Source organism: Nansenia antarctica (genome assembly GCF_963989245.1).
Source record: "Nansenia antarctica genome assembly, chromosome: 20".
Classification (NCBI taxonomy): Eukaryota; Metazoa; Chordata; class Actinopteri; order Argentiniformes; family Microstomatidae; genus Nansenia; species Nansenia antarctica.
Window position 1 is genome coordinate 19,744,295 of NC_137693.1, and position 63,669 is coordinate 19,807,963.

General features: G+C 44.5%; 2 protein-coding genes across 2 annotated transcripts in view; both read left to right on the forward strand.

Annotated features, from left to right (window-relative positions):
* Positions 1-32,236: 32,236 nt before the first annotated feature.
* LOC308174429 (carboxypeptidase D-like) lies at positions 32,237-59,857 on the forward strand (the record flags this gene model as incomplete). Its single annotated transcript, XM_080549508.1, has 24 exons — positions 32,237-32,251; positions 34,599-34,655; positions 35,182-35,364; positions 45,796-45,836; positions 46,477-47,013; positions 47,823-48,073; positions 48,532-48,674; positions 48,919-49,088; positions 49,581-50,053; positions 50,205-50,396; positions 50,958-51,122; positions 51,255-51,358; positions 51,842-52,084; positions 52,161-52,327; positions 52,664-52,936; positions 53,099-53,294; positions 53,415-53,553; positions 54,119-54,265; positions 57,831-57,926; positions 58,052-58,098; positions 58,369-58,500; positions 58,816-59,001; positions 59,102-59,207; positions 59,667-59,857. The coding sequence occupies 24 exons, from the start codon at positions 32,237-32,239 to the stop codon at positions 59,855-59,857; spliced, it is 4,254 nt and encodes a 1,417-aa protein (XP_080405634.1).
* Positions 59,858-62,491: 2,634 nt separating this feature from the next.
* The window catches only part of LOC308174306 (Golgi SNAP receptor complex member 1-like), an 8,635-nt gene continuing 7,457 nt past the window's right edge, over positions 62,492-63,669 (forward strand). Inside the window, exon 1 of the mRNA XM_080549385.1 lies at positions 62,492-62,520. Within this exon, the coding sequence (XP_080405511.1) occupies positions 62,493-62,520 (28 nt within the window). The 5' untranslated portion in view covers position 62,492. The remainder of the gene's footprint in view (positions 62,521-63,669) is intronic.

Genomic DNA, 63,669 nt, shown 5'->3' on the forward strand with positions numbered 1-63,669 from the left:
TTTCTGACTTTTATTCTGAAACTTTTTTTTCTGACTTTTATTCTGAAATCTTTTTACCAGTACGGTACGGTTCGGTACGGCACGCATTTGTATCCTACCCGTACCATATTTTCAGAAACGCTTCTCCATTATACACAGTGGAGCCCCTAGACTTTTGGGGGCCCTAAGCAAACAACATTATGGTGGCCCCTGGTAAGGGTCTTAGGCGGGTGACGATGTGGACATTTTTAAATGTATTTATTATATACACTAAAATATAATACGGTTTTACGAAGTTCGCGCATATGCGCGCGCTCGTGTGTGTGTACACAGAGTCAGCTCTGACTGTCAGCATCACTTAGGATGCCTAACGTGACTTCCACTCCTTGTCTCCTTTCCTCCATGTGATCCACAGATATGGAAAAAACTCGAAAGGTCTAAGCAGATTTCCAGGATGCTTCCACCACACTTTGCTTTCACCAGTCCTGTGTTTTCAGATCAGTTAAGCTGTAGAGGAGGCAGTTCTAGGGGGCTGCAGTGTCTGCTGGATATTTATCTTCCTTGGGTCATCTAATATATATATATATTAGTTTAATTAATAACATTGGACATGGAAAGAGTCGTAGCCTTTGTGTCCCAGGTTTGAGCCAGCTTCTGATTGAAAGGTATAGGGTTCAAATCCAGCAGACACTGCCACACCATCAGACAAGTGTAGCATGAGAGGCTGTGGTGGACCCCACCATGACCTGACTCAGTCCAACAATGTTGAAATTGATGAACTTGAATGATGATGTTAGTCGAACATGTATAACAGATTTATTTATGATTGTGATTCATTCATGTCAAAATGATTTTTTAAATAAACTGATGAATATGTACATTTTTGACAGTTCAAATGCAAAGTCTGGGCGAACAAAAAGAAATAAAGGTTTATGTGATTTTTTTAAATAACGATCCAATTTGTCTTTATTCTCACATTGAAGGGTGTGTGAGTGGCACTTACAGGATCTTGAAGTTGGCTGCGATAGTGAGTGTGATCAGTTTTCACCGATTACTTTTTGCTCAACAGGGTCACGTTCTGTAGCTTATGTATGATAGTTCAGCTAGAAACATACAATATCAAGTAGACTAGAATAGGCTTATTATTCTTATGTGCTTTATACAACACATTTCTATCTGTACAATGAGTTCCTCTTGAACGTGACCCAGCTGCCTTGAGGACTGGAATTGAGCACCACAGCCTGTGGTCTCTGGACAGTGTTGCCAGATGGGATTGTTTTCCAGCCTAACCACAGTCTAAAAACCGCCCATTCTGATCATAAGTAGCCCAATTGGGTGGGAATACACCCAATCTGGCAACATTATCTCTGGACTATTCTGAGTTCTGTTCTGTCTAAAGAAAAAAGAGGATAATAATAATAATAATAATAATAATAATAATAATGATAATAATGAAAGAGTATATATGTAGGATGTGGAGATTAGGCCTTTGTATAAGACTAGGGTTAGAGATAGATCTATCTCTTTACTGGGTTCCTAAATGGGAGAAAATAGAAGAGACAAAAATGACCAGTTAGAAACTCATTACTCATTAAGAAGGTATTTATTTTACAAACACAAATGCAAATAGTTATATACAAATACATTTTAAGCTCCAGAAAACATGATAGTGAACAGAGTTGACAGATATCCTCTACTTGGACCTGATCACATTCTACCAGTAGTCTTATTATTCAGAAGAGGAACTTCTGTGATCTTATGGTTGTAGAATGTAGAAACAACCAAACCATGCGACAAAACAAACAACAAAAACCTTTACACTATATCCATGAGATATCATGTGATACACAATAACAGAGGCTGTGCGACATACAGTATTCTCTGATCCCACAAGAGGACCACAATAATAAATAAATAAATCACAGATGTGCATTACGAACATACATTTATGGATGTCACAGAACTTCAGCTCAAGATAAGACAAAGGTTCTAGTCATCGGAGCAAAAGCTAAAAGAGAAAAACTGTCTGCATACTAAAAGACACCAAACCCCAGGTTTGACTCCCATCTTCATTTTGAAACCCATATCGAGATTGTGACTAAAACATAAGGAACATTGATTAGGTGCAACCTTTTCTTTCTCACTGAAAGAAACCCTGACATGCTGAGAGATGCATGCTTTTATTACCAGCAGGCTTAATACTTGTATGGCTCTCGTGTCTGGTCTACCAAAGAAAGCTATTGGTCAACTGCAAACCCATACTGAACTCTGCAGTCCTGACCAATACCAGACGAAGAGTTACACCAGTTTTACAGTCTCTGCATTGGTTTCCAAAAATGTCCACAGCAGTGGTGGACTCAGGATGTTTGAAGGGCAGGGGCGAAAAGAAAAAAAGTGCACCTACTGCACAACATGGGATCAGTGCACATGGTCAAGTTTAGACCATTGGAAGGGCAGCCAATCTAATCTAACACATCCTCTAATTTTGCCACTCAAAAGGGCACTTTAGTGCAACGTTCTTCAACCGTGGGGGCACATGGTCTAATTTAGACCATTGGAGGGGCACCAATAGGGCACATCCTCTCATTTTCGCCACTCAAAAGGGCATTTTTGCCACTCAAAAGGGCACTTAAAGACCTCTTGGGTTGCTTTCGCAGTATGTTTTGGGTCATTGTCTATCTGTACTGTGAAGCGCCATCCAGTCAATTTAGCTGAATTTGGCTGAATCTGAGCAGACAGAATATCCCCAAACACTTAAGAATTCACCTGGCTGCTTCTGTCTTCTTTTACATCATCAATAAAAACTAATGACCCAGTGCCATTTGAAGCCATGCATGCCCATGCTATCACACTGCCTCCACTATGTTTTACAGATGATGTGGTATGCTTCGGATCATGAGCCATTCCAAGCCTTCTCCATACATTTTTGGTACAGGTTGATCTTAGTTTCATCTGTCCAAAGGATGCTGTTCCAGAACTGGGATGGCTTTTTTAGATGTTTTTTGTCTAATCTATCTTCTCTTTACGTTAGACTTAGATATATGCCTTCCTCCCAGAGACTGTTCTTCATTTGGCTGGATGTGAAGGGGTTTTTCTTTACCATGTAAAGGATCCTGCGTTCATTCACCACTGTTGTCTCCCGTGGACGTCCCAGCCTTTTTGTGGTGCATTGCTCACCATTTCATTCATTTCATTTTTGGCATTTAGCAGACGCCTTATTCCAAAGCGACTTACAATCAATACATTTGAATACTAAGCATGTGAATCAGCAGTCCACTATTCGTTGCAGGAAGAGTACTCTAGCTCGGGCCCGGGGCCACTGATAGAAGGAAAAACCTTCTCCCTATTATCGCCTTCTACTAAAACGTTTTTTTTTTATTTTATTTTTTTTATATTACTGGAGAAACTGAGAAACAGTACAAGGGGGTCAATAGAAGTTCTTAGGGACACAGTAGAGGGGAAAGCGGGTGTCTTTAGGAGACGTAGTGGTGAGGGTCAGAAGATGTCTCAGGAGGAGCAGTTAAGATGTAACCTGAAGAGATGGGTCTTCAGTCTACGACGGAAGATGGGTAGTGACTCTGCCGTTCTGACAGCCGTGGGGAGCTCATTCCACCAGCGGGGAGCCAGTGTTGTGAAGAGACGTGATCGGGCAGCCCGACTGCTGTGTAGAGGAGGTGGGGCCAGTCGGCCAGCCGAGGTGGAGGAGCGGAGTGAGCGGGCAGGGGTTTGGGGGGTTACCATTTCCTTCAGGTAGGCAGGGGCTGCCCCTTTAGCTGCCTGGTATGCAAGCACCAGGGTCTTGAATCTGATGCGAGCTGCTATCGGGAGCCAGTGCAGGGTGCGAAGGAGAGGGGTGACATGCGAGTATTTGGGGAGGTTGAATACCAGCCGGGCAGCAGCATTCTGGATGAGCTGCAGAGGTCTAATGGCTGAAGCGGGGAGCCCAGCCAGGAGTACATTGCAGTAATCCAGGCGGGAGATGACCAGTGCCTGGATCAAGAGTTGCGCTGCCTCTCTGGTAAGGAATGGTCGTATCCTTCTGATGTTGTAGAGGACGAATCTGCAGGAGCGAGCCGTTGCTGCAATGTTCTCCGCACAGGATAGTCGGTTATCCAGGATCACTCCAAGGTTCTTGGCTGTCAGGGAGGGGGTTACAGTAGAGTTCTCCACTGTGATGGAGAAATCTTGGAGAGGGCAGGCTTTCCCGGGGATGAAGAGGAGCTCGGTCTTATTAAGATTGAGCTTGAGATGGTGGTCGGCCATCCAAGTTGAAATGTCAGCGAGACATGCTGAGATACGGGTTGCCACGTGTACATCAGACGGGGGGAAGGACAGGAAGAGTTGAGTGTCGTCTGCATAGCTGTGGTAGGAGAGCCCATGTGAAGAGATTACCGAGCCAAGAGACTTGGTGTAGAGGGAGAAGAGTAGGGGCCCTAGGACGGAACCCTGGGGAACTCCAGTGGAGAGGGTTCGTGGAGAAGATAGCGATTCTCTCCAGGTCACCTGGTAGGAGCGGCCCGCCAGGTAGGAAGAAAACCAGGAGTGTGCGGTGCCAGAGATGCCCAGGTCTGAGAGGATGGAAAGAAGGATCTGGTGATTGACTGTGTCGAAGGCAGCAGACAGGTCAAGGAGAATGAGAACAGAGGAGAGGGAGGAAGCTTGGGCAGAGTGGAGGGCTTCTGTGACAGCAAGGAGCGCAGTCTCAGTGGAATGCCCAGCCTTGAAGCCGGATTGGTGGGGGTCTAAGTGATCCATCTTCCGGAGATAGTCAGTCAGTTGTTTAGATGCCGCACGTTCAAGGGTTTTGGAAGGGAAGGAGAGAAGGGATACCGGTCTGTAATTGTGGACAGATGATGGGTCAAGGGTAGGTTTCTTGAGGAGAGGCTTGACTCTGGCTATTTTGAAGGCCGCTGGGACAGATCCAGTGGATAGGGAGGAGTTGATTAGGGAGGTAAGGTAAGGAAGGATGTCGGCGGAAATGGATTGGAGAAGAGGGGAGGGGATGGGGTCAAGAGGGCATGTGGTTGCCCGCTTTGATGTGATAAGTGTGAGAATCTCATCGGGGGAGAGGGGGGAAAAAGATGACAATCCAGAGATCGAGTGTCGAGGGGAGAGTTTGGAAGGGGTGTTAGCATTGTTAGTGGGAACAGTGTTAGCATTGTTAGTGGGAGGAGGGAGCGGTGGGGGGAGAAAGGTGCTGCTGATGTCGTCCACCTTTTTTTCAAAGTAGGTGACAAAGTCATCGGCGGACAGGGAGGAAGGAGGAGGGGGAGGAGGTGGATTAAGGAGTGAAGAGAAAGTGGAGAACAGTTTTCTAGGATTAGAGTCAGAAGAATGCATTTTTGAATGATAGTAGGATGTTTTAGCAGCTGATGCCGAGGAGGCGTAGTTGGCAAGGAGAGAGTGATAGAGGTTAAGGTCATCAGAAAGGCCAGTTTTTCTCCATTTCCTCTCAGCTGCTCTGAGCTCTAGTCTACAAGCATGTAGCGTTTCAGAGAGCCAGGGAGCTCGAGGAGAGGATCGAGCTGGCTTCAAGGTTAGTGGACAGAGGGTGTCGAAGGATGAGGTGAGAGCGGACAGGAGGGTTGAGGATGCCGCATCAGTGGATAGAAGGGAGAAGGATTCGACAGAGGGTAGGGAGGATAGGACAGAAGAAGAGAGGGCGCTGGGGGACAGGGTACGTAGGTTACGACGAGAGGGTCTTAAGTGGTTAGAGGCTGAGAGGGAAGAGGAAGTTTTGAGGGGAAGGGAGAAGGATATAAAGTGGTGATCAGAAACTGGAAGAGGGGTAACGGTAAGGTTGGAAGTGTGGGAAGATCTGGTGAAGACAAGGTCGAGCTGATTGCCTGCCTTATGAGTCGGAGGAGAGGGGGACAGGGTAAGGCCGAAGGAGAGGAGAAGGTCAAGTACTCCAGATGAGAGAAGCTTCTCAGATTGGAAATTGAAGTCACCTAGTAGTACGAGCGGAGTGCCATCATCAGGGAAAGAGCTGAGAAGGCCATCCATCTCGCCTAGGAAGTCACCGAGTTGGCCTGGGGGGCGATAGATGACAACAATGTGGAGTTTGACCGGGGAAGAGACAAAAGCAGCATGAAATTCAAAGGAGGATGTAGACAAGTGTGCCAGGGGAAGGACAGTGTGTGACCACTTGGGCGAGATGAGGAGTCCTGTGCCTCCCCCTCGGCCAGAGGGTCTAGGGGAATGAGAAAAGGAGTAGGCGGCAGAGAGGGCTGCCGGTGTAGCTGTGTTTTCTGGTGTGATCCAGGTTTCAGTGAGAGCAAGGAAATTGAGGGCCATAAGAGATGCATAAGCTGAGATAGCGTCAGCTTTCCGGACCGCCGACTGGCAATTCCAGAGACCGCCTGCGGCGATAAAGTCATGGTCAGTAGAAAGAGGTGGGTAGATGAGATTGGAAGGTTTGCGAGGGGGGATGTAGCATCTAGGTGTCCTCCTGAGTGTCAGAAGAACAGGGATAGGGAGAAAGCACATTGTGGCAAAAGTATGTAGAGGGGAAGAGGGCTAAGGAACCAACAGAACTAGGACTAGCTAAGCGCACTCAGTAGATCGGAGTGACTTGAGAAGACAGAAGCAACACTACAAACAACTGGAAGAGAAGGTACTTAGTATCCTGGCTTCCGGCTTCCTCTCAGGCCTTCCTCGATGGACTCCCACAGATAGACTCCCTTGTCTTGTTGTCAAGAGTCTTAGTGTCAGGAGGCTGTCGCTCTCAGACAGGCCAGATATTATGGAGACTCAGTAATTGCTAACAACTAGCAGGCTTGTAGCCCCTCCCACTAACGACCACTAATGCGAACGACTGACAGGTGTTCTCCCTAGTCGCATGTATGAGCCAATGTCCCCTGGTCTCTTCCAGATATACAGGACAGAGACTCCTCCTACTTGCAGATTAGCACCTACTTGGCTCAGGGGGGCTACTGGGGCTACTGGTTTCACTAGAGTGCCAGGCTTTGTCTTTTAAAATAGACAGTTACAACACTATCACTTACTAAACAACTTACAACGTTAAACTATTAAACTTCATAAACAACACAGGTATCCACTATAAGTAGTCCAGGTTAAGTAGAAGTAGTCTTACTTACTCAGAATTCAAAAAGATGAGTCCACTAGTGTGTCACCAGTGTGCTCTTTTCTTCTCCGAATGTACCAAACTGATTTGGCCACTCCTAATGTTCCTGCTATCTCTGATCGATTTCCTTTTTTTTGCAGCCTAGCATGGCCTGTTTCACTTGCATTGTGAGCTCCTTTGACCTCATGTTGTGCAGAATAGCAACAGCTTCCAAATGCAAATGCCACACTTAGAATCAACTCAGTCCTTTTACCTGCTTAACCGATAAAGAAATAAACAAGGAATAGCCCGCCATACCTGTCCATGAAACAGCTTTTGGTCCCTTGAAAAAGAGGGGGCTACATATTAAGGAGCTGTAATTCCTAAGTAAACAGCTAAAATAAATAAAATTCTGTCAGTGTCGAAATATATATGGACCTAACTGTGTGTGTATGTGTGTGTATATAGTATATAGACAGGGGTGCACATAACTGGTGCGCCAGTGCGCATGCGTCGCCAAAATGCATGCTGCGCGGAAGATCAGCGGCATGAACGCGCTCTTGCGCACCAACAGCTGCAAGCGCTGGGAGAGGAATTTACTTCCTCAAAATCCACCTGCTGACTGCTGACTGCTGACTGCTGCATCACTGCAAGCCCCGTAACGCCATCACAACGACCACGGCGACTCCCCTCACGAAAACATTCGGAAAGTATCGTAACTTGTACTTTCATTCCGCGTATCGCGTATCGCACGGTTATCACGCCGACACGTGAAAATTCAGTCCCGAACGACTCGTCGCTAAAAGGAAAAACAACACCAAGGGACTTCACGTTTCTTTTCTCTGAAGCTTTCAAACGTTCAGACGTTTGTTTTACAGCTTCATTATCGCACCTAGACCCCTGACCCAGGGAATATGGTTGGGAATTCTATTAGGAAAAAAAAAAAGACTTTGTTGCACAATCAAAATAATGAGCTATTTAAAGTGATAGCCTACAACATCCTCTACCATGGTTGAAATGGAGGACAGTGATAACTTACAGCAGTCAAGAGAGCAGTGATGATTATGATTAAGCTTGTAGCATAAATAAATGCTTAGGCTGTAACTTTTTGTTGAAAAGTTGATTTCAGTGTTTACAGAACAGACATTCAGTTAGTGCTTAAAGAGATGTCAGTTGATTTCATTGTGTTTAAAGGAGTCTGACAGACTTTCATGCTTAAAGAGCAGTCATTTGATTTTGCATTTGTTTCTTTTGTTTTGCACACAATCATTTGTTCGTTCATCTTTATTTATGAATAAATGTCGTTTTGCTAATATAAGTTATCCATGATTCCCTTTTTTATCCATCCTGTGGGACGGGTCGTGACTCGCGAGCTCGGGGAGCACCAAGCAGCATCCCTAGGTGCTCCTCTGAGCACTGGCCCCAAAAAGTTATGTGCACCCCTGAATATAGATGTATATATATATATATATTTATTTATTCTACTTTATCTTTCTAAATAAAATACATTTTATAAAGTTTTAGAAAACATTGGCAAAGATGACTTCCAGACACAGGTTTCAACATTTTATTTACCTTGAAATAATAAGTTCCTCATCCGAGAACACAATATTATCATAGCAGGCCTACTAAAGAATCAGTTTAAAAAGACCAAAGGACAAAATACTGCATAACAATACACACTTTTAAAGTGCATATTATTTGGTCGACATGGAAAATATGATTGAGAATTTGAAAATATTAGTTAGTTTGGTTGGTTGGATGGATGGATAGAATGTTAAATGTCCTCTCCTGATATCTAACCATTGGATTATTTTCTAGCCTTCAATCGTGCTATGATAGTTTGCTATCTTTAACTGATTTTAACTGATTTTGACCCACAAAAACTTGAATATTTCATAAACCATTCACAAAAACCTTCCACAAAGCAATAGCAACAAAATATGCAAACAAAACCAAAACTAAACCGGTCACATGTCGAAGTGTCATACAACAGGGGCAATTCAAAGTGCTTTACATACATTATTTAAAATTACAGCAAGAGGAGCATAAGAAAATAAAAATTACAATGAATAAAAGCAAATATAAGAATTAAATAGATAAAACATTTAAAAAGACAATAGTTAATGGAAAAAATACATTGATAGAAGTGTTTGTGTTTAATCATAACTGGTGCAAAACCTGAAGGTTTTTAGCTTAGATTTAAATATTTTAAGGGTTTGGGCCTGTTTGATTTCTTCAGGGAGTTTGTTCCAGGAGCATGCAGCAGCATGACTGAAAGCTGCTGCACCGTGTTTTGTTTTTACTCTTGGAATTATTAGCTGATTTGTCTCAGCTGACCTTAGGGACCTTGCGGGAATATAGGGTGGGAGGAGATCTGATATGTATTTTGGTCCAAGACCATTTTGTGATTTGTATGTAATTACGGTAGGAGGATTTTGAATTCAATTCTCAGAGAGACTGGTAGCCAGTGCAGGGATCTCAGGATTGGTGTAATGTGTTCAAATTTCTTTGTTTTTGTTAGGACCCTAGCAGCGGCGTTTTGGATGAGCTGCCATTTACGAACAGCTCCTTTAGATAGGCCTGTTAGTAGACCATTACAATAATCAAGTCTACTCGAAACAAATGCATGGATGAGTTTTTCAAGGTCTTGCTTGGACATGAAACCTCTCATTCTTGTTATGTTTTTCAGGTGATAGTAGGCTGATTTAGTTATAGAGTTTATGTGGCTGTTGAAGTTTAGATCGGAGTCTAGAATTACACCAAGATTTCTGACCTGTTTTTTAGTGTGAAGAGAGAGAGAATCAAGTTTTGCACTGACTTTAGATCTTTTGTCAGGTGCACCGAATACAATTATCTCTGTTTTGTCCTTGTTTAGTTGGAGGAAGTTTTGTGTCATCCAGGCGTTTATTTGCTCAATGCAATTACAGAGATTGTCAATGGGACTATAGTCGTTCGGTGAGAGGGCTATGTAGATTTGAGTGTCATCCGCATAGTTGTGGTAGGCAATTTTGTTCTTTTTTATGATGTGTCCCAATGGAAGCATGTAGAGATTGAATAGAAGGATTGACCCTTGGGGAACCCCACATGTCATTTTAATTTGGTCAGATACAAAGTTGCCAATGGAGACATAGTAGCTTCTGTCCTGTAGGTAGGATCTAAACCAGTTTAGGGCAGTGCCCGAAAGTCCTACCCAGGTTTTTAGTCTATCTATTAGAATGTCATGGTCTACTACAGTGTCAACGGCAGCACTAAGATCTAGTAGTACCAAAACTGAGATTTTTCCGGAGTCTGTGTTTACGCAAATGTCATTAAGGACCTTAATAAGGGCCGTTTCAGTGCTATGTAGGGGGCGAAAGCCTTATTGAAAGTCATCAAAGAGATCATTTAGGGTCAAATAATTGCTAAGTTGTTCGTGGGCAACCATTTCAATAATTCTTCCTGTACAGGGAAGGTTTGATATGGGTCTGTAGTTGTTTAGTACAAATGGGTACAAATGGGTCTAGGCCAGGGGCGGCGCTAGGGGGTGGCTACTGGGGCTCAAGCCCCGGATGTTTTCTGAAAAGCCCCGAATGTTTTACTTTACTTGACTTGCAAAATTGTAAGGATGGATATCCCAAAGTTGTTTTCAACAAAACAAGCGCCAAGAACTGTTGCAGCAGCAGTATCAGCAGCAAGAATGACATCACCAGCAGTGATGACATAGATGATGTTTCAGGTTTGTGAATCTTATTAGAAAGGTGACTGACTCACTGACACTACTTTTCCGGTTTGCTAATGCTAGCTGGCTATCATAACATAACGTTATGTTATAATGAAAATGAAACATAGCAAGGTACTGTTACGGTACATGGTAAGAAATCAAACAAAGGATAATACTTATACAAATAAAGTGAATAACAGGCTGATAGTCTTTGATATCTGCACTCTGGTTGACTGAGTAACAAGTGAAAAAGAATGATGTAACGTTAATGTTACAGCTAGTAAACATGGAGTAACCACATTAAGTATGCCCTTATGGTAGTATGTATGTATACAGAACATGACTCAAATCTATCCTAAGATGTAACGCTAACTAACTAAGTTTGTTTAATGTCCCAGGGGGGATTTGATTTCACAGTACTATACACAGGCCAACAATACATGTAATATATCGTCATATAACACAGGACAAGACTCTAAATACAATATAAGTGGTGAGCACAGAGTCTGCCCTGATATACATACTGTAACATAACTAGCCTCAGCCCATCAATTATGTAATTCTATACAAATATAAATGATGGTGACTGACTGACAGGGGGAGCTACGTGTGCTGACCTCCCTCTGTGCCCAGAACCACCACAATTAGTTTGCTTCATTAAAGGGTGTGAATGTATATGTGTTCTCCAGTGCCTTTTGTCCGCTTTAAGGTGGTGGTAAGTTGAAGGTTGAAGGCAACATTTTCCAGCGCGCTCCGCGCGCACATTACATTCTCCCTCTGGGCTAAGCCCCGGATCTCCTACGATCCTAAATCCGCCCCTGGTCTAGGCCGTTCTTTACAGCAAGCAATAGACATGTTTTTTTAAAGATGACAAGAATATTTAGTCTACAAGCTTTTCACCATAGATATTAGCGAGTTGTTTGTCTGAGTTTTCTGCCTGTAGTGACTTGCTGTGATATGATAGGACAATTTCTATTTTGGGGCGTGGCTTAGCAATAGGTCCATTGAGAACATACTCAATATTATTATTATTATTATTATTATATTACATATTTGTAAAATGTTGTACCATCAGCTGTTGCAATGAAAATTGTACCATCAGCTGTTGCAATGAAAATTGTACCATCAGCTGTTGCAGTAAAAATTGTACCATCAGCTTTCCTTTTTTTTTATGCCGAGCCATCCCACACCTGCACCAACTGCCGCTCCAGCCCCGGTTACAGCCGCTGTCATTAGAGAGAGCCCTCCTAGAGACCACACACATCTGTCATTAGAGAGAGCCCTCCTAGAGACCACACACATCTGTCATTAGAGAGAGCCCTCCTAGAGGGAGACCACACACATCTGTCACTGTCCCACATACGAGATACAAACACCCTTACATTACTAAATCATCAATGATTAATTTGTTTCTCTGCTCAGCTGCCACTTACACACCTCCCGTACCTGTAGCCACTGTAGCCGTTGTAGCCGCTGTAGCCGCTGCAGCTCCTGAAAGCCCTGCGGCCAAACTTGCCACCCCTCCACCAACCGCCGCTCCAATACCTCCCACTGCTGCTGTAGCTGCTCCTGAAAGCCCTACAGCACCTGGGTTGACCACACACATATGTTACTGTCCCACATACAAGATATGAACACCCTCACATAACCAGATCCTTCCGTTGAAAAAGAAACAACAGCAAAACCAAACATCAATGGTATTAAGAAATAGGATCTAGTAAGATATAACATCACAAACATCACATTGTCTTTGTTTTATCATGAGATTGTAGCTTTCTTCGTATTTACCTGCTGACTGTAGAAGGGCGACAGCACCTCCCGTCGCTACCCCACCTCCGCTAGCCACGGCCGCCGCAGAGTCTGTGTTTACGCGAATGTCATTAAGGACCTTAATAAGGGCCGTTTCAGTGCTATGTAGGGGGCGAAAGCCTGATTGAAAGTCATCAAAGAGATCATTTAGGGTCAAATAATTGCTAAGTTGTTCGTGGGCAACCATTTCAATAATTTTTCCTGTACAGGGAAGGTTTGATATGGGTCTGTAGTTGTTTAGTACAAATGGGTACAAATAGCCCCGCGGTGGCGCAGCGGTCTAAGCATTAGCCTCTAGTGCAAGCTGCCCACCGGGGACTGGGATCGAATCCCGGTCTCGCCAGATCCGGATATGGCCGGGGCTCACAGGGAGCGGCATATTGAGCGGCCGCTCCCAAGGGGGGTATAGGACTATTTCCGGACAAGGATCCGTCGCGCAACACCGCCCCCGTCTGGTGCTGGAATAACGGTGTCGGGCTCGAGAAGCCAGACAGCTAGTCTGCCTGGCTATCTCCTCTGGGGCTGCCGGCCACGGGGTCGTGCGGCGGATCCTACGCAATAGGCAGGGGATAATTTGATAATAGGTTGGGTTCAATTGGATACCAAATTGGGTGAAAAAGGGATAAAATCAGATTTATTTATTTTTTTTAAATAAATAAATGGGTACAAATGGGTCTAGGCCGTTCTTTACAGCAAGTAATAGACATGTTTTTTTAAAGATGACAAGAATATTTAGTCTACAAGCTTTTCACCATAGATATTAGCGAGTTGTTTGTCTGAGTTTTCTGCCTGTAGTGACTTTCTGTGATATGATAGGACAATTTCTATTTTGGGGCGTGGCTTAGCAATAGGTCCATTGAGAACATACTCAATATTATTATTATTATTATTATATTACATATTTGTAAAATGTTGTACCATCAGCTGTTGCAATGAAAATTGTACCATCAGCTGTTGCAATGAAAATTGTACCATTAGCTGTTGCAGTAAAAATTGTACCATCAGCTTTCCTGTTCCTTGTGCCGAGCAATCCCACACCTGCACCAACTGCCGCTCTAGCCCCGGTTACAGCCGCTGTCATTAGAGAGAGCCCTCCTAGAGACCACACACATCTGTCATTAGAGAGAGCCCTCCTAGAGGGAGACCACACACATCTGTCACTGTCCCACATACGAGATACAAACACCCTTACATTACTAAATCATCAATGATTCATTTGTCTCTCTGCTCAGCTGCCACTTACACACCTCCCGTACCTGTAGCCACTTACACACCTCCCGTACCTGTAGCCACTTACACACCTCCCGTACCTGTAGCCACTTACACACCTCCCGTACCTGTAGCCACTTACACACCTCCCGTACCTGTAGCCACTGTAGCCGTTGTAGCCGCTGTAGCAGCTGCAGCTCCTGAAAGCCCTGCGGCCAAACTTGCCACCCCTCCACCAACCGCCGCTCCAATACCTCCCACTGCTGCTGTAGCTGCTCCTGAAAGCCCTACAGCACCTGGGTTGACCACACACATATGTTACTGTCCCACATACAAGATATGAACACCCTCACATAACCAGATCCTTCCGTTGAAAAAGAAACAACAGCAAAACCAAACATCAATGGTATTAAGAAATAGGATCTAGTAAGATATAACATCACAAACATCACATTGTCTTTGTTTTATCATGAGATTGTAGCTTTCTTCGTATTTACCTGCTGACTGTAGAAGGGCGACAGCACCTCCCGTCGCTACCCCACCTCCGCTAGCCACGGCCGCCGCAGAGTCTGTGTTTACGCGAATGTCATTAAGGACCTTAATAAGGGCCGTTTCAGTGCTATGTAGGGGGCGAAAGCCTGATTGAAAGTCATCAAAGAGATCATTTAGGGTCAAATAATTGCTAAGTTGTTCGTGGGCAACCATTTCAATAATTTTTCCTGTACAGGGAAGGTTTGATATGGGTCTGTAGTTGTTTAGTACAAATGGGTACAAATAGCCCCGCGGTGGCGCAGCGGTCTAAGCATTAGCCTCTAGTGCAAGCTGCCCACCGGGGACTGGGATCGAATCCCGGTCTCGCCAGATCCGGATATGGCCGGGGCTCACAGGGAGCGGCATATTGAGCGGCCGCTCCCAAGGGGGGTATAGGACTATTTCCGGACAAGGATCCGTCGCGCAACACCGCCCCCGTCTGGTGCTGGAATAACGGTGTCGGGCTCGAGAAGCCAGACAGCTAGTCTGCCTGGCTATCTCCTCTGGGGCTGCCGGCCACGGGGTCGTGCGGCGGATCCTACGCAATAGGCAGGGGATAATTTGATAATAGGTTGGGTTCAATTGGATACCAAATTGGGTGAAAAAGGGATAAAATCAGATTTATTTATTTTTTAAAAATAAATAAATGGGTACAAATGGGTCTAGGCCGTTCTTTACAGCAAGTAATAGACATGTTTTTTTAAAGATGACAAGAATATTTAGTCTACAAGCTTTTCACCATAGATATTAGCGAGTTGTTTGTCTGAGTTTTCTGCCTGTAGTGACTTTCTGTGATATGATAGGACAATTTCTATTTTGGGGCGTGGCTTAGCAATAGGTCCATTGAGAACATACTCAATATTATTATTATTATTATTATTATTATTATTATATTACATATTTGTAAAATGTTGTACCATCAGCTGTTGCAATGAAAATTGTACCATCAGCTGTTGCAATGAAAATTGTACCATCAGCTGTTGCAGTAAAAATTGTACCATCAGCTTTCCTTTTTTTTTATGCCGAGCAATCCCACACCTGCACCAACTGCCGCTCCAGCCCCGGTTACAGCCGCTGTCATTAGAGAGAGCCCTCCTAGAGACCACACACATCTGTCATTAGAGAGAGCCCTCCTAGAGGGAGACCACACACATCTGTCACTGTCCCACATACGAGATACAAACACCCTTACATTACTAAATCATCAATGATTAATTTGTTTCTCTGCTCAGCTGCCACTTACACACCTCCCGTACCTGTAGCCACTGTAGCCGTTGTAGCCGCTGTAGCCGCTGCAGCTCCTGAAAGCCCTGCGGCCAAACTTGCCACCCCTCCACCAACCGCCGCTCCAATACCTCCCACTGCTGCTGTAGCTGCTCCTGAAAGCCCTACAGCACCTGGGTTGACCACACACATATGTTACTGTCCCACATACAAGATATGAACACCCTCACATAACCAGATCCTTCCGTTGAAAAAGAAACAACAGCAAAACCAAACATCAATGGTATTAAGAAATAGGATCTAGTAAGATATAACATCACAAACATCACATTGTCTTTGTTTTATCATGAGATTGTAGCTTTCTTCGTATTTACCTGCTGACTGTAGAAGGGCGACAGCACCTCCCGTCGCTACCCCACCTCCGCTAGCCACGGCCGCCGCAGAGTCTGTGTTTACGCGAATGTCATTAAGGACCTTAATAAGGGCCGTTTCAGTGCTATGTAGGGGGCGAAAGCCTGATTGAAAGTCATCAAAGAGATCATTTAGGGTCAAATAATTGCTAAGTTGTTCGTGGGCAACCATTTCAATAATTTTTCCTGTACAGGGAAGGTTTGATATGGGTCTGTAGTTGTTTAGTACAAATGGGTACAAATAGCCCCGCGGTGGCGCAGCGGTCTAAGCATTAGCCTCTAGTGCAAGCTGCCCACCGGGGACTGGGATCGAATCCCGGTCTCGCCAGATCCGGATATGGCCGGGGCTCACAGGGAGCGGCATATTGAGCGGCCGCTCCCAAGGGGGGTATAGGACTATTTCCGGACAAGGATCCGTCGCGCAACACCGCCCCCGTCTGGTGCTGGAATAACGGTGTCGGGCTCGAGAAGCCAGACAGCTAGTCTGCCTGGCTATCTCCTCTGGGGCTGCCGGCCACGGGGTCGTGCGGCGGATCCTACGCAATAGGCAGGGGATAATTTGATAATAGGTTGGGTTCAATTGGATACCAAATTGGGTGAAAAAGGGATAAAATCAGATTTATTTATTTTTTTAAAATAAATAAATGGGTACAAATGGGTCTAGGCCGTTCTTTACAGCAAGTAATAGACATGTTTTTTTAAAGATGACAAGAATATTTAGTCTACAAGCTTTTCACCATAGATATTAGCGAGTTGTTTGTCTGAGTTTTCTGCCTGTAGTGACTTTCTGTGATATGATAGGACAATTTCTATTTTGGGGCGTGGCTTAGCAATAGGTCCATTGAGAACATACTCAATATTATTATTATTATTATTATATTACATATTTGTAAAATGTTGTACCATCAGCTGTTGCAATGAAAATTGTACCATCAGCTGTTGCAATGAAAATTGTACCATTAGCTGTTGCAGTAAAAATTGTACCATCAGCTTTCCTGTTCCTTGTGCCGAGCAATCCCACACCTGCACCAACTGCCGCTCTAGCCCCGGTTACAGCCGCTGTCATTAGAGAGAGCCCTCCTAGAGACCACACACATCTGTCATTAGAGAGAGCCCTCCTAGAGGGAGACCACACACATCTGTCACTGTCCCACATACGAGATACAAACACCCTTACATTACTAAATCATCAATGATTCATTTGTCTCTCTGCTCAGCTGCCACTTACACACCTCCCGTACCTGTAGCCACTTACACACCTCCCGTACCTGTAGCCACTTACACACCTCCCGTACCTGTAGCCACTTACACACCTCCCGTACCTGTAGCCACTGTAGCCGTTGTAGCCGCTGTAGCAGCTGCAGCTCCTGAAAGCCCTGCGGCCAAACTTGCCACCCCTCCACCAACCGCCGCTCCAATACCTCCCACTGCTGCTGTAGCTGCTCCTGAAAGCCCTACAGCACCTGGGTTGACCACACACATATGTTACTGTCCCACATACAAGATATGAACACCCTCACATAACCAGATCCTTCCGTTGAAAAAGAAACAACAGCAAAACCAAACATCAATGGTATTAAGAAATAGGATCTAGTAAGATATAACATCACAAACATCACATTGTCTTTGTTTTATCATGAGATTGTAGCTTTCTTCGTATTTACCTGCTGACTGTAGAAGGGCGACAGCACCTCCCGTCGCTACCCCACCTCCGCTAGCCACGGCCGCCGCAGAGTCTGTGTTTACGCGAATGTCATTAAGGACCTTAATAAGGGCCGTTTCAGTGCTATGTAGGGGGCGAAAGCCTGATTGAAAGTCATCAAAGAGATCATTTAGGGTCAAATAATTGCTAAGTTGTTCGTGGGCAACCATTTCAATAATTTTTCCTGTACAGGGAAGGTTTGATATGGGTCTGTAGTTGTTTAGTACAAATGGGTACAAATAGCCCCGCGGTGGCGCAGCGGTCTAAGCATTAGCCTCTAGTGCAAGCTGCCCACCGGGGACTGGGATCGAATCCCGGTCTCGCCAGATCCGGATATGGCCGGGGCTCACAGGGAGCGGCATATTGAGCGGCCGCTCCCAAGGGGGGTATAGGACTATTTCCGGACAAGGATCCGTCGCGCAACACCGCCCCCGTCTGGTGCTGGAATAACGGTGTCGGGCTCGAGAAGCCAGACAGCTAGTCTGCCTGGCTATCTCCTCTGGGGCTGCCGGCCACGGGGTCGTGCGGCGGATCCTACGCAATAGGCAGGGGATAATTTGATAATAGGTTGGGTTCAATTGGATACCAAATTGGGTGAAAAAGGGATAAAATCAGATTTACTTATTTTTTAAAAATAAATAAATGGGTACAAATGGGTCTAGGCCGTTCTTTACAGCAAGTAATAGACATGTTTTTTTAAAGATGACAAGAATATTTAGTCTACAAGCTTTTCACCATAGATATTAGCGAGTTGTTTGTCTGAGTTTTCTGCCTGTAGTGACTTTCTGTGATATGATAGGACAATTTCTATTTTGGGGCGTGGCTTAGCAATAGGTCCATTGAGAACATACTCAATATTATTATTATTATTATTATTATTATTATTATTATATTACATATTTGTAAAATGTTGTACCATCAGCTGTTGCAATGAAAATTGTACCATCAGCTGTTGCAATGAAAATTGTACCATTAGCTGTTGCAGTAAAAATTGTACCATCAGTTTTCCTGTTCCTTGTGCCGAGCAATCCCACACCTGCACCAACTGCCGCTCTAGCCCCGGTTACAGCCGCTGTCATTAGAGAGAGCCCTCCTAGAGACCACACACATCTGTCATTAGAGAGAGCCCTCCTAGAGGGAGACCACACACATCTGTCACTGTCCCACATACGAGATACAAACACCCTTACATTACTAAATCATCAATGATTCATTTGTCTCTCTGCTCAGCTGCCACTTACACACCTCCCGTACCTGTAGCCACTTACACACCTCCCGTACCTGTAGCCACTTACACACCTCCCGTACCTGTAGCCACTTACACACCTCCCGTACCTGTAGCCACTGTAGCCGTTGTAGCCGCTGTAGCAGCTGCAGCTCCTGAAAGCCCTGCGGCCAAACTTGCCACCCCTCCACCAACCGCCGCTCCAATACCTCCCACTGCTGCTGTAGCTGCTCCTGAAAGCCCTACAGCACCTGGGTTGACCACACACATATGTTACTGTCCCACATACAAGATATGAACACCCTCACATAACCAGATCCTTCCGTTGAAAAAGAAACAACAGCAAAACCAAACATCAATGGTATTAAGAAATAGGATCTAGTAAGATATAACATCACAAACATCACATTGTCTTTGTTTTATCATGAGATTGTAGCTTTCTTCGTATTTACCTGCTGACTGTAGAAGGGCGACAGCACCTCCCGTCGCTACCCCACCTCCGCTAGCCACGGCCGCCGCAGAGTCTGTGTTTACGCGAATGTCATTAAGGACCTTAATAAGGGCCGTTTCAGTGCTATGTAGGGGGCGAAAGCCTGATTGAAAGTCATCAAAGAGATCATTTAGGGTCAAATAATTGCTAAGTTGTTCGTGGGCAACCATTTCAATAATTTTTCCTGTACAGGGAAGGTTTGATATGGGTCTGTAGTTGTTTAGTACAAATGGGTACAAATAGCCCCGCGGTGGCGCAGCGGTCTAAGCATTAGCCTCTAGTGCAAGCTGCCCACCGGGGACTGGGATCGAATCCCGGTCTCGCCAGATCCGGATATGGCCGGGGCTCACAGGGAGCGGCATATTGAGCGGCCGCTCCCAAGGGGGGTATAGGACTATTTCCGGACAAGGATCCGTCGCGCAACACCGCCCCCGTCTGGTGCTGGAATAACGGTGTCGGGCTCGAGAAGCCAGACAGCTAGTCTGCCTGGCTATCTCCTCTGGGGCTGCCGGCCACGGGGTCGTGCGGCGGATCCTACGCAATAGGCAGGGGATAATTTGATAATAGGTTGGGTTCAATTGGATACCAAATTGGGTGAAAAAGGGATAAAATCAGATTTATTTATTTTTTAAAAATAAATAAATGGGTACAAATGGGTCTAGGCCGTTCTTTACAGCAAGTAATAGACATGTTTTTTTAAAGATGACAAGAATATTTAGTCTACAAGCTTTTCACCATAGATATTAGCGAGTTGTTTGTCTGAGTTTTCTGCCTGTAGTGACTTTCTGTGATATGATAGGACAATTTCTATTTTGGGGCGTGGCTTAGCAATAGGTCCATTGAGAACATACTCAATATTATTATTATTATTATTATTATTATTATATTACATATTTGTAAAATGTTGTACCATCAGCTGTTGCAATGAAAATTGTACCATCAGCTGTTGCAATGAAAATTGTACCATTAGCTGTTGCAGTAAAAATTGTACCATCAGCTTTCCTGTTCCTTGTGCCGAGCAATCCCACACCTGCACCAACTGCCGCTCTAGCCCCGGTTACAGCCGCTGTCATTAGAGAGAGCCCTCCTAGAGACCACACACATCTGTCATTAGAGAGAGCCCTCCTAGAGGGAGACCACACACATCTGTCACTGTCCCACATACGAGATACAAACACCCTTACATTACTAAATCATCAATGATTCATTTGTCTCTCTGCTCAGCTGCCACTTACACACCTCCCGTACCTGTAGCCACTTACACACCTCCCGTACCTGTAGCCACTTACACACCTCCCGTACCTGTAGCCACTTACACACCTCCCGTACCTGTAGCCACTGTAGCCGTTGTAGCCGCTGTAGCAGCTGCAGCTCCTGAAAGCCCTGCGGCCAAACTTGCCACCCCTCCACCAACCGCCGCTCCAATACCTCCCACTGCTGCTGTAGCTGCTCCTGAAAGCCCTACAGCACCTGGGTTGACCACACACATATGTTACTGTCCCACATACAAGATATGAACACCCTCACATAACCAGATCCTTCCGTTGAAAAAGAAACAACAGCAAAACCAAACATCAATGGTATTAAGAAATAGGATCTAGTAAGATATAACATCACAAACATCACATTGTCTTTGTTTTATCATGAGATTGTAGCTTTCTTCGTATTTACCTGCTGACTGTAGAAGGGCGACAGCACCTCCCGTCGCTACCCCACCTCCGCTAGCCACGGCCGCCGCAGAGTCTGTGTTTACGCGAATGTCATTAAGGACCTTAATAAGGGCCGTTTCAGTGCTATGTAGGGGGCGAAAGCCTGATTGAAAGTCATCAAAGAGATCATTTAGGGTCAAATAATTGCTAAGTTGTTCGTGGGCAACCATTTCAATAATTTTTCCTGTACAGGGAAGGTTTGATATGGGTCTGTAGTTGTTTAGTACAAATGGGTACAAATAGCCCCGCGGTGGCGCAGCGGTCTAAGCATTAGCCTCTAGTGCAAGCTGCCCACCGGGGACTGGGATCGAATCCCGGTCTCGCCAGATCCGGATATGGCCGGGGCTCACAGGGAGCGGCATATTGAGCGGCCGCTCCCAAGGGGGGTATAGGACTATTTCCGGACAAGGATCCGTCGCGCAACACCGCCCCCGTCTGGTGCTGGAATAACGGTGTCGGGCTCGAGAAGCCAGACAGCTAGTCTGCCTGGCTATCTCCTCTGGGGCTGCCGGCCACGGGGTCGTGCGGCGGATCCTACGCAATAGGCAGGGGATAATTTGATAATAGGTTGGGTTCAATTGGATACCAAATTGGGTGAAAAAGGGATAAAATCAGATTATTATTTTTTTTTAAAATAAATAAATGGGTACAAATGGGTCTAGGCCGTTCTTTACAGCAAGTAATAGACATGTTTTTTTAAAGATGACAAGAATATTTAGTCTACAAGCTTTTCACCATAGATATTAGCGAGTTGTTTGTCTGAGTTTTCTGCCTGTAGTGACTTTCTGTGATATGATAGGACAATTTCTATTTTGGGGCGTGGCTTAGCAATAGGTCCATTGAGAACATACTCAATATTATTATTATTATTATTATTATTATTATATTACATATTTGTAAAATGTTGTACCATCAGCTGTTGCAATGAAAATTGTACCATCAGCTGTTGCAATGAAAATTGTACCATTAGCTGTTGCAGTAAAAATTGTACCATCAGCTTTCCTGTTCCTTGTGCCGAGCAATCCCACACCTGCACCAACTGCCGCTCCAGCCCCGGTTACAGCCGCTGTCATTAGAGAGAGCCCTCCTAGAGACCACACACAACTGTCATTAGAGAGAGCCCTCCTAGAGACCCCACACATCTGTCATTAGAGAGAGCCCTCCTAGAGACCACACACATCTGTCATTAGAGAGAGCCCTCCTAGAGGGAGACCACACACATCTGTCACTGTCCCACATACGAGATACAAACACCCTTACATTACTAAATCATCAATGATTAATTTGTCTCTCTGCTCAGCTGCCACTTACACACCTCCCGTACCTGTAGCCACTGTAGCCGTTGTAGCCGCTGTAGCCGCTGCAGCTCCTGAAAGCCCTGCGGCCAAACTTGCCACCCCTCCACCAACCGCCGCTCCAATACCTCCCACTGCTGCTGTAGCTGCTCCTGAAAGCCCTACAGCACCTGGGTTGACCACACACATATGTTACTGTCCCACATACAAGATATGAACACCCTCACATAACCAGATCCTTCCGTTGAAAAAGAAACAACAGCAAAACCAAACATCAATGGTATTAAGAAATAGGATCTAGTAAGATATAACATCACAAACATCACATTGTCTTTGTTTTATCATGAGATTGTAGCTTTCTTCGTATTTACCTGCTGACTGTAGAAGGGCGACAGCACCTCCCGTCGCTACCCCACCTCCGCTAGCCACGGCCGCCGCAGAGTCTGTGTTTACGCGAATGTCATTAAGGACCTTAATAAGGGCCGTTTCAGTGCTATGTAGGGGGCGAAAGCCTGATTGAAAGTCATCAAAGAGATCATTTAGGGTCAAATAATTGCTAAGTTGTTCGTGGGCAACCATTTCAATAATTTTTCCTGTACAGGGAAGGTTTGATATGGGTCTGTAGTTGTTTAGTACAAATGGGTACAAATAGCCCCGCGGTGGCGCAGCGGTCTAAGCATTAGCCTCTAGTGCAAGCTGCCCACCGGGGACTGGGATCGAATCCCGGTCTCGCCAGATCCGGATATGGCCGGGGCTCACAGGGAGCGGCATATTGAGCGGCCGCTCCCAAGGGGGGTATAGGACTATTTCCGGACAAGGATCCGTCGCGCAACACCGCCCCCGTCTGGTGCTGGAATAACGGTGTCGGGCTCGAGAAGCCAGACAGCTAGTCTGCCTGGCTATCTCCTCTGGGGCTGCCGGCCACGGGGTCGTGCGGCGGATCCTACGCAATAGGCAGGGGATAATTTGATAATAGGTTGGGTTCAATTGGATACCAAATTGGGTGAAAAAGGGATAAAATCAGATTTATTTATTTTTTTAAAATAAATAAATGGGTACAAATGGGTCTAGGCCGTTCTTTACAGCAAGTAATAGACATGTTTTTTTTAAAGATGACAAGAATATTTAGTCTACAAGCTTTTCACCATAGATATTAGCGAGTTGTTTGTCTGAGTTTTCTGCCTGTAGTGACTTTCTGTGATATGATAGGACAATTTCTATTTTGGGGCGTGGCTTAGCAATAGGTCCATTGAGAACATACTCAATATTATTATTATTATTATTATTATTATTATATTACATATTTGTAAAATGTTGTACCATCAGCTGTTGCAATGAAAATTGTACCATCAGCTGTTGCAATGAAAATTGTACCATTAGCTGTTGCAGTAAAAATTGTACCATCAGCTTTCCTGTTCCTTGTGCCGAGCAATCCCACACCTGCACCAACTGCCGCTCTAGCCCCGGTTACAGCCGCTGTCATTAGAGAGAGCCCTCCTAGAGACCACACACATCTGTCATTAGAGAGAGCCCTCCTAGAGGGAGACCACACACATCTGTCACTGTCCCACATACGAGATACAAACACCCTTACATTACTAAATCATCAATGATTCATTTGTCTCTCTGCTCAGCTGCCACTTACACACCTCCCGTACAGGTAGCCACTTACACACCTCCCGTACCTGTAGCCACTTACACACCTCCCGTACCTGTAGCCACTGTAGCCGTTGTAGCCGCTGTAGCAGCTGCAGCTCCTGAAAGCCCTGCGGCCAAACTTGCCACCCCTCCACCAACCGCCGCTCCAATACCTCCCACTGCTGCTGTAGCTGCTCCTGAAAGCCCTACAGCACCTGGGTTGACCACACACATATGTTACTGTCCCACATACAAGATATGAACACCCTCACATAACCAGATCCTTCCGTTGAAAAAGAAACAACAGCAAAACCAAACATCAATGGTATTAAGAAATAGGATCTAGTAAGATATAACATCACAAACATCACATTGTCTTTGTTTTATCATGAGATTGTAGCTTTCTTCGTATTTACCTGCTGACTGTAGAAGGGCGACAGCACCTCCCGTCGCTACCCCACCTCCGCTAGCCACGGCCGCCGCAGAGTCTGTGTTTACGCGAATGTCATTAAGGACCTTAATAAGGGCCGTTTCAGTGCTATGTAGGGGGCGAAAGCCTGATTGAAAGTCATCAAAGAGATCATTTAGGGTCAAATAATTGCTAAGTTGTTCGTGGGCAACCATTTCAATAATTTTTCCTGTACAGGGAAGGTTTGATATGGGTCTGTAGTTGTTTAGTACAAATGGGTACAAATAGCCCCGCGGTGGCGCAGCGGTCTAAGCATTAGCCTCTAGTGCAAGCTGCCCACCGGGGACTGGGATCGAATCCCGGTCTCGCCAGATCCGGATATGGCCGGGGCTCACAGGGAGCGGCATATTGAGCGGCCGCTCCCAAGGGGGGTATAGGACTATTTCCGGACAAGGATCCGTCGCGCAACACCGCCCCCGTCTGGTGCTGGAATAACGGTGTCGGGCTCGAGAAGCCAGACAGCTAGTCTGCCTGGCTATCTCCTCTGGGGCTGCCGGCCACAGGGTCGTGCGGCGGATCCTACGCAATAGGCAGGGGATAATTTGATAATAGGTTGGGTTCAATTGGATACCAAATTGGGTGAAAAAGGGATAAAATCAGATTATTATTATTTTTTTAAATAAATAAATGGGTACAAATGGGTCTAGGCCGTTCTTTACAGCAAGTAATAGACATGTTTTTTTAAAGATGACAAGAATATTTAGTCTACAAGCTTTTCACCATAGATATTAGCGAGTTGTTTGTCTGAGATTTCTGCCTGTAGTGACTTGCTGTGATATGATAGGACAATTTCTATTTTGGGGCGTGGCTTAACAATAGGTCCATTGAGAACATACTCAATATTATTATTATTATTATTATTATTATATTACATATTTGTAAAATGTTGTACCATCAGCTGTTGCAATGAAAATGGTACCATCAGCTGTTGCAATGAAAATTGTACCATTAGCTGTTGCAGTAAAAATTGTACCATCAGCTTTCCTGTTCCTTGTGCCGAGCAATCCCACACCTGCACCAACTGCCGCTCCAGCCCCGGTTACAGCCGCTGTCATTAGAGAGAGCCCTCCTAGAGACCACACACATCTGTCATTAGAGAGAGCCCTCCTAGAGGGAGACCACACACATCTGTCACTGTACCACATACGAGATACAAACACCCTTACATTACTAAATCATCAATGATTCATTTGTCTCTCTGCTCAGCTGCCACTTACACACATCCCGTACCTGTAGCCACTTACACACCTCCCGTACCTGTAGCCACTTACACACCTCCCGTACCTGTAGCCACTGTAGCCGTTGTAGCCGCTGTAGCCGCTGCAGCTCCTGAAAGCCCTGCGGCTGCGGCCAAACTTGCCACCCCTGCACCAACCGCCGCTCCAATACCTCCCACTGCTGCTGTAGCTGCTCCTGAAAGCCCTACAGCACCTGGGTTGACCACACACATTATGTTACTGTCCCACATACAAGACATGAACACCCTCACATAACCAGATCCTTCCGTTGAAAAAACAACAACAGCAAAACCAAACATCAATGGTATTAAGAAATAGGATCTAGTAAGATATAACATCACAAACATCACATTGTCTTTGTTTTATCATAAGATTGTAGCTTTATTCGTATTTACCTGCTGACTGTAGAAGGGCGACAGCACCTCCCGTCACTACCCCACCTCCGCTAGCCACGGCCGCCGCAGACATCATGCTTGCTGCGTATGATCCAGCAGTAATCCCAACAGCAGTGAACCCTGCCGCTCCCAAGGCAACGGGTGCCAACGCCACTGCCGCCACTGTGAAGGCCCAGACAAACAGGCAAGCAACCACAAACACCCCTGTTATAGCAGGTTGACTATCCGGTGAATGAGTAATGCCTGAACAACCAAACAAAGTATTAATACTGCACCTCTGTAAAACAGTTTGAAGCTGGTAATTTATCATTTGAATTCATGCTGACTAAATCAATTATCTTACCGGCTCCTCCCACTGTTGCTGCTACTGCTGCAATAGCACCACTACCTAAATAGTAAAGAAAATATAGCTTTTATGATAACATACAGAATAGATAGAATAGAATAGACTTTATTGTCCTTGTACAGTTGCCTATACAATGAAATTGTAGTGGTTCTTCTGAAGGTGCAAAAAAAGAAAAACGACAAATATTACACACTAGACAAATTAAAAAGCGAAAATGCTATAAAACAAGCTAAGAGACAATGAAGTCTGTGGTGTCATAAGTGCAAATAAAAACAACAATCTTAAGAAAATAAAAACAACTATAAAAGCAAGCTAAAAGACATTCATTCATTCATTCATGAGGTCAGTGGCGTTATAATACTGTAATAATACTGTAAAATATATAAATGTATAAATAGAATTATTGCAGAATGATTGCACATTTCTATTGCACTTTTTACACCTGAAGATGAACATTTATGTCTATGTCTTATGTCTTATGTCTATTGTTCAGTGTTCTGATGGCCCATGGATAGAAACTGTTGGACAGCCTGTTTGTTCTAGCCTTTATGCTCCTGTACCTCACTCCAGAGCGCAACAGGCTGAACAGGTGGTGACCAGGGTGGAGGTGGAGACCAGGATATCGTGACATTAGAATTATAAGGTTCTATCTAAATTTTTGTCAAAAATTTTGTTTTTTACATAATCTGATCCATTAGGTGTTTATTAATGCCTGTGTGGTGTTATTTTTTATTTTATTGAAATTTTTGAGTTAGTAATTCATAAAATACAAAGGTTCCATCTCACAAAACATAATGGAATGTAAAAACTTTGACGCTCAATATCTCGGAACTACCCTAAACAGAGATAGAACCTTATAATTCTAAGCTCACGATATGGCAAGGTGGCGACCAGGATATGGCAAGGTGGAGACCAGGATATGGCAAGATACGAGTTGTCAAGCAACTCAATTTGTTATTCACCCAGTCCATCAGAGAAACCTAGCTCGTTCATTTCTAACTAGCTACTCACCATTTTAGATTCAAAAGGTTAAAAGGACGTACAAAAAGAATGTCTAGCCTGTAAGTCCTTCCTTCATACAGTATACGGTAGTCCTACAATACAGTATCATTACATTGCACACAAAAGCCTCATAACTGCCTTTATAGATAATGCTTTTACTTCCTGGAAAAGATGATTATGCATTTTGACACAAAACCCTTCCTTGTGGATATTTCCTTGTCATGCTGAATACCACCTGACCACATGAAACCTATGATTGTCATGAAGTTTGAATGTCATTGTAGTATATTTTACTTGAACACACACACATACATGAATTGTATAGTATGGGCAGGGCATGTATTATTTGCGTTTTGACTTGCATAAGTTCTGTAAGATTCTCCTGGCTGTGGGGGTTTTACGAACCTTTGTTCTTAAAACCCATATGGTCATTTACAAAATGGAGGGCCAAAGTGACTGTACCTTAAGATGGCCTCCTGACCTCTGCCTCTTTTTCACACCTCAAACATCTACTGTAAACTTGATTGGGCCATTGTTGTAGTTATATTTGCATACGAAAGGACATAAAGTAGAGAGCACAGGGGCAGCTCTCTCTCTCACTCACCTCAGCTGACCATCAGTCCTCCAGCTACCAGCTATGTATCCTGTATACTTTGTACCTGTGTTTCAATAAATAGTCTTACACTACTCAGAATTATATTCTTCATTTTAGTATCCAACAAGTAGCTTAATAAACAACATCATAAAGCTTATCAAGTTTGGTGGACTTTAGCTTGGTAGTTGCTGTTGATGTTGATGTTGCATTGTGTGCTGATTCTTATCACCATTGGATAACCCATGGCCTTACAATATAACATTACCACAAGTGCCTTTATTCCATCAAGCCTTTAAATTGTTCTTCTTATTTACCTACTGTGACAGCCACCACAGGTGCTGCAGCAACTGTAGCAGTTGTAGTCAATCCAGCTGCTGCCATTGTCCCAACTGTAAAGGCCCAGCAGAAACAATTGAGCAAGCAACCAAAAACATACCCAGCTCTCTGTTACACTAGGGTTGACAATGGCATCACTATCATGTGATTGACTTAGGCCTAAATGAGAGTAGTAATACATCAGCAATACATCTGTGAATAGTGTACATCTGTGAACATAATTTGAAAGGCAAAAGAAAGGGCTTAACCAATAATGCTCAGAGCTCAGAGATTGCATTTCTTCTACTGGCAATTACTGTTGGTTGACATTATGGAAATGATGATGGATAGTTTAAAATAGATTTTGACCACAAAGATAATAGACAAATCAAGTTAATTGGTTGAACATACCTGCTGCCACAGCTCCTCCCACTGTTGCTCCTACCGCTGTAAATAAAGCCCTTCTGCCTAAATACAGAAGAAAATATTGCTCTTTTATGATACACTAGCTTTGTCAAATAGTAGGTTATGTGTTGGCCAGCAAGTCAACTTGTAATTCACCCAATCCATCACGGTAACCTACCGTGGTTTGTTGATTGTATACTAGCTACTCAACATTTTGGATAGGAAAGGTTAATAGGTCATTTTACTGAAAAAACATTCTCTAGCCCGTCAGTCCACCCTTCATATAGTCCCAAAAGTATTGCACCTAAGAGCCTCATTGCTATCCAAATAGAAAGCCTACATTAGCCTACATGATGATGCATTTTGACACGAAAAATGCATCATGGATATTTTCCAAGATTTCTGTCAAGATATGTTGTTGTGACCGAATTCAACACATTATGTTCTGTTATTAAAACTATGTTTATTGATGTATTTCAATTCCAAACGTGTGGACGACTATTTTTCCTAAAAATGTTCAGAAAGGTAATAGTTTCCGAGAAGTTCTGTTTCACTCACTCTTATGTTCCTGGGGCGGGGCTTGAGGGTCCTGATTGACCTGAGGGTCCTGAACCATGTTGAAGTAATCCGTGAGAGCATCAATCAAAGCTGCATATGTTTCAGTCGGTCTCAGGCTATTGCAGATGCGCAGTCCCTCATTGCCAAGGTAAACGCATAACAGTGCTATCTTCTCTTCGTCTGGTATGCTGGTTTGTCGGCCCTGTGTAATGTACAGGTCAAACTGCTCTATCCAGTCCTTCCAAGGCACTTGCGGCTCACCCGGTACCGGCAGAAATTTGGTTGGTTGGGGCAAATGTAATACTGGCGCCATCCTCGTTTGTCAGTCAAACTCTGCAAATCAAGGCACAGGTGCAACTTCAGATGTGACATACAAGGGCAGGTTTTAGCAGATAACAGCAGGGTTTTCAAAACTGCGCTCAACATGCCCAATCATAATATTCTATTGCTACCGCACCTAAACAGTCTCATATATAGGCTACATAATTGTATATGGATACATAATTTGTATGTAATGGTTCGTGACGTTAGAATTATAAGGTTCTATCTCCATTTTTGGGCAAAATTGAGTTTTTTACATAATCTGATCCATTAGGTGTTTATTAATGCCTGTGTGGTGTTATTTTTAAAATGTTGACATTTTTTGGTTAGTAATTCATAAAATACAAAACCATCTCACAAAACATAATGGAATGTAAATACTTTGACGCTCAATATCTCTGAACTGCCCTAAACGGAGATAGAACCTTATCATTCTAAACGGAGATAGAACCTTGTCATTCTAAACGGAGATAGAAACTTATCATTCTAAACGGAGATAGAACCTTATCATTCTAAACGGAGATAGAACCTTATCATTCTAAACTCACGGGTTGTGAAGAAGTACAACTATTTAAATGGTATATAGGCCTAATTATGTAAATTATGTATCCACAGTGACTGAATGTGCTGACCAAGAACAGTGTGTATAACCTAAGAAGCAGCAATACAGTCGCCTACCTTTCAGCGACGATGTTATTGGAAGTAAACAAGCAGAGTACACTTTGACGGTCAGATCACACTTCTCACGCAGGCTTCCGATCCCCAATGGGAATTGGACGAGTTCAAAAGAAGCGCAACTTAAACCAACCAGCGTCACACGCCGTTAGTTTCACTTTCCAGCTTCATGAACGAGATCTCCGCCTATTTCTGGAAGTGATGGGATCGGGTACGTCCCAAAGTGAGTGTCCAGCCAAGACAAGCAAGTTGGTGAATCGTTCTTCACTGATAATGTAATGAACAACATTTCTGAAAGAAAAAAGAAAAGAAAAAAAACATTTCTGAAAGAAAAAATAAAAGAAAAAAAAACATTTCTGAAAGAAAAAATAAAAGAAAAAAACATTTCTGAAAGAAAAAATAAAAGAAAAAATACATTTCTGAAAGAAAAAAGAAAAGAAAAAACTAACGGTTTAGCTAAAGTATATCAGTGAGAGCCACAAACGTGGCACGGAACAAATCATGTGGTGTAGTAAAAAATGTGCTTTTTGTTTCCCTATGTCTGCACTGTCTGTAGCCTACAGGGAATTGCATTCTGGTGGGATATCTCAATGTGTTTTGTATCAAGCTGTGTATAGGGTGGATGGATACGTTTAGACCAGGGGTGGGCAATTAATTTTCACAATGGGCCACATGAGAAACAGGGACTATTGTGCAGGGCTGGAATATTACTTTTATCGCTTTATAAAAAGCAGTAAATGATATGGTTTTGACTAGCTGCTACTGGTAAGAATACATGTTACGATAAGGCTATGAAAATGTGGAGTAGGTCAAATATAGAAGAGCAAGAGGACTCATTTAAACACAGGGAAGTAAATGCAGCTATAGTTTTGACCTTTTGCAACATCAGTTGGTGCCTATTATTTATTAACATTACAGGCTATTTCTACCTTCTGAAATGATGGCTAGGACTGGTGATATCAAGCGAAAGGTTCTTTATATACAAATCTGCTGACATACACTTGTGATCACATTCTTTTTCAATAAAACGAGCTATTAGATATTCACTTTCAATTCAATGTACAATTCACATTTCTCAAAAACAACAAACTGTCAACTTATATGACGTCTTTCTACAAGACATTCTGGAACCTGCAGTTCTTCTTCTTAGCTAATACAACAGAAATGTACTTCTGTCAATCATTCATGTAACATATCAATCTCTTAACTGTGAATCAATCATGTAACATATTAATCAATCTATTTTAACTGTGAATCAATCATGTGACATATTAATCAATCTGTGTCTGGATTTGTTGAACTTCATCACTGAGAATGTTTGTTCACATGTGGAGGTAGATCCAAAGAGAACTAGCATCCTCTGAGCATGCCTCCTCATGTGAGGAAAGTTCTCCTCTTTGAGAGAAGAGTAAAAGTCCAGCAGTGATACTGAATTCCGGACTTTTATTCTGAAACAAGTTTTTTCTGACTTTTATTCTGAAACTTTTTCATTCAGACTTTTATTCAGAAACTATTTTTTCGGACCTTTATTCTGAAACCTTTTTTTCCGACTTTTATTCAGAAACTTTTTTTTCTGACTTTTATTCTGAAATCTTTTTACCAGTACGGTACGGTTCGGTACGGCACGCATTTGTATCCTACCCGTACCATATTTTCAGAAATGCTTCTCCATTATACACAACATACCTGGAGCGACCCGGGACGAGAAGGGTCCAGTTGCAGGCGGAATGTGGGGCCGAAAGGAATGTGGGGCCGAATGGAATGTGAGGACGGAATGGAATGTGCCTGTGTGTTGATTGCTATCTGCACATGCGCTTAGCACGAGCGAGCCTGTGTGTTGATTGCTGTCAGGGAAGTTGTCTTGGTGAACATTTGAAGACATCAGTCAGTTATTATCTACCGAGAGATTCAGATTTAGATTACTGCCATGGCTCACTACAGAGTAAGTAGAAACTAACCCTAACGTGCTACGTATATGTTTAACAGTCGTGTGTTACAGTTTATTACGACAGAAAGCACATACGGAGGTAGCAAGATGGCGTCGCGGGTGCAAACAAAGAAAGATAGAACAGCCTCTGAAAGGTATAAATGACTTTAATATCGTTTATAATGTTCATAATATCGTGTATAAGGTCCATAATATCATGTTTAATGTCCACATTGTCGAGTGTAATGGCTATTCTATCGTGTACAAGGCCATGACTGAGCTAGCGCGGTGCTAACGGAGGTAGCAAGATGGCATCAGACAGACAGACCTGCTAAGTTGTATCATTAGACAGACCTAACTCTACTACTGTATCATTAGACAGACCTAACTCTACTACTGTATCATTAGACAGACCTAACTCTACTATTGTATCATTAGACAGACCTAACTCTGCTACTGTATCATTAGACAGACCTAACTCTGCTACTGTATCATTAGACAGACCTAACTCTGCTACTGTATCATTAGACAGACCTAACTCTGCTACTGTATCATTAGACAGACATACTCTACTACTGTATCATTAGACAGACCTAACTCTACTACTGTATCATTAGACAGACCTAACTCTACTACTGTATCATTAGACAGACCTAACTCTACTACTGTATCATTAGACAGACCTAACTCTACTACTGTATCATTAGACAGACCTAACTCTGCTACTGTATCATTAGACAGACCTAACTTTACTACTGTATCATTAGACAGACCTAACTCTGCTACTGTATCATTAGACAGACCTAACTCTACTACTGTATCATTACGGCCAAGCTCCACCATGGCCATCGAGCGTTGCGTCTAATGTGCGTTGCGTCCGAAATTGGGATCAAATGCATTGTAATCAATGAAAGGTGCTCCACCTGCTGCGTAGCGTTGCGTCAGCGTTGCGTCCGATGGCTGCGTCCAAAGTAGACTTTCAAAAAAGTTTGATTTTTTACGGTGGATGGACGCAGACGTCACAATGAGACGCCCCACGTGGGCGCCTGGGGCGTCAATCACCGCACCTGTTGTGAACTCTTGTTGCAGGAATGGATACTCTATGTATCAGATGAATAAACTTTGGTATGATCATCATCTGACATGTCTGGAGTTTAGAATGATAAGGTTCTATCTCCGTTTAGAATTAGAAGGTTCTATCTCAGTTTAGAATGAGAAGGTTCTATCTCCGTTTGTATGTAACTAGATTTATGGTTAAGGATAGGGTTAGATTTAAGGTTAGGGCAAGGTTTAGGATTAGTGGTTAGTTAGTTGAAATGTTGTTGACAGTTAGTTGAACATCTACTGAACTAGCAACTATCTATTTGGGAATATGTAGATAAAATATTACCCTGATTGGAAAATGTTCTGTATGATGTTGTTATTGTTGTGGACATAATTGCAGTCAAGGGTGAAATTATTCCCGTATACAAAAAATGCCAGTGGAGCTAGAGTAGAACGTTGACGTTGACGCAACGTTGACGCGACGCAGCAGGTGGAGCTTGGACAACGGGAAGTTGACGCAACGTCGATGACGAGTTGACGCGACGCAGCAGGTGGAGCTTGGCCGTTAGACAGACCTAACTCTACTACTGTATCATTAGACAGACCTAACTCTACTACTGTATCATTAGACAGACCTAACTCTACTACTGTATCATTAGACAGACCTAACTCTACTACTGTATCATTAGACAGACCTAACTCTACTACTGTATCATTAGACAGACCTAACTCTACTACTGTATCATTAGACAGACCTAACTCTACTACTGTATCATTAGACAGACCTAACTCTGCTACTGTATCATTAGACATACCTAATGTGCTGGAGGGTAAGACTAGTCTATTGATGTTGCTCGTGGAGATGATGTTTGCACAGTCCTGTATGGCATTTCATATGAACCCTTTCACCTCCTTTTGATTTCTGTTATTTGCATTCTTCTTTTTTACAGATTACATTACTGGAGTTCCCAGAGGAGATAAGGCCCTTGGCTATGTAAGTGTTGTGTATCCAGTACTCACTCACTCACTCACACACACACACACACACACACACACACACACACACACACACACACACACACACACACACACACACACACAGATACTCAGACCTGTGTTTGTATAGTATTTGATTAATTGAAAAATACTTGTGCTTGATTCAGTGTTGCCTGAAACAAGGCAACCAATGGAATAATCCCAAAAGTCCAAACCCCCCCGCCCACCTGGCCAAGCCAATGCTCAAACAAAGCATCGCTTTCAAAGTATTTGTGTAAGCTTGGGCGTAAGGGAACTGAGTGGGATATTTTGTCTTTGACAGGTGAACATTTTCAACGGGAAGAACATGGAGTCCATGTTGAACTTCACAGGAGTGCAGGTAAGCCACGACCCTCTAGGCGTGTCCAATCAGGGACCCTCGTCCACCCAGGCATCAAGGCCATAGCCTTTTGCTATCCAATACTTAAAATTAATTTTGTTGTTTGAAAGGTATGGCCAGATGTTTGCCTTTTGGACCAATGAGGCCAGAGGGTTGCTTAAGGGTAACCATAACCCGGTCTACAGAATCCCAAGCGGGAGGGCCAGCACGACAAAACTTCCAGCCCATGTCCAGGCAGCCATTGACCACTCTGCAGAGGAGAAGAGACTGGTGGACCTCATTGTCCAATCACAGGCGGCTGAACAGCATTTGTTGGTATTTTGCAAAATGTTCATATTTGATCTCAAAGTAAAGCTTCACCTAGGGTCTTTAGGAATAGGATCAACTTACATCATTTAACTATGACTCATTTCTTGTACTGTATCTTTTGAATGAATGTATGAATGTAAGTGACATTTCATGCCTGTTTTGATTCACATAACCACCACACAATGCACTGATCCAATTTCCACAAAATTGTTGTCAGGATGTACTCAATGGGAAGGCGAAGTACTTTCTAAAGAAGTCCCCTAAGGTGCCTGTCTACCTCTGCACCGAGGAACACCAGGAAACCCTCTTCGGCCATCTTGGAGAAATATTACACAGAACACCATGTCTGGTGCAATTCACAGATGAAGTGAAGTTCATCCTGGATGTTCTGTTTCCGGAGGTAGGGATAATCATTGCTGGTCCTGCACTTTCAAAACATATAAAGAGGTTGCCTGCAATAGTGCCATTGTGTATGGACCCATATAATGGCTTTGTGTTTTGTATTGGTAGACTGGATCAGATATAAAAAATCGTAAAAATTAAATTACTTACTTTTTTTTGGTAGGCTATCATTCATGGCCTTGCCCTCCTCAAAAATGTAACATTGCGGCAGGCTGAACAGCTCTTCCTTGATGGTCCATGTTTACATCAGAGGTGAGAGTACTTTTTTTTTTTTTTACAGAATGCCCTGAACTCTTATCGCCCTATTTACTGTAATTAAGAATTATGTATGATTATTGTTATTGATGTACTCTTTATTTTTTATTTTTTACTGTTGACAATGTTTCTGTCAACAAAGTTGTGATTTTTATGTCTACTATTTCAGTGAAAGGGAGGAATTTGACCGGAAGATTGCCAAAGAAATGAAGCAAAAGGGAAGATATTGAAAGGTATCTTCCCTCCTCCCTTGGACATCCCCTTTTGGACTCTCGGACTGTACTGTTGCCAGGCGCACGCACATACTGACAACACCCTGCCCGCCTACGTCACCCCGCACCCACGGTAGACCACACACATAGTCTTGACTACGCATTACACATAGGTATCCACATATCCCATACTCCAAGACTATCAGCACACCACACATTCTCCCACATACCCCCTCCCTAAATCCTGTGAATAAACACGCCCACGGGCTAACGGATTCTCGCTCTGTGCCGCCTCTTTGGTCCCCCCGGGTAGTACCCCATAACACACACATGTTGAGCCATTCCTCCACCTCGTTCTACAGCTGGTAAGACAGAGAGAAACGGTTGGTCCTCACAGTCACATAAACCTGACCCCCTCCAGACTCTTGAGCACAATCTTAATGAACCAGTCCAGGTGCGTTAGGATCCGTTAACATCGGTACAGGCCAGGGTCTTGTCAACTTCTCTCTCTCTGTCTCTCTCTGTCTCTCTCTGTCTCTCTCTCTCTCTCTCTCTCTCTCTCTCTCTCTCTCTCTCTCTCTCTCTCTCTCTCTCTCTCTCTCTCTCTCCTGCAGGGGAAGGAGTCCAGCTGATAATGACAGCAGGCCTGTCAATACCTGAGCACCACGGCCGTCCCCCAGCTGTTCCTCCAGTGCCCTCGTCCGCCCTCCATCCATCCCTCTATCTATTCAACCCTACCTCCTTCCTAGCTGCCACGGATTGTCAATAAAAGAAATAAACAAATAAACCTGTTCCGTCCTCTGACCTTTTAAAAGTAGACAATCTGGTTTAGGCAACTTAGATTACAAGTCCGTTTTGGGAAAAGTAAGTGAACACAGAAGAGCACAGCTTGTGATAACGGCTGCAGTGACTACTTATGAGTTTTATATTGTTAATATATTGTGTGAGCAAAAAGAAAAGAAAAATACATTTTATGAAGTATAGTTAATTTACTCATATACAGTATGTATATCCTCTGGCTTGTTTGTAGAACTGCCCTGTATTGTTGACAAAGCTAAACCCTATTGATATGAAGTCTACTGGGAACACGAGAGGATGCCGTCAGTATTGCATTACTGAGTTAAGATTTGGTACTGAGGAAAGGTCAGCGTTTAGGGGTAACTGGATAGCACTTGGAACACCATCCGTGTTCCATTTCTTGGTTTGACTGTGTGTATATGTTCTGTTTGTAGTTCCTCATAGGTAACAATTGTGTGTTAACACTTTGCCATCTAACCCTAGGTTATGAGGGAATCAAGTACATGTGGTTGGTGTCACAATTATGTATAACTAATACACAATCTATGCTGAGTCTTTCAGGCTTCATGTTGTAAGTATTGCATAAATCACAGATGTAACATTCATAAATGCTAGAGATCATCATTTGACTCACTTCATCAGTCAGTTCTACAAATCGGAATGTTAAACTCAATGGTTCAATGATAAACTCAATAGAATCCAACTGGATTCCCTCTTGTAAACAGTAGGTATTGGCGATTTTTTGGGAGGAGTAAGCATTATGTCACACGTGAAATAGACTTAGCATTTCATGTCTTGGTGGTTTACAAAAACGTTCACTGATTGTGTGTATTGAATGTTCAGCCATGAGAGAGCATCAATCGTTCATGAAGGACATAGTATATAAAGGAGAATGCCAGTTGTTGGGTGTTTTCCGTCTAGGTGTTTCCCACGCATGATTGGCCATGAGGAAATGCATAAGATCTTAGGTGAGTTCCATAAAATGCTCTGGGTTCTTTCGTCTGCTAGGGGTTTACTGTGTAACCACGGGAATGGTCTAACATGTGGCTTGTGTTTCTAGAAAGACTGAAAACTAGATCCTCTTTTAAGAGAGGGTAAAAACTAGACCACTGAAAAGCATCATAATGCTAGTGTTAGGAGTTCCCCTGCCACTTATTTATTTTGTTGTTTCTTAAGTGAGCTGCTGTAACGCATTAATTTCCCTTCAGGGATCCCATTATGTACAGTATTGTACAGTATTTTTCTGCTGAAATCATAACCAAGGTACCATAGAACTCCTAGCATCTGCTATTGTAACCATGTACTTTAGTAACTTTGTCTCAATGATAATATAATAATAATAATAATAATAATAATAAATGGTTAAAGTGTATAGCACACTTTAATAATATAATAATAATAATAGTAATAAATTGTATTTGTATAGCACACTACTGGAAACTGTTCTCCGCTGCAATACTCCAATTTATCACTACTGGAAACTGTTCTCCGCTGCAATACTCAAATTTATCACTGGGTGGCGCTTTCCGTCCTGAAAGGCACATTCCATTCGGCCCCACATTCCTTTCGGCCCTCTGCTGCAAGGACGCAGCTAGATACTACTGCCCGGGACAGTAGGAGGAGTTGAGTGTCATAAGAGCACTTCACTTGGACACTACTTAATTTCCAATCATAGTGGAGGTATGATATATATATAGTGTAGTGCGAGAGACGGGAGTCGTAGGCGGCGTATCAAATGTCAAAGCTAAACGTTTATTGAATGACATGAACGAGTCTCAACCACACACTTCAAGCATGTAACTATATCTAACTAAACAACTTGGGTACCACGCACTTAACTGTCCGTGCGGAACAATACTCCCAACCCATAGTACTGTGGGTGAATTATGTCAACCCACCACAATAGGCTATATATACAGTACAGGTGGAAAGGCTTTTTTTAAAGGCATTTTTAACGAACTCCCAGCAGAGTCAAAACACGAAATTCTGTGATCACTACCTTTTCCAGTTGAACATAAACATAACTATTTAAATGTTGCTATTGTTTGCGAAAGATCCTTCCATCCCACCATTTCTTTTCAGAGGATGCAAAGTTATAATGTAGCGTAGGCTATGGAGATGTTGTAGTTGATCCCAAAGTCTGTTCAAACCCAGGCAGGAGACCAGCAGGAAAACACAACTAGATCTTCTCTAATTCTAACTGGATAGTACTTTGTTTCCAATCATAGTTAGCTAGATACTTACTTAGCTAGTGTAGTATATTTCTGTAGTATGTATGATCTATGTATGAATATGTGGTATGTTTTAGACACACACACATGCCAGGGCATGCAGGGACACAGATGACCAGCAGGGACCTTTGGGGATTGGGCAGGGACACACATGCACGCTGGCCCCTCCCCTCTGGAGGGGAAAGGGGAGAGAGGGACACAGAGAGCCCTCTTCCCACCCTGATGTCCATGGAGAACAGATGTAATGTATAAACCTGCCTGTAACTAATTAAATTATCTTAAACTAACTGTTCTTTGATTCATAATCAATAAGAATACACGACAGTAAATGGCGAGCAAGCGACGGAGATAAATGTAACTTAATTTACAGTATTTTGCGAACTTCAATCTAACAAAGAAGGTAGATTTTCTGCAGAAATCTCTCTCTAGTCGATTGGTGTGTTTAAAATAAACTGTAAATCTCAGATAAGTTATAGTCAAAAGAATCTGTGTAACGGTAATCTTGTTGGAATAGATGCAAACTTTTCATAAATCTTTGATGGGTGGATTGTGAGAGCCGGACTTGGAAGCCCGTTTTTTGTAAAATATAGTGTTTAATGGTAAGGTTTGTTTGTACGGTATTGGAATATCGTGTGTGTTTGTGTAAAATTCGGTGAGGTTGTGTTTATGTGTTGGAGTGTGGGTGGACTCGGTAGTCTATTTTGTATTGTAGCAGAGAGTACGCCATTACTCTTTGTCTGTGTGAGAGGACGCCGTTGTGTGGGCGGCCATTTGCAGTGTGTCAGAGCAGCGGAGTTTAGACGCCATTTTTATGAGGGAAACGTGACGCCATTTGCAGTGTGTCAGAGAGTCTATTCTTAGACGCCATCTTTATGAGGGAAACGTGAACGTAGGATATTTGAATGAGATCTGCCTCTGGCCTTTAGGCTTCGGACACGTAGGGGGATTGCGTGTGATTGTTGCATTACATAGACTATAGAGAAAAGATAGAGATATAGTGAATTGATCTCGGGGTGTTTTAAATAGTTTAGAGTTACGGTTAAAACATTCATAGCCTTGGCTAAGAGTTGGCGCATGCGCAATCGATGCGCGTTAGCCGGAGCACAGCTCCATCTGCTGGTCGAAATACGACAATACATTTTAAAACACTAAATCCTCAGGGAAATGCAGCTGAGGTCGATGAAATAGTCTTTTACAATGATAAATGGATGGTTACTTCAATTAATTTAAGTAATTACAAATTGATTGAATTAATTATTCAGATTATTTCATTTTCAGTTTTTACAAAACTTTGATCAATTGGTTTATAGTGGTCTAGGGATGACGTTTTCTTCCACAGGATTACATCAATGAAGTAAATGACTAAGTCTAGTTAATTGTGCATTCCTTCCGAGTAGCAAGTCGATTTCCTTACAGATTGTAATGAATAATTAATCATTTTATTCCTTCCAAATGACAAGTCGATTTCTTTAAGTGTGTAATTAATAATTAATCATTCATTCTTTTCCAAATAACAAGTCGATTTCTCTACAGGTTATAATTAATATTTGTAATTTACATCTTTTATTTTAGTTAGGTCATTTCCACAGTGTTTGATTAAGGAATAGCAGAATAGTACATATTTGATAGTTGAAGCAGTAAAAGGGTTTTTGTGGATCGGTGAATACTTAGGTGTTGATCAGCCTTTGTGATTTAATAATTGTGTTGACCAGAACTGTAATTAGTATTGAATGAGTAATTAAGTGACACATTCATAAACAATTAGGAAACACATTTAAGTATAAAGTACTTACACAGCTATTAGATTTAAGTTAATACTGCACTGACATACACAAGAGGCAAGTCTGTTATTCTGAAGTTGCAGGGTTTTTGTGGGGATGGTCAATACAGTTATATTGGACTAGCATTTGTTTAGCAAACAAGACAAAATAAGGTGGGTTGTAAGAAGCGTACACCTTATCTAATATAGAATATTGTCAGCATATTGAACAAGTAGAATGGGGTCGAATTCCACGAAGCTGTTAAAAGATATTAGTGAACATCGTGGAATGTTGGCTACGTTATCCCCTATGGCTGTAGTGGAAAAAATGAATCCTCTTGTTAGGGAAATTAGCAAAATGTCTACGAAATGGAATAGCCGTTGGGCATACATTGAACAGCCGTGGCCGAAAGAGGGCAGCATTAATTTACAATTAATTGCAACATTGGAAATACTTATCAATGGGCACAAAGCACATCAAAGAGGAAAGATTAGATCAGAGAAACGCAAGTTAGAGTTAGCTATTTTAGATCTATTTAAGGTAGAGGGACAGAAAATAGCTCAGTGTTCTGCCTCCAGTCCCCCTCCATATGCTAAGGCACTGGAGGATCATTCCCAGAAGAAGAAGAAGGAGTCAAGGGGAAAAGGGGACGACAGGAGTGACGAGGAAGATGACAGCGAAGATGGCAGTGCAGACTCAAGTGATGACGACAATGCAGATGGAGGCTACAACGCGCAGGGCAGGAAGATGATAGCCACAGCCGAAAGGAAAGGTGGGAGAAGACGCCCGGAGAAAGAGGGAGATTGTCACCGAATGTCATCAAATACATTAAAGAACTGTCCAGTGCTGATTCGGGGTAACAAGATGGAATATCATCCGTGGCATCATACAGATTTGTCTGAAGTGATCGAGAAACTCCCAGTTCTTCAAGAGGGAGGACATTCGTGGACGCGACAGGTCGACGTGATACTGATAGGAACGCAGGCCGCGATGGGAGACCTGAAAAGACTCTTAGCTTTTATTGCAGGATTGGATACAATGCAGGAAATATTGATGAAGGCAGGACTTCATAGATATATCAATACATCAGTTTATGATCCAGAGCTCTTCGCAGCAAACAGAGGCAGGCTGTGGAAAGCAATCAGAGAGACCTACCCTACTCACATTCACCCAGACAATATCATTGTGAAGCCACTGGGGGGGGATGAGAATCCTAGGGGTTATGTTGCCCGTATGCACGCTCAATGGAGAAGTGTGACAGGGAAAGACGCTGAAGATAACCCCTTAGAAAAATCCATAATCAGGGAAAAAATACAAGAAGGGCTTCCTACCCCAGTTAAGGATAAGCTAGCAGAAGTGGTGGGGCTACGACACATGAACAAAGCTGTTTATATAGACCACGTAGCTCATCAAGTGGAGTTATATCGAAAGAACATTCAGATACAGAAGGCACGAGACGAAGAATCCCTCAGAATATTGACTCATTTGCAATTGACTGAAAGCGAGAGGAACATAGAGGGAGTGCAGGCTTTAGCCCCACAGCAACAGCCACCTGGAGTGCAGACTGCTACTTACCAGTCCTACTCACAGGGGCCACAAGGGGGGTATCCTGCTACTTACCAGTCCTACCCACAGGGGCCACAAGGGGGGTATCCATACCCACAAGGGCCACCAGGGGTGCAAGCGGTTCCCTACCAGATGTACACACAGCCTGGCCAAGGACCACCACCAGGGGGATGGACAGCAGCAGGGAAGGAGATGCTAGAACCATGCCAATGTGACCAGAATGGACATCTAGCCTGTGCCTGCTGCAACAGGCCCCAGGGGGGCGCAGGGGGGAGCCAAGGAGGAGGATATTGGCCCCCTACTACACCTGCTCCAGGAGTGATGAACCCTTACGGAGGCCCAGCAGCTGGCCTATAGGGGTGCCCGGAAGATCCGAGTGGGAGGTGCCAGCTGGTGGTGACACAGAAGCCTGAAGGCGCCACGCACCTCCCTATGTCTAGAGAATATGTGAAGACAATCGGATTTGAGGGAATTAAACAGCTGATTCCTACAACTGAGCTTGTAGACTTAGAGTACAAGGGACAGAGAGCAACTCTGTCAACACTTGTGTCAGAACACACGCCAACAGGGCTGCTAGGGAGAGATGCTCTATGCCAATTGAACTGTACAGTAAAATGCACACCTGACAGCGGTGCTCAGGTTCCATCGACAGCCAAAGTGATTAAGCATAGAACAGACCTACAAGCTTTGCCTTTAAAGGGAGCTGATATAGAATATTGGGTTGATGGGTCTTGTTACGGGGTAGGAGAAACGTTGTGCGCTGGGTATTCCTTAGTTAAAGCACAGAATTCAAAGTTTATTGTAGAACAGGCTGAGGCAGTTCCTCAGCCTTGCTCGGCTCAGTTGGCTGAGTTGATTGCCCTCACAGAAGCATGCAACTTGGGAACCGGACGGAGAGTGACAGTGTACACCGACTCTGCCTATGCACATAATGTTTGTCATTTTAATGGAGCTGTATGGAGGGGGCGGGGTTTTAAGAGAACTGATGGTACGCCTATACAGCATCACGCACAGATCATGAAGCTGTTACAAGCCATGATGAAGCCAAAGGAATTAGCTATAGTGAAGTGTGCCACACACAGGTCTGACTCATCACATGTCACACAAGGTAACAGGGCTGCAGAGGATGCAGCCAAAGCCATTACAGGAGCAGACAAGGCAGGTAAAGGTCTTCTGGTCACACATGAAAAGCAATTACAGGGCATGGTCACACTTGAGGATTTATTGATGTTACAGAGTAGAGTAACTACGTTAGACAAGAGCGTTTGGCTAGCAAGGGGGGCAAGTCAGGATGACACAGGTCTATGGAGGAATCATGAGGGGTTGGTTGTAGCACCCTCAGATTTATTAGGCATGTTAATACAGGAAGCTCATGGATTAGCACATGTGGCTAGGGGGGAGGTGAGACGCAAGATCACCAAGAAATATGGGTTTTGGAGTCCATATTTGATGGAACAGATTGACCATGCTTTAGGTCAATGTGGGGTCTGTTGGAGAAACAACATCAGAGTGGGTACACCAGTGGTGTCTGGGCATATCCCTACCCCAATAGGGCCACGGGTGGTGGACAGGGGGGTGGATGTACAGAGTAGGCAGGATGTTGTGCCAACAGGTGCCGAGGTCCCCAGAGAACCTGAGAAGGAGGAGCTACGAGGAGATGCTGTGGTGTTGCCAGAGCCAGTGGCAATGCCAGTGTTACAGCCAGTGACATTACCGGCAGTGCCTGAAACCGAGGGGACAGTGGAAAGCTGTCCAGATGCCAATGAACCGGAAACCAACGAAGCAGAGAGTGCTGACAGTCTGGAGGTCCAGCCTGGGAGTGTCCAAAGCCTGGACACCTGTGCTACTGGGGATGCTGGCGAGTGCCTGCACCATGCTTCAGATGATGCTGAGGGCGACTCCCCAGACCTTGATCAGCGTGGGAGGGGACCAGGCGGCTGCCCGAACCTCAATGACACTGACGGATGACGACCAGTTAGGAAAAGATTAAAGACTATGAATAGGGTAGTGAAGCAGCAGATCAAAGGGAACGACGGGAATGGACAGCAGATGATAGCATGGCTGGAAACGGTCTTAGGGGAATGGGAAACTTATTTTGCCAAGATAGGAGCACCTATTATAGCAGACATGATTTTTGACTTTCTTAGGAGGCAGGGCCTCATTGACTGTTTTTGGAAAATCAGTCACTCAGTCCACGTTAATGAACTTTTCAGAAGACTAGTCCTCACCTGAGGTGAAGATCTATGCATTAATGCATTCCCTTTGTCCTATGCTTACTGTTGGAAAATTATGTGTTATGATAACTGAATGTCATTATTTGTGTATTGTTTGTTTATTTCTATATCGTATGTGATTGATGTCAGTTGAGAAGTGATGTAGTGGTTATGCAAAGATAGGAAAGAGGTTCTGTTCCTAGCGCAACGAAAATGGAAGCTGCTGACTATGGAAGTGTTATCAATCTGAGACAGCGGTAAAGGCTGTTCTCCAACTGGGTACAAGTGCTAGTAACCTCTGACCCCGACGCTTCAAGGACAAAGAAAACATCGGTCGTTGGAAGTTGCTGTATTGATTTGTGCATGATGAACTGTGTTTGGTTTAATTGTGATTGTTATTTTCAAAATTCTTTTTATTATTGGTTGTTTTCTATTTTTTGTTTATGATATCTTTGGTTCCTAATACTGGTCCTGGGTTGGTCTGTGTTATTGTGCTTCTTGTGTTGTGTGTTGGTGTAGTTTTTCTGTCTGTTGTTGTTTATTTTTTAATTTTTAATTTTATTTTAAAAAAAAAAAAAAAAAAAAATTTTTTTTTTTTTGGGATGTTTTGTGGGGTTTTGTGTTTTTGTTTTTGTTTTATGGTAGTTTAGTTTCGGAACACCCTCTGGGTGGTCCGAGGGGGGATGTGTAGTATATTTCTGTAGTATGTATGATCTATGTATGAATATGTGGTATGTTTTAGACACACACACATGCCAGGGCATGCAGGGACACAGATGACCAGCAGGGACCTTTGGGGATTGGGCAGGGACACACATGCACGCTGGCCCCTCCCCTCTGGAGGGGAAAGGGGAGAGAGGGACACAGAGAGCCCTCTTCCCACCCTGATGTCCATGGAGAACAGATGTAATGTATAAACCTGCCTGTAACTAATTAAATTATCTTAAACTAACTGTTCTTTGATTCATAATCAATAAGAATACACGACACTAGCTTACCTTTACTTATCAAATGTACACTTTGTGATATAAACGCAGTGCACACACACCGACAATGCATGTCTAGAATAGGCACAGCACATCGCCATAATAGCGATTTTTTTTGTTATGCTTGTTGTAAATAAAAGTTCTATGATGCATTGACATGACATTAAAACGTTTTAGAAAACATTGGCAAAGATGATGAAACAAATGACTTCCAGACACAAGTTTCAACATTTTATTTACCTTGAAATAGTTCCTCATCCAAGAACAATATATGATATATATATATATGTATTTTAAAGCATTAAGTGGTCGCGATGTCTATCAATAGTCTATAATGCGTCCTCTCATTAACAGGTCAAAGCGTAAACGGTATTCAACACATTGCTCTGACCTTCCCTGTGTTTACAGATCAGTGAAAACCTCTATAGACTCTTGAGATTCATCCCATGGTAACTTGGCCATTATATCGTGAGCTTAGAATGAGAAGGTTCTATCTCCGTTTAGAATGATAAGGTTCTATCTCCGTTTAGAATGAGAAGGTTCTATCTCCGTTTAGAATGATAAGGTTATATCTCCGTTTAGAATTATAAGGTTCTATCTCCGTTTAGAATGATAAGGTTCTATCTCCGTTTAGAATGATAAGGTTCTATCTCCGTTTAGGGTAGTTCAGAGATATTGAGCGTCAACGTTTTTACATTCCATTATGTTTTGTGAGATGGAACCTTTGTATTTTATGAATTACTAACTCAAAAAAGTCAACATTTTAAAGATAACACCACACAGGCATTAATAAACACCTAATGGATCAGATTATGTAAAAAACTCAATTTTGACCAAAAATGGAGATAGAACCTTATAATTCTAACGTCACGATATGGCATATCTTTTTCGTGGCAAGCCCTCCCTCTTTAGGGCCCAAGGGAAGTCACAGCATAACAGGTGATCCAGGGGACATTAATTAGTTCAGAAGGTAGGCAATGTGAACATGCCGCCGCTGAAAACCCGAAACGATCTAACGCCCTCAAAAGTTCCTCAACTTTCGAGTCTCCGTTACGCATTTGTTGTACTAATGTTGGTATGTTTTTTTAGTAACCAAGCAAACGAATCCGCAGAACCCGTGGAGACCTATGATCAATATTACAATTACGAGGCTCTCACCCTCATGTTAAGATCACTGGTTTGGCGTCACCCCAGAGTCGCCAGCCTGTCCAGCATCGGGCGCTCGGTGGAAGGCCGGGAGCTCTGGGCGGTGCGCGTCACGACGCACCCCATCACGGAGACCCCCGGGAAGCCCCGGGTCAAGTTCGTGGGGAACGTGCACGGGGACGAGGCGTTGTCCCGACAGATGCTGGTCTACCTGGTGGAGCACCTGCTCACCCGGTACGGAGTGGACCCGCGCGTAACAGATCTGGTGAACCGAACCGACATCTCCATCTTGCCCAGTATGAACCCGGACGGGTTCGAGAGGGCGCAGGAGGGCGAGTGCCAGGGAACGGGCGAGGGTCGGGAGAACGCCAAACACCGAGACCTGGACCGGAGCTTTCCTGACCGGTGGGTCAACACCGATGTCCCCCAGAGCGACGTACCCGAAGTAGTGGCCGTGATGAATTGGATTCGGCAGAAAAAGTAAAGTTGATTGCACAATTATTATTCTCACATGATTTATACAGTTGAAGCGCCTCCCTGTCATGTTCTCCCAGTAATAATAATAATAATAATAATAATAATAATAATAATAATAATAACCTTTTATTTGTGTAGCGCTTTTCCTGCAAACGTTGCAGCTCAAAGTGCTCCAATCATTATATAATCATCATTTAATGATGTAGTCATTTAAAGGCAATATTAAAAAGATGGGTTTTTAGTCTTGACTTGAACATATTTGCTGAGGTTGCATCCCTAATGTAAACTGGCAGGGCATTCCACAATTTGGGTGCATAAAATGAGAATGCAGCCTCACCAAATCTCTTCTTTTGTACATGTGGTACACAGAGAAAACCAGCGTCAGAAGACCTGAGAGCCAATAGCCAATTCAATTTCAGTAGTTCTGTTACCGATTTGTTTGGGGAACAAACCAGAGTTTTATGAGGCACAGGAATTCTCCATATGTTTGACCAGAAGTCAAAGCCTTTGCTGATCTCTATTCTTATGATGGAAGATGATTGAGACGTTAATTTCTGACTTAATTTCCCAAACATATCGATACGTAGCTTTCATTTAGCATTCAATCTGATAGGCTCGGATGAATTTCCCACAGAACTGCCCTGATGCATCTCAATTTTCCAATCCTTTGGACCATAACTTGTCAGTTAGCCACTTGGGGTGGTCAATATTGTGGGCCGGGGCAATGTGCTTCTTAAAGAATCAATCGACCTACAGCGATCAAATAATCAGCAGTGGTATATGATTTACCCTTCCCCCCCCCTACCTCTCAGGTTCATCTTGTCAGGTAACCTGGACGGAGGTTCTGTGGCGGCCAGCTATCCATTTGACAACCCTCCCTCCCACCCCTTGGACGAGGTCTACAACCAGTCAGCAGACGACACCCTCTTCCATTTCCTGGCCTTGTCCTACATGGAACACAACCCTGTGATGATGAACCCAGGGAAACTTCAGTGCCCACAGAACCCAACAGAGGGCTTTAAGGACGGCATCACCAAGGGGGCAGAGTGGTCTGATGTCAAAGGTACAGGGATGAATGGAATCCTGGCAGTTTCTTGTGTGTTGTAATCAAGACCATCCAGGGGAGACTGGTATATAAACTCCTCAAAAGAAGTTTGGAAACTTTATTTCAGTCGATTCTTCCTCCCCTTTAATAATACCAATTGCTATTGTGTTTTATATCGTTGGAAAGCCTGATTAGTCACCTTTACAACGAGGTACATCTTGTAAGGATCATGCATTTATGGAATGAGTAACACAGCTAAACGTGTGGGTAGCGGCCCCAAAAAATGTGCCAAAATCCCCTGCAATATTCTTCTGTTGGTATTCACTCTTGTAAAGGATTTCCAAAGATATAAAATACAATACCAGTTGGTATTATTAAAGGGGAGGAATAATCAACCAAAATAACATTTCCGAACTTTTTTTGAGGAGTTTATTTAGTATACATTTAGGAGATGTGTTTGTGTGTGTGTTGCTCAGGAGGGATGCAGGACTATAACTACCTGCAGGGGGAGTGTATGGAGGTCACCTTGTCGCTGAGTTGCTGTAAGTACCCCCATGCCTCCCAGCTCTCCATAGAATGGGAGAACAACCGAGAGGCCCTGCTATCCTACATGGAGAAGGTGAGGACCCCTCTTTGATTGGTTGATTTGTTGACCTTTGACAAGGGCAATCTGTTGAACATGGAGGTGTCGTCTGTCTATTTTGTTAATGTTATCATAGCTAAATTGTGTGTTTTGTTTCAAACATAGAACTCACATTGACACTTTTGATTTCAAATTATTTCTGGGGGGGGGGGCTCCAGGATTGGCTCATGGAAAAAAACTGATTGTGTCTGGCCCTAACCCTTTAGATAATCTCTTCCAGGTTCATATAGGGGTCAGAGGTTATGTGATGGCTGCCAGGTCGGGGATGGCTCTCCCAGGCGCTAGGATCACCGTGGAAGGGATCCGTCACAACGTGACCACGTGGACGTTTGGGGACTATTATCGTCTCCTGATGCCTGGAAGCTACGTCATCACAGCCAGCTCTCCTGGGTAAATATAATAATAATAATAATAATAATAATAATAATAATAATAATAATAATAATAACTTTATTTGAATAGCGCTTTTCCTGCAAACGTTGCAGCTCAAAAGTGCTTTAATCATTATATAATCTTAATTTAAATATTTTGTAACTTAAATGCAATATTAAAAGGATGGGTTTTTATCATCTTAATTTAATTATTTAGTCATTTAAAGGCAATATTAAATTGTCTAACACCCCAAATTTGGGACATGGGAGAGACCACAGTGGTCAGCGTCTACTAATCAGAATGGTTAAGTTGGATAGTCAGGCTGAAGAAGCCTAGTCGTATTTCCATAAATGTGTTCTGCGAGGTAAACTGAATTAATAGAGGCACGAGGGACGGATGATCATTTACAGTATAATAAGCTTTACTGTCAATGTAGAAATACATGTCTGTACTTTATACTTGCCCCAGTCTTATCTCCAACCCTGTTTCACTTTGTTTTCCGTGCCTCAGGTATGCTCCTCTGACAGTCAGGAGGGTCGAGGTGGCAGAGGGACATGCCACAGAGCTCAACTTCTCCATGGAGCAACTGGGTGAGGAGATTCCCCCTCTACCAACCCCCATCACCACTCTCCTCACACCTAGCCCCAGCCCCACCGCCACTGTCTCCGTTGAAACCACTGTGACACCCGTCGGTGTCACCATAGAAACTATGGCGACCCCTCTCACTCCCACCCCGAATGCTGCTGTTGCCATGTCAACCCTCGCCGAGGCCCGGCCGAGACACGTTCCGATCCAGCCGCGGGAGTTCCGACACCACGGTTACTCTGACATGGAGTTCTTCTTGAGACGCCTCAGCGCCGAATACCCTGCCGTCACACGGCTGTACTCGATAGGCCAGTCAGCTCAGGGGAGGCGGCTCTACGTCATGGAGATCACAGCTGATCCTGGAGTCCACGAGACCAACGCAAAAGAGACAGGTAAACGTACAGTGTATGAGAGGCGTCGGTAAACGCAGGTACACTCGGACCATACGAGTTCATTGTATGCTTCTAGTGCTTATTCTCATCCCTCAGTCTCAACCTTATTACATGATACTCTCTCCCTCTCCTCTTCTCCCTCCTCTCCCCTTCCCAGGTAAACCAGAACTGATGCTGGTTGGTAACGTCCATGGCAATGAGGTAGTGGGCCGGGAGCTTCTCCTGAACCTGCTGGATTACCTGTGCCTTAACTACGGTGACGACCCCGAGGTGACCCGGCTGGTGAACAGAACACGGATCCACATCCTGCCCTCCATGAACCCTGATGGGTATGAGGTGGCACGAGAGGGTAATAATAATAATAATAATAATAATAATAATAACTTTAATTTATATAGCGCCTTTCAAAAACCCAAGAACGCTGTACAAGGGGATGAAACGGACAGACAAAACAGAAAACAAACAAAGCAAAAACTAAAACAATGACTATGGGGCCAAATGCCTTGGAGAACAGATGGGTTTTGAGGGCTAATTTGAAGGAGTCCAGGGTGGGGGCGTTGCGGATCACTGTGGGGAGGGAGTTCCAGTAAGAGAATGACAGTGTGACCTATTAAAGGCTCTGCAAAGCCGACCTTCAATTCCATATCAAATATGTCTGGGTCAACTTTGACTTTCTTTCCTGTAATTGTTTACAATTTAAAATGGTCAAAAAAGAAAGGTTAGGGTTACAAAAACAAAAACTATAGAAACAAAAACTGTTTTTATAGATAGAGATGGAGGAAATGTTATTTCAAGAGGAGAGGACTGTATGACATAACCAGGCTGTGTCAGACTTGATCTTCTGTGTTAAAACGCTGGCACGGGAGGGAGGTTGGTCGCTTTTGATGATTTATCTCATTTCTGTTTCCAGGAGACGCCAGCCGCTCCAAAGGACACAACAACAGCAGGAACGTCGACCTGAACACCGACTTCCCTGACCGCTCCAAACCCGGTCGGACCCTCCAACCTGAGACGGTCGCCATGGTAAACTGGATGAAGTCTCATCCCTTTGTGCTGTCTGTCAGTTTGTATGGAGGTGAGTGGACTGCTCCTGCCATACAACAGAATGTAGAAGACCCCCCCCCTCTAGTCTCAGGTAAGACTAGGCAGGGTGGGAGTGGGACATGGTTACCAGCAACAGTCTATCTCCCCCTCTACTCTCTCTCAGGCTCGTTGAAGATCACCTATCCACACAGTGAAGATCAGAGCGCCTTGGCCTACGCCTCCCCTGATGATGCGGTGTTTAAGATGTTGGGACAGGCCTACTCTAATGTAAGGGTTAGACCACTCTTCTGACTAATACTCTTACATTGTTGCTAAAATCCCCCGATCTTCTCATATCAATACACAGATATACGCCTGCATTGCATTCACACACACACATACACCCCCCCCCCCCCCCCCCCCCCCACCTGACCCTACCCCCCCTACCCTTTTTCTTTGTTTTCAAAATCTTTACTTTTAGTCCGTCATTGACATCTCAATGTTTTTGTTGATCGCTCTTTTTTGCTTTGTGTGTCTTGCTTTGAACCACACTCATGGACCATACGTGTACAGCTAAAAAAATGAAAAAAATAGTAGACAAAACATGACATGATTGTACAAGTTGCTGAAACTGAAGATAAGTAAAAAAATAAAAATAATTTAAAAAGAAATCCCCCGATCTTCATCTCCTCCATAACTCCCTGCATGCCCTCCCCCCTCCTCTAATTCTTTCTTTTCTCTCTCTCTCTCTCTCTCTAACCACTCCTCCAGGTGAGTCTGTTTATGATGCAGGGCCCTGGGTGTGACTACTCAAACCCTATGGCGTTCTCCTATGAGGACACCGGCGTCACGGGCGGGACAGCTCGAGGGGTGTCCATGCAGGACTGGGCGTACCGGCACACTAGTGCCCTACAGATGAGTGTGTATGTGGGGTGTGTGAACTACCCTCCGGCTGAAGGGTTGCACAGCTACTGGAAAGACAACCAGAATGGCCTACTGGGCCTCATCAGAGAGGTAAACACGCACGGAGACACTCTTGGATGCACACACACACACGCACTTCTGAGACATGTTCATTTCTGGTCTGCAGGTCCATGTTGGGGTGAGGGGCAGAGTTATTGACATTCACAGTCTTCCAATCGTCAATGCAAGTGTGAAAGTAGAGGGGGCAGAACACACGGTCCGCACAGACCAGAGGGGAGAGTTCTGGAGACTGCTCACCCCGGGGAGATACCAGATCTCCGCGTCAGCCAACGGGTCTGTGTGTGTGTGGGAATGTGTGGGTGACGCTCACAAGCAGCTGCTTACTGTACACCATTGATTATAGTCATTTGTTAGGCTACTTATTCTCTCTCATTTAAGCAGATTTCTGTATATACTGCTCTCTTTCTCACCCCCCCCTACCCCCTCTATCACTCTGTATGTGTGTGTGTGTGTGTGTGTGTCTGTCTGTCTGTCTTTGTCTGTGTCTGTGTGTGTGTGTGTGTGTGTGTGTGTGTGTCTCTGTCTGTCTCTCTCTCTCTCTCTCCCTCTCTCTCTCTCTCTCTCTCTCTCTCTCTCTGTCTCTCTCACTATTTCTCACTCTACTTCCAGGTACTCTTCTGTCACAGTGTTTGCTTTGGTCACAGCCGGTGAGGTGGAGCAGGTAGAGTTCCGGTTGCCAGTGGAACAAGGAAAGAGTGTTTTGGACTCGGACGAGGAGGAGTTTGGCCACTTCATTAAAGAGCTGTCGACCGGGCGGGGCATGGAGAGACTCATCCACGGGATGGCCCTGCCTGTCGGCATACGTTACAATAGTTACAGGGAGCGGGCAGAATACCTGATGGGGCTTACCCTCAACTACCCAAATATTACACACCTGCGCAGGTACTACACACTTAACACTCCACGAACATTGTCTCATGATTGTGGTTGACATCTCCTAGTTTTTTATTTCACTTTGGATCAGCAAATATAATAATAATAATGAGTGCATTTTCTTATTTGTCTCGTGACCCCAGTCTGATTCTGGTTCTGTGTCTCTCCCAGTCTGGGTCAGAGCGTGGAGTTCAGGACCATCTGGGCTCTAGAGATCTCAGACAGACCCTCTACGCCCGAACCGTCGGAGCCGAAAGTCCGCTTTGTGGCGGGTATCCACGGCAACGCACCTGTGGGCACAGAGCTGCTGCTGGAGCTGGCGGCGTTTCTCTGCATCAACTACGGCCAGAACCCGATCGTCACCAAGGTAACCATACCATGAACTCACCACCATCGAGATAATGATGATGACATAAGCACCCCTTTCTTTCTCATCTTATTGTGCGACGTGTGCTTGCGTGCATGCTCGCCTGTGTGCGTGTGTTAGCTGATTGACAGGACGCGGGTGGTGATCGTGCCCTGTGTGAACCCTGATGGCAGAGAGCGGGCTCAGGTAGGGGAGTGCTTCTCCACAGCAGGACTCACCAACGCACTACGAACAGACCTGGATCAGGACTTCATCTATGGTCAGTCTGCATGATTAGCTCCAACAGAACTTTAGATTTCTGTAAGGGAACTTTCAAGTGTGACATTCTTTCCGAGAGTTAATACATGATACACACTTATAATAATAATAATAATAATAATAATAATAATAATAATAATAATACATTAGAGTTATATAGCGCTTTTCTAGACACTCAAAGACTTTACAAACTGAAAAGATCGAGTAGTAAAATAAAAAAATAAAAAAAGATCTAAATCTAAGTGTCTTTGTAGGACACTCTACTCTGTATACTGCAAGTATATCTAGATTTCGGGCGGAGAAGCAGCGAAAACAAGCAACGCCAGCGTCCTCTCTCGACCGGCATTTTTTGAAAAATGAAAAGTCTATGAGTATGATCAATGTAATGTTAGCTAGCTACCTCTAAACATGGCTGGGCATAAATTCATTAATTTAACTGTGTCGTGTTAAATCTTTGCAATAATGTTTTGGATTAGTTTTAGCCACTTTGTACAGGCACTGTACTGTACAGTGTACATTCATGATCTTGCGAGTGAGTCTATATCGGTGTCGGTGTCTCTCCCTAGGAGGAAACGGGTCTGGGAGTTCTGGTGTGGAGCCTGAGACCCATGCTCTGATGGGTCTGATCCAGGAGGGGGGCTTCGCTCTCTCTGTAAGCCTGGACGGAGGCTCGGTGCGGGCCACGTACTCCTACGACGGACCCCCTAATCCTGGTACACAGTCACAATGTGGAACCCCAGAGATTGAGATTGAGATTGAGATTGAGATTGAGATTGAGATTGAGATTGAGATAACGTTTATTGCCACTATGCGTTACACATATAGGAATTTGCTTCGTCACCACAGCAAGTGCGTTTATACTTTTTTCACATATCAAAAAACAGGACAACACAACAACAACACAGGACAGACAACAGTGCATTGGATAGTGCGGTATAAAGTAAAGTGCAGTGCAGAGTTTTTTTTTACAGAGTCCAGTTCAGTCCTGGGCAGACTTGGGGGCGGGGGGGGGGGGGGAAGCCAGAGTCATTTAACAGCCTGGCGGCTGAGGGGTAGAAGCTGAGCCTGTGGCGGGCCTTAAGTGCCTTAGGCAGCCGCAACCTTCTTCCAGAGGGAAGCAGGGTGAGGAGGCCGTGGCCGGGGTGGAAGGGGTCAGCCATGATCTTCCTTGCCCTCCTCAGAGCCCTGGTGTCATGCAGGGAGTTGAGGGAGGGCAAGGGACAGCCGATCACCCTCTCTGCTGAACGTCGCACCCGCTGCAACTTGGCCTTGTCCTTGGTCGTTGCAGCAGGGAACCAGGTGATGATGGAGTGGGTGAGGATGGATTCTATGATGGCCGTGTAGAACTGGACCATCATGGACCTCGGCAGCCTGAGTTTCCTCAGCTGCCGGAGGAAGAACATCCTCTTCTGGGCCTTCTTTGTGAGGACCTTGGTGTTCTGCTCCCACTTTAGGTCCCGGGAGATGGTCATGCCTAGAAAGCGGCATGACTCCACGGAGGCCACCGGGGTACCTCCCAGCGTGATGGGAGGGGGCAGGGCTGCTTTCCTTCGGAAGTCCACCACCATCTCCACTGTTTTTAGAGCATTTAGCTCCAGATTGTTTAAGCTGCACCATCTCTGCAGCCCCTCGATCTCACCCCTGTAGGCAGATTCGTCCCCCCCGGAGATGAGGCCCACCAGGGTGGTGTCGTCTGCAAACTTCAGGAGCTTGACCGAGGGGTGGCGGGAGACACAGCTGTTGGTGTAGAGGGAGAATAGTGCTGGAGACAGGACGCAGCCCTGCGGGGAGCCCGTGCTGGTGGTCCTGGAGCTGGAAATGCTCTTCCCCAGCTTCACCCGCTGAGACCTGTCAGTCAGGAAGTCCGTGATCCACCTGCAGGTGGAGACCGGCACCTGCAGCAGGGATAGCTGGTGCTCCAGGATGTGTGGGAGGATCGTGTTGAAGGCCGAGCTGAAGTCCACGAACAGGATCCTGGCGTAGTTGCCTGCAGTGTCTAGGTGTTCTAGTACGTAGTGCAGAGCCATGTTCACGGCGTCCTCCGTGGATCTATTGGCTCTGTACGCGAACTGCAGGGGGTCCAGCACAGGATCCGTGATGAGCTTCAGGTAGGCCAGGACAAGGCGCTCCAGGACCTTCATGACGACGGAGGTCAGAGCGAAGGGTCTGTAGTCGTTGAGGCCTGTGACCTTGGCCTTCTTGGGGACGGGGATGATGGTTGATGCCTTGAAGCACGCTGGGACGTGACACAGCTCCAGCGAGGCGTTGAAGATGTTGGTGAACACCGGGGCCAGCTGGTCGGCGCAGTGCTTCAAGACAGAGGGAGAGACGGAATCCGGACAAGCTGCCTTCCGGGGATTCTGCCTCTTAAACAGTCTGTTTACCTCTCGCACTGTGACAGAGAGAGGGGGTGGGGAAGGGGGGGTGGGGGTGGGCGGGGCGGGTGAGGAGGGGGGAGGGAGGGGGGGGGGAGGGGGGAGGGTGGGGGTAGCAGGAGGGACATTGGCCCCCCTGGGGGACGGGGGTGGTGGTTGTAGCCGGGGGGTGTGGAGGGAGAGGGCGGGGGTGGGCGGGAACCTCTCTTTCTCAAACCTACAATAGAACTCGTTCAGCTCGTTAGCGAGGGGGAGGTTGTCGGACATCAGCGGGGACCTGGGTTTGTAGTTGGTGATGGTCTTTAGGCCTTTCCAGACGGAGGCGGAATCCCCCTCAGAGAGCTGTTTCTGCAGCTTCTCCGAAAAGCGATGCTTCGCCTCCTTCACCGCTTTGGCGAACCTGTACTTGGCCTGCTTGACCCGGTCCACGTCCCCACTGCGCCTAGCCACCTCCTTCTCTGACCTCAGACGCCTGAGTTGGGATGAAAACCAGGGCTTGTCGTTGTTGAAGGACTTCCTGGAGCGGAGGGGGACACACACCTCCTCGCCAAGGCTGATAAATGATGTAACAGTGTCTGTGTATACATCCAGATTGTTACCAGCCTCTGGCCCCGCCCACTCCACCAAGTCCTGGTCACAGCCTGCACTCTCCAACCAGGCGCAGAGTCGCTCACATGCCTCACTGGACCACACCCTGAATCGCCGTACAACAGGTTTAGACAGTTTTAACCTCTGCCTGTAGCGAGGGATCAGGTGTATGAGGATGTGGTCACTGTAGCCCAGTGCAGCACGGGGGACAGAATGGTAGGCTTGACGAGCTGTACAGTAGCAATGGTCCAGAGTGTTCACCCCCCTGGTGGGACACGTGACTTGCTGCCTGTATTTGGGGAGCGCCCGGCTAAGATTAGCCTGGTTAAAATCCCCCAAAACAACAACAAAACTGTCCGGGTAATTACGTTCCACACTCATCAATTGCTCTGCCAGTGTGTCTAATGCTGCGGTGACGTCCGCATCAGGTGGAATGTAGACACACGCGAGAATGAATGAGCTGAACTCACGGGGTGAATAAAAAGGACGGCAGAGGATGAATAGCGATTCTATAGCCGTGGAACAGTGTTTGTGGAGCACTGTCACCTCGGAACTCCAGCGCACGTTAACAAAGAACATTAACCCCCCACCCCTAGACTTGCTCACCGCCTCGAAGTCTCTGTCAGCCCGGAACGCGGAGAATCCCTCTAGCTCCACCGCCTCGTCGGGGACAGATGGAGATAGGTGCGTCTCCGTGAACGCGAAGACAGCCGAGGAGTGGAAGTCGCTGTTCCTTGCAACGAGACACCGGAGTTCATCCATTTTATTGTAGAGGGAGTTCACGTTGCTCAGGAATATGCCCGGGAGTGGTGGTCGCGTTCCTCTCCGCCGAAGTCGAACCAAACAGCCAGCTCTCCGACCTCGCTGCCTTCTGATCCACCTCACGGTTCTGGCGAAAAACGCGGTCCCCCTCACAAGCATATCCAAAATGTCCGTGGAACGGGTGAGTAGTTTGGGGAAGATGTCCGGTGGGGTTAAACCCCTCATGTGCTGTAGAACGTCGCTTGTGTACGACGTTAGGCAGGACACAGAGACACAAAACAGACAGAACACAACGAACTGTAGCAACATAGCAGCCATGGTCGGCGCCATCTTTGATTACGTCAGCACCTCTATGTATAATTCTATCACCACTGTGTTGTTGAATGCAAATCTGGTTTAAATACTGTGCTATTCCACACCTTTTAAAACTGTAACACACTGAGAACCAAGCCATAACAGAATCATCTCAGAAATAGACAAGGTATATGAACTGTTCCTGATGATTATTGAGAGCGATTAGACTCAACATGTATGTTGCTGTGTTGTTGAGCAGAACCAAGGGAGGAGACTGGGAGGTACCTGGCCACTGTCTATGCCAACAACCATCCCACAATGCACCTGGACCATCAAGGATGTGGGAGTGATGTCGGTGAGGGGACTGGAGTTATGATGGTTTTGATCGATAAGGAGGATAGTTATGTACACAGATACTATAGGTGTGTTACTCTGGGTGGGTGGTCAACCGACAGAATTCTTCCACATCTGTTTTCCCAGGGGTTGCTGGTGGTGTCATGTTTGAAAGTCATATGGGCAGCATGAAGGTACGGTACTATATGTATAAATAATATGCCATTTAGCTCAGGTGACACTTTTATCCAAAGCGTATACATTTTCAGTATATATGGTCCCAACGGGAATCGAACCCACAATCTAAGCGTTGTTAGCGCCATGCTCTACCAACTGAGCCACAGAGGACCGGTAGTAGACCTGTGTTTCTAAATCCTCCTTTTTACTGATCTGCTGCCTCATACTGTGTGGGTGGGTGGGTGTGTTTCTGTCTGTCTGTCTGTCTGTCTGTCTGTGTGTCACAGGACTACAGCGTGGCAGAAGGGTTGTGTCCGGAGCTGACCGTGTACACAAGCTGCTGTGTGTATCCTCAGCCCCAGTGGCTCTCCACGCTCTGGGAGGCGAACAGGAGAGCTCTACTCAGCATGCTGCTGGAGGTGAGTCAACAACACCCTCGTCACCTCCAGCTGGTTGCCCTAGCTTCTTCTCAACCTCTTCCTCATCTTTCATTGACTCCTTTTTTCTTTTTTCTTTTACTATCGCTGTCTTTTTGTTTTCTTCGCTTAAATAAAGTAATATAAGTACAATCTGTAAAGCGTCCTTGGGTTTCAGAAAGGCACTATATAAAACTAGTAAAATAATATAATTATATATATATAATAATATAAAATAAGCTTTATAAAAATATATATTTAAAAAAATCCCCATCCATCTTCCCTTGGTCCTGGTAATATTGTCTCTCTCTCTCTCAGGTTCATAAAGGAGTGAAGGGCGTGGTGAGGGACGGTCATGGGAATCCAGTGGTGGACGCCGTGGTAACGGTGAACGGTACAATACGTGGCGTGACCAATAGAGGGGGCTACTTCCACACCCTGCTCTCCCCCGGACCATACTGGATACAGGTCACTGCCCAAGGGTACCAACCACAGATACACAAGGCAAGTGGCATGAAAAGTGTGTGTGTGTGTGTGTGTGTGTGTGGGGGGGGGGGGGTGTAATAGACTAAAACAGTGTGTAAGTATTTGTGGTGTTGTGTAGGTGCTGGTGTCGTCCGGGGGTGCAGCCTACTCCATGCTGGTAGAGATCAGTAAAGCCAATCAGGGCGTTCTACACAGCACCCAGGGGGCCGCTGTGGCTGCTGCAGGTGAGACCAGAGCACCCTGGGATATTGGAGTTATTATTAATAATAATAATAATACACATTAGACTTATATAACGCTTTTCAGACACTCAAATACGGAGAGGGTTAACTGGTGAAGGCGAGCTTGAAGAGGTGGGTTTTGAGGGCCTGTTTAAATGTTGGCAGGGTGTTGGCCTGTCTGATGTGGTTGGGGAGGGCGTTCCAGTATGAGAAGCCTTGCTTCTTGGAGAGATGTTCGGGGGGGTTTTGTTCCACCACTAACTCAACGAATGAACGTCTGATTATAGTTGATTTTCTATATTGTACATATATACATTATTGTTGATTTTTTGGTAGTACTTGTAGGACAAGTAGGAGTAGTCCTTTAGTAGTACTCCCCAGGACCAGGGTTAGAAAGTCTATAGTATCTGATGCACCACTAGTCTAGCGGTATATCTGATGCTGCTCATCCTGTTCCCTTAGTTGCCGGGGTGACTGTAGTCCTGATTGCCCTGGTCGCGAGGTGTCTCTGCTGCTCGGCCAAATCGAGTCGGCTCAGGAACGGAGTCCGATGGCTACGCCGCCGCCGCGACAACCTCCATCTGGTCTCCATGGAGTCTGAGAAGTCCCCGCTGAGGCTGGAGTTTGACGAAGAGACAGACAGTGATGGATGAAGGGATGATGGACAACTGCCCCCTGATTTCACAACTGTCCTTGTTGATCAACTTCAATTAAAAAAGTCATTCACTCTGAGGATGTTTTTATTTTTAAAATCTTGGTTTGGTTTCTCTCTCTGGTTTCTCTCTCTGACAATAAACCACATGCAGATGAAGAGTTTATCTGAAGCACCATCTGCTTTTCTGACATGCTAGATGACACCCACCTCACCTGTTCAGGTTAATAATAATAATAATAATAATAATAATAATAATAATAATAATACATTAGACTTATATAGTGCTTTTCTAGACACTCAAATACGCTTTACAAACTGAAAAGATCGAGTAGTAATAAAAAAAAAATAGATAAAAGAAAGTATAGGGTCCTAATTAAGGTAGTGCTGGGGACACATGGGAGGGGGAGGGGGAGAGGGGTAACTGGTGAAGGCCAGCTTGAAGAGGTGGGTTTTGAGGGCCTGTTTAAATGTTGGGAGGGTGTTGGCCTGTCTGATGTGGTTGGGGAGGGCGTTCCAGAGGGACGGGGCTGCGGCTGAAAAGGCCCCGTCACCCCAGGTTAAGTAGGGCTAGCAGCCTTGTGACACTCAGGAAACCAGGCAGTGTTGAACATTTTCACATTATGCCGGCCATAAGACAAGACACAGGCTGTGTTCAGAATAGCATACTAGCGTAGTATTCATACTAGTTGTGGTTGTGACATCATCACCTGGTGACTGGTAGTAAGAAAAGTGAGCTGCTGAGTTTTATGCAGTTTTTTGCCTTGAAATATAGCAGTTTTTGATCGGACCACAGAACATCTAATGGCCCGTGGTCAACTAACTACAGAGGCTAATTCTGAGACGGTAGGACCTTTGAAAATAACCACGGACTACAATAAAACCATGATACAAATTTGAACCAAGGGAAGCTAAAGAGCTAAGTGCTAGCATTAACATTAGCTTGGTCAAAAAAGACACAGCTGAGAACTCTGATGTCATCATGGAGGCCCAAGCCATTTCCAACCTTACTGAACAAGAAGCATTTTTCCAATGTGAAGATGAGCTTATAATACAATACATGAGATACATGGTATTAAAACCAAAAAGATCTACAAAGAGAAGATTCTAAGAGAGCACAGAGAGAGTCTTTTCTCTGACTACTATAGTGAACCAGAGAGAAGGGTGGAAGGCCTAATTTGTTACACCCTCTACCCTACCGCCTGGCACACTGCCTTTTGTGCTGCTTTCAAATTGATAAGACTGAGGGGTGTCAACCATGGACAAGACTTGCATGATGAGAGGAAATTCTCCATCAACATCGACCATAATGGCACAGTATTGATACAAGGCCCAGAAAGCTACCGGACAGAGTTCCACTCCAGTTTTCCAACTTTTAAACAACAAGCTGAGAGCTTCAAGTCAGAACCAGAGATACCCACCATGACGTGAGCTTAGAATTATAAGGTTCTATCTCCGTTTAGGGTAGTTTCAGAGATATTGAGCGTCAACGTTTTTACATTCCATTATGTTTTGTGAGATGGAACCTTTGTATTTTATGAATTAAAACTTGATTGAACTCAAAAATGTCAACATTTTCAAAATAACACCACACAGGCATTAATAAACACCTAATGGATCAGATTATGTAAAAAACTAAATTTTGACAAAAATGGAGATAGAACCTTATAATTCTAACGTCACGATGAGCCTAAACCTCCCTCCACCGAGTCCACCCTGTCTCCTGAATGTCTCTCCCTTGACTTCAACACTCTGGAGGTTGATGCCCTGAGACTGAGAGACAACCTCACTCAGCTAGAGAGGAACTTTGTGTGCATACTTGTACAGTGTAACGCTCTCGCATACTCAAATCTACGTCATATCTAGTATGAGTAGTATGCTAGTTAGTATGCCATTTCGAACACAGCCATTGAGTATGTAGTACGCAGTATGCGAGCATGCCATTTCGAACACAGCCACAATGTCCAAACGAATTACAGTAGCTAGGCCTATGCAATATTAAAAACCCTAATGGATGGGAACTATAATGAGAAGAAGTAAGAACTGGAACTTGTGAACATTTTCATTAACAGAGAAAGTCGAAAATGATTCTCAGAAGCGAGTTAGCTATCTCCTCATCATTTTTATTTATACAACTGTGAACATTTCAAACCTGCAAACTGCGACACTTAAATGAATGTGCAATAATACTATGTGCAATATGACAACCCTCGGGTACAGAAGGTTCAGAGATAGGAAATGTTAGGATATTTATAGCATAGCATAGAGTACAGCATAGTGTTTTATTTGTATAGTATAGTAGTGGATAGTGTAGCCTTTATTTATGTAAACCAGCTCTTTTTCCCTTCTTGTTTTTAGTATTTTTTTCCTAGCACCAGGGGAGCCCCCCCTCCCAAATTTCGTTGTATGGTACCTGTACTGTATTAATGACAATAAAGACCATTCATTCATTCATTCATTCATTCATTCATTCATTCATTATTTATTAATTTCTCGTGTTGTCCCACTCTCTCAAGATCAGGAATGTGCTGTTCTCACCATCCACCACACGGGGTCGCTGCTCGTCGCTTGTCAGTGAACAGAACTAAACAGAAACTTCCTCCTCCGGCCACCATCGGTGGGTGACGTGGGCAGACATGGCCACCAACGGGAACTACTGGGAAGGTAATGAACGTTTCCATCATTCTAGTTCAGCTTTCCAGGGATTTTAAATAGCTAGACGACCGGTCAAGCTACTCGGTTAAGCACCTAGTTTGCTAAACTACTCGTGTTTTAACCAGCTAACCGGGTTAGCGATGTTACGATAGCTTTGCTAGGCTAAACAAGCTTCATTCAGTTGCCTTGTATTGGTGCTACTAGCTGTTAGCTAAACGCTACAGGTTAGCTACCTCTGACTTCCTGGCTCTGGTTGTCAAGCTGTCATAAAATCGTGACGTTAGAATTATAAGGTTCTATCTCCATGTTTGGTCAAATTTGAGTTTTTTTTACATAATCTGATCCATTAGGTGTTTATTAATGCCTTTGTGGTGTTATTTTTAAAATGTTGACATTTTTGAGTTAGTAATTAATAAAATACAAAGGTTCCATCTCACAAAACATAATGGAATGTAAAAACTTTGACGCTCAATATCTCTGAACTGTCCTAAACGGAGATAGAACCTTATCATTCTAAACGGAGATAGAACCTTATCATTCTAAACGGAGATAGAACCTTATCATTCTAAACGGAGATAGAACCTTATCATTCTAAACGGAGATAGAACCTTATCATTCTAAGCTCACGATATGCATGTCACTATATATAGTCGAGAGAGAGAGAGAGAGAGAGAGAGACTGACTGACTGACTGACTGACTGACTGACTGACTAGAGAGCCCCCCCGTGTCTCCTGTGTGTGATGTGTGTGATGTGTGTGATGTGTGTCTCCTGTGTGTGACGTGTGTCTCCTGTGTGTGACGTGTGTCTCCTGTGTGTGTTGTGTGTCTCCTGTGTGTGACGTGTGTCTCCTGTGTGTGACGTGTGTCTCCTATGTGTGACGTGTGTCTCCTGTGTGTGTTGTGTGTCTCCTGTGTGTGACGTGTGTCTCCTGTGTGTGACGTGTGTCTCCTGTGTGTGTCTCCTGTGTGTGTTGTGTGTCTCCTGTGTGTGACGTGTGTCTCCTGTGTGTGACGTGTGTCTCCTGTGTGTGACGTGTGTCTCCTGTGTGTGATGTGTGTCTCCTATGTGTGATGTGTGTCTCCTGTGTGTGACGTGTGTCTCCTGTGTGTGACGTGTGTCTCCTGTGTGTGTGTGATGTGTGTCTCCTGTGTGTGTG